Below are 52,410 nucleotides of genomic sequence, written 5' to 3'. Positions count from 1 at the left end.
GACAGCTGGCCCCATTCGCACCACATCCCAGAGGGAGCCATTGATTAGTGCTCCTTTTCCAAGTGTGATGGTGGTGGTGGTTGTCCCCCCCCCCCTTTTTTTTTTTTTTTTTTTTGCAGGAAAGAGAGTTCTTCATTAAAGAGAACTGTCATTGAGAGGAGCATTGTACACATTCCTAGGAGCAGATCCACTGATTAGGACAGGTTCCAGCCTATGGCTTGAAAAGGCAGACTGGGGAGTCTTTCTCAGTCAGTGGATTTGCTCCCAGTAAAGAGCTCCAGCAACAGGATGCAACCCTTCCTTAGAGGAGATCAACTAGCTGGAAGAGGCTTCAGCTTGCTGTTTTGCAGCAGCAAGCTTGAACTCTCCCTACCAGCAGAATAAGAAAGGTATCACAACAGTTATTCCATCAGCAGACTAGGGTGGTCACTAGCAATGATTGCGTGGCTCTTTGCCAATGGAAATAACATGCCAAGAAAGGGCAACATAAGGACAGAATTCTGGAAGGGGAAACAACAAGGAGTCATAATTGTTCTTCCTCCTCCCAAAAAGGAACTGGGTGACCCACATACACCCTGAGGTTAAACATTTCCCTGTTGCCTAACTTGATGCATCCCAGAGCTTGTCAAGCTCGTGACTGCAAACTCTATGACAGAGACTATTTGTAAAGGTAAGTTAAGGAGCAGTTTTATGATTGTGCCAAGAAGTGCCTGTCATTTTAAAATGGAAGTTGTATTCTTCGGGGATTTGGAATAGATACAAACACAACGGATGCCAGAGTCAGAAAATGGTGCTGAGAGGGAAAGTATCCACCAGCCTACTTTTAACAGCAGCAATTCTCCTGAGACATGCTGAGATCTTGAAACTCTCTCTCTCTCTCTCTCTCTCTCTCTCTCTCTCACTCACACACACACACACACACACACACACACACACACACATCCTCTGTGGTGTAGCCTAACTAGGTTTGGATAATGAAACCAACAGAATGAGCAAGTGTATTTTCCCCCCTTTTGTACTTTTTAAAAATAAGAAAAGGCTTAAAGTCCAATCCTGAGCTGCCGGGGCGCGCGGCTGCGGTGGCACCAAAAATGGCTACCATCACATCCTGCATGCCCAAGGCAACTGTGGGCGGCACCTTGGGAGGAGGCTTTTGTCCCCTTCCCCTGGATAAATGGAGTAGCCCCACAATGATAACAGTTTTCGTGTTGGGCGGCGAACCCAAAGCGAAGGCTCAGGATCCAGTGGAGTGTTGCTCCACCGGTTCCGCCTCCCTCCCTCCCCATTCCCCCCCGGCACGCCTCCCCTGCCCTCAACCCACCTCCCCATCATGCCTCCTCCCCACCCTCTCCCTGCCCTCTGCCTGCCTCCCCCCTCCCCGGAGCACTTTCTTCCAGCCTACCCCCATGCCCCTGCTTTCCTCGCCACTGCTCGGCGGTCTGTGCAACTGCCGAGTGGCGGAAGCCAGGTACCTGCCCGGCACTGAGCTTGCGACAGTGTGCACCAGCGGTAAGCTGGCGTGCAGAGCTTAGGATTGGGCTCTTACTGCCCAATTCTATCCTCACCATTGGTGTTGATGCAGCTGTACTGGCAGAAAGTGCACTTTATCCAAAGGTGGGGGGAGCACGATCAGACAGTCAGAGGTAAGTAAAAATGTTTACTTACCCTGGATAAGTAATATTTTTACTCACCCCTAATAGTTTGCCTGATTGCCTATGGTCTCCTCAGACATATCTCAGCTATTTTGCTGGAATATGCCTAAAGAGAGAAAAGGAATGGGGCAGCTTGAGAAAGATTAAGGTTAATATCTGGTGCATGCAGGTGCCACCAAGATCCACCTCCTCCTTCCTACCTTCTGCCCTCCTTCAATCCTACCTGAAATGCCCCCTGCACTTCCCCACCCATGGCACCCCACCCTCTGCCACCAACTTACTGGTGCTAATTGAGGCTTCAGGAGCCACGGCTTCATTGTGCCATACAACTGCCCATCTGCAGCACAAGCCAGAAACACTGGTCTGAGTTTCGTGCTGCTGGAAAGTGCCCCTGTGCTATCAGAATGTGAGTTCTAACAGCGTAGGGTGGCCATAGGGTTGAACCCACAGGTTGCAATCCTACACACACTTACTTGGGTGTAAGCCCCATTGAACACAATGGACTTACTTCTGAATAAATATCCATAGGATTGTGCTTTTAATTTACTTTTGGTTTCTTTTGGTTTCTTTACTTTTGGTTTCTTTTTGTCAGGTTCTTTAACATGGCAGAAAACAACCACCACTGGGCTTGCACCTCAGACTCTCAACCACAGTTCAGCTGTAGTAGGGGAAAACATTTACATCTTTGGTGGCACATTGAATGGGAAAGCTGTAGATGAACTGCATGTGTTCAATACCGGTAAGCAGAATTAAATCCTCATACGAACATTTACTACATCATCACTCAATCCACATTTATTCGACAGTGTGACCTGGATCCACACAACAACGCTCAGTTTGTTGTTTTTTAAAGTTCCAAATAGATAAAAGTACATAGCAATTAATTATTTGTATACACAGATTATAGTCACAGCATATAATTATTAATAGAACACACTTATTTTTAACAATTCCAGCCCACCGTTTCTCCTCTCATTAGGAAGGTGCTCAAGGCAGCTAACATCATAATTTAAAATCAAAGAGAAAATTTAAGAAACACAAAAGGTCACCTTTTCACACTGTTGTATCACATTTTCTTGTTTCAGAGAGATAAATGTTATATTGAATATATCACACATAATAGTGCTAGTCAGAGGTGATTTGTGCTGATTCATGAGCCAATGGCTGCCAACTCCAGGTGAATTTCCAGGGGAAAAAATAAACAACAATAATAATAATATAGCACAGATATGGTACCAGTCTCTGGCACATTTGAAAAAAAAAATGCCAGTCTACCACATAGATAGTTTGAGAAGCACTGTCTAAATTACATATTCTGCTAACCCCTGCTAACTAGGTAAGAGGCACTTTTTCAAGTGGGTGTCCTCTTTTTAGCAAAGGGAGAGTAACTGGCCCTCCTCACCCCAGCAGTGTCTTTTCTAGGGGCTGCCTGCTGGTGTTCTTTTGCATCTTTTTAGATTGTGAGCCCTGTTGGGACAGGGAGCCATTAGGTATTTGATTTTTCTCTATAAAAAGTGGTATATAAATACTGTTGTTGTTGTTGTTGTTGTTGTTGATAGTAATAATAATAATAATAATAATAATAAATAAATAAATAAATAAATAAATAAATAAATAAATAAATATTCTAGTGTGCCGTTTTATATTATCTTTCAGTGTCCTGCAGTTGGATCCCAGTCAAAACCTCTGGTTCAGCCCCTGGTGCCAGGTTAGTTATTAATTAAATTTTTGGGCTGCCCACTGGTTAACAGAATTGAACTATAACAATAAAGCAGGAGTGAAAGATGGTTTAGTAGTAATAGAGCAGGATCAAAAGTCAGTTTAACGTAGTTCTCTTCTCTCATTGTCAATGGGCCCTCCTCCCCCCTGAATTGTGATTGTATGCTCTCCTTCCTGATATGAGTGCAATGCTACCTGCAGGACTCTGGGGAGCGGTTTAGTGTCCTGTTACCTAAGACCCCTAACTTGACCTCTATAGCAGGGGTGCCCAAACCCCAGCCCTGGGGCAACTTGCAACCCTCAAGGACTCCCAATCCGGCCCATCGGGAGCTCCCAGTATCAAATGAGCTCTGGCCGTCCAGAGACTTGCTGGAGCCTGTGCTGGCCCAACGCAACTGCTCTCAGCATGATGGCCAACTGTTCAACCTCTCGTGTGAGTTATGGGACGAGGGCTTGCTTCACTGCTTTGCTGTTTCACGGCTGTTGATGCAGCAGTGACAGCAAAGGAAAGGCCGACCTTGCTTTGTGCAAGACCTTTTATAGGCCATGAGCTATTGCAAGACCTTCTTTCATTCATATAAGTTCCATCTCTAATGTATTCATTTATGTAAATGTATTCTAATTTGAAATGTAAATTAACTCTTTTTTCCCAGCCTCCGACACAGTGTCAGAGAGATGATGTGGCCCTCCTGCCAAAAAGTTTGGTCACCCCTACGCTATAGTAACTGTAGGAGGTGTGTCCCTTTGCAACTTCCTTTCTCCCACATGTTTGCCCCTCTCTCTGTTCCTGACCATTGAAGGTGAAGCATGCAGGCTGCTTTGCTCTGACCTTGCAGCCACTGCTGATGAGCCTCCCCTTACTTCTGCACAAAGAGGACAGCTATAGCTTCCCTGTTCCTTAAGTGATAGAAGCCTTTGATACTGCAGAAGATGTGTGCCTTTGAGAAACTCTAAGTAACGTATTTCCTTTTGGAACCTCAACTGCTTCTGCTCCTGTATGCTTATCAATAGCAGCAAGCTAGCTGGGTGGTGGAATTTACCATAAGAAGAGGATCTTCTGCTGATTGTTCTGCTTGCTAGAACTCCAGAACCCCCTTTTCCAACACCCAGGCCAACAATTGTTCCTATTTTCTTAATCACATGGTGGGGTTGTCCCAACTGCCTCCAAGATGTGATTTTAATACTATTTAGAGTAGTATTCAGATTGTGTGTCAGGAGGCAATTCAGATGAACTACCTATCCATGCAATTAGGAGAATGGAAATGGCATGCAAGGAACAGAAACGGGATGATGTGCTCATGCAAACACAGTTCTGATGTAGCAGTAACAACTAGCCCTGGCTCTCCCTGTCTCTCAAGCTGGTTCAGTATGACCCTGTATTAGACAAAAGGCAGTGTTGGGGCCAGCTGTATGATTTCTCTTGTAACTCTAAAACGTTAGTAGTTCTTTAAGGCTACAGTCCTACATGTACTTGGTAATAAGCTCCATTGAACTCAGAAGGGCTTACTTCTGAGTAAATGTAAGTGGAACTTTAGTATCTGTAGGGGTTGCATTCCAGAAACCCCCCCCCCCCCCATGGATACCAAATCCACTGATAAAGAGAGCTACAGGGGGTTCCTTAGAGAACCTCCAGACTTGACTGGAAGGCACTTCGGTCATGTCCGGGAGGTATTCTGAGGTGTGGGGAGGCCGTGCGCAACCTCATTGTGCCTCAGAACACTTCCCCGACATGACCAGAAAGCACTTCCAGTCACATCTGGGAGGTCTGGTGAGGCCCTCCAGCTACAAGTTCAGAACTTGCAGTAAGTCAAATCTGCAGGTTCCGAACCCATGGATGATCTGGGCCCACTGTATGCATCGGCTTCCATTATTAGAAGAGCAAAATACTATGTATGATGCTGCCATGGCACTGGATAGTATGCCACTTAGGTGCTCATCCAGGAAACATTTTCACGCATCTTGGGTATGTACTAAATGATCTAAGGCAGTGGTTCTCACAATTTTAGCACCAGGACCCACTTTTTAGAATGAGAATCTGTCAGGACCCACCAGAGGTGATGTCATGACTGGAAGTGACATCATCAAGCAGGAAAATTTTTAACAATCCTAGGCTGCAATCCTACCCACATGTACCTAGGTCTAGGAGTAAGCCCCATTGGCTATCATTGTTAAAAGCATATACAAAGTGGCCAGTTAAAAATATAGATCTGTAACATTCCCCAAATGCAGTCGCATACCATGATAGCATCAAGTCTAATATATTAAAAATAAAATATTGAAATGAATTGGGATCCACCTGAAATTGGCTCACAACCCACTTAGTGGGTCTTGACCCACAGTTTGAGAAACGCAGATCTAAGGGGATTCTTAAACCAAACAGAAGTGCAAATTGCATGACTTCCACTTGATCCATTACACCACCAATGCCAGCGTAACCGAGTGCTAACACCAATTTATAATACCTCTGAAATTATCTGTTGCTTTCTGCATGGAAAGAAGCACTTTCATTAATACACTAGAGGATTCCCAGGAACCTGAACATGACAAATTGCAGCCAGCGTAAAATCTTCAGGGAACGGAATGCACCAGCACAAAATGCAAACAAGACAAATTAGTCGCTGTTTTTCCTCATCCTCAAAAGAATTCTGATATATAAGCCAGAAAGGCAAAAGGGACTTGCAGCGGTGCAGCACTGTGAAGAGTTGCCAGCACTGTAAAGTGCAAGAAGGGTGATAATCTTCATTACTCCAGCAATCCCCTAAACGGTTATTTTTGTAAAGAAGCCTTTTAAAATACCATAAATATAAGCAATTAGGGACAATCAGGAGTGATGTCACTGATTGGCCAGATCAGGTACTGGCCAATGGCCCAAGCCTGTCAGAGAGTCCATCTAGCCAGGCTGACCACTGAACCGTCAGTACCTACCTGGGAGAGCGCCATCTGGGGGACAATGAAGGGCACCAGGACTTTGCCCTAGGGCCCCCAGCAACCTGGCACCAGCAGATGGGGAAGATAAAGCTTCCTAAAGATTCATTGTGGCTGTACTGTCTCACAATCAACAATACAGCTTTTAAAAAATCATCCTCTACAGCTTGGCACAGACTGAAAATGGATGGTTTTTGTTGAATCGGGCAGATGCCAACATTTCTCTAAAATTAAAAAGAAAAAGATGGCATTGGCCTTCCGTTTTAGCTTAAAGACAACCCCCACAGCCGTTCAAAATAACCAAAGCAGCCAAGTATTTCCTCAGTCAGTGGCAAGGAGCCACGTAATAAAGCAGAATTCCTGCAGATTCATATAAATGTAGACTATCAATACAAATGAATCATGCCAGATATTGATATATTTGCTCCTCGAATGCTTAATAGCAGAAATCTTCAGATTGTGTTTGTATACTGCAATTAAGTGGTTTTGGATGAAATGTTGCCTAGGCTTAAGCGCACAAAGGCATTATTATGCCCTGCTTTTGCCAAGATTGATTTTGCTTCTTTCTGTGACTAAAGTACTGTAATAAAAATAATAAGTATCTACTAAAGAATTAACAAACATAGCTCCCAGAATAAAAATAATATCTATTGTTCCAGTTGTATAATCACTCTTCTCATTAGGGAGGCAATAAATGAAAAAGTTATTGTGATGGGGGGAACTATATTCAATATGCTTGTATTTACTACAAGGGAAAAATCATTTGATTGTAGAAAAATAAAATACTGCCTTTTGCTTATAGAACAGGCCCTGAAAGTACTTCCTTAGATTTAATCCCTGAAAATTTAATTACAATGAAAAGGAAGCAGTAAAATATTCAAATCTTTAATATTTGAATACATGAGATTAAATAGGCTTTCTGTAGAACAGAAACTTTTCCATAGGCAAATGCTATGTACAGAAATGGAACCATCGAACTGAATACTGTTGTATCTAAAGTTGGTGTTCAGATTGGTGCATCCTTATGATCTCAAGCTCTCTGTCTCTATGGTGTACCTGAGGTGGGGCAAGGGGGACAAATGCCCCAGGTGCCAGGCTTGGGAGGGTGGTGCTGCACTGCCGTCCAGCCCCTGCGGACCCCCCCCCCAGTAGTGCTCAGTTGGTCAGCATGCTGATATGAGGGCTACCCCCTGAGGGCCTTTTCCTCAAAAGTGTTCAGAGGCCCAGTGAGGCCAAGTGCAGCCTCCCTGGCCTTCCAAAGGCCTTGTAAATCCGTCGGAGGGCTAAAAAACCACTTCCGGTTTCACGAAGGAAACCAGAAGCGATGTTTTCATGCCTTGGAAGGTCTTCTGAGGTCCAGGGAAGCTTTAGTAGCCCAATTCTGGTTTAGTACTATGATGCTAAATCAATCCTGAAGGGGGATGCCAACAACATGTAATGTAAGTGCTAAACCATAACATTTTCCACTATTCTTTTCTCCCTTGGAAGAGGTGGATAAGATCTCCTGGGATGAGTAAGTCTTCCATCTGTTACTGGAGGCAGCATTTACAGATGCTCTAAACTGTTGCTGTGCAGAGTTCTCCCAGTGTTCTTGTCCCTCTTCTGAGCTAATTTGCTGTTCCTCGAAGCAGTAACACTTCAGATCTCTAGGGCAGAATTATTCTCTTCCCCTTCTTAATTGTCATAGGTTGCAATCTTACATGCTTACATAGGTAAGACCCCAATCCTAAACAGGCCCAGTGCCAGCGCTGAGTAATAAGTATCACATTTACAGCACCCTCAGCTAATCCTACTCTGCCATCTGACTCAGTCAAAGATTGCAGAAAGGTGCTTGCCTACTGGTACTACAAGCAGTTCAGGCTGCGGACTCTTTGATGCAGAAAGAGACTTGCCGAGCAGAACAAGAGCAGGAAGGAAGCAACTGATATGATGGCCACACCATGAAGGGCAACATCTGGAAATGGGCTATGAGTTTCTCATCGAACAATAATTGTAAAAATTCCATTTGTAAAAAAAATGGGTTTGGTGATAGCCTGCATATGTGAACCGCCTTGAGTCAGTAAGACTCTTTCTTACTCATTGTGAGAGTCAGTGAAAAAGGCAGTAGGCTAATTAATTAATATTACAGAGTCCATTGGCACCAAAACATTCATGACTAGAGTTGCCGTCTTGGATGCACACTCAAATCATAGTCTGCTGCACTTGTGCTGCTATCCTACAACAGGTTTTATAACTGATACAGATCAGGAAGCTTGTTCCTGGAATAATGAGAGGTTCTGCTCCTTGATGTTTCCATTCCAGGATATTCTCCTCCTCCAAAGGGGGAAGAAACAGTGGATTCACTGTGGAGGTTCTTTATTCTCAGATGTGAATGACATCCTAGCCCCTCTCAGTGTAACCTGACATGGTTCCAAAGGGAGAGAATTGGATTCCCATTGGAGGGGAGAATTGAAGGGGATTTCACAGTATAATTAAATCCTGAGAGATGATCACACTGGCCTGTTTTCCTTTCCATTCTCTCTTTTTCAGGAGACATAATACAAGATAAGGCTCAAGGCATGGTCTGAAGGCATACGGTACAGTCAACTGCTGCTAAGTAGATCTGGGTCTGGTCAGTTCCTTGGATGGAAGACCATCTGGGACCATATCCTCTCTGCTGAGTTGTATGTTGAAAAAAATTGGTAGATATAAATATTCTAAACAACCAAAAATTAGCCTATGTGTTTCATAGCGTTCATAGGTTTTCCAAGTTCTGAAAGTTTCACAAGTTGTTTCACTTATGGATCCTTCCAAAACTGGGAGAATTCCTCCCTGAGGAACAACTGAGGGCCCAATTATATCCAACATTCCAGCACCGAGGCAGCTACAGTGCAGCCCCAAGGCAAGGGAACAAATGTTCTCTTACCTTGAGGAGGTCTCCATGACTGCAGGTCTCCATGACTGCTCTCCCCACTGCAGGATGCAGTGCATGCCCCCTTGGCATGGGTACCTCAATACTGGAAGGTTGGACAGGATTGAGCCCCAAGAATCCTTGGAAAGGAGTAGAAAGAATTACCTGTCCCACCCTTCTTGTGAATGCTTCATTCCCAACATTTAGCATGCTGATGTTTGTTTTCTATTTCAGTGACACTTCTGTTTCTGCTGAACTGTGAGATACATTGTTCAATTCAAATGGCATTTTATATTTTCAGGTCAGGCCATGCCTTTGCAACAGTTGGAGAGAAAATCTATATGTTTGGCGGTTGTTCTGATGAAGATGAATATTGCACTGATGTCTTCGCACTGGACACAGGTGTCTTTCATTATTATGGATCGCTTTCCTTAGCCTACATGACTTGTAGATGCGCAGTCTTCCACACAGCTTAACTCCACTGCACGTTATGTTTCACTGCTGTGAAAGTCCTGGTTTAACCATGCCAGGGCTTCATGCTCTCTTGGCATTAACTCTGGATCAAAAGGCATTACCTAGTGACCAATATATAAGTAAAGGAGTTCTGTATGAACAGGTAGCAACAAATAACTGTGCAAACTACATGTTTGTTTCTTCCTCTTGCCTTCTCAAGTGTCACTAACATGGCAGAAATGTGAAGTCAAGGGAGAAAAGCCGGTTGGAAGGTCATATCATACATTTACAGCCCATCATGATAAGGTAAAAATGATTTTTTTAAGGTTTTTTCCTCTTGTTGAGTGGTATTTTTCCCTTTCTTCAGTTCCAGTGTGTTTGAAAGCAAAATGGGAACTCTTGCTTGAATGTAATAGAAAGGTTGAAGTATATAGTACTGTAGCAGCCCAACCCTATCAAGAATTAGGCTGCTGGGTGGTTGTGCTTTTGCAGAAGCGGAGCTAGGTGGTGGCACGGTAAGTACGGTACACTCCGCAATGCACAGTGTAAGCAGCCCCTATCCCTTGGTGTTGGAGCCATTTGGGGCAGCGACGGCAATGCACCATCACTGCTCTGAATGGCTCCGACACCGAGGGGGAGAGGCCGCTTACCTGGCGTGTTCTAGAGCATGCCATATTCACCGTGCCCCAGCTCCGTTTCTGTGTTTTGCAGTGCTTCCTCTTGCAAAATGCACTGCATGTAGTAAATCAGAACAATGGAGAAAAGGTTTCATGTAAACCAATACCTGATTTATGACATGTGGGATTCTTTACTTCTTGCATGGAGAGGATTGAAAAATATGACTTTCTACTTGCACTCTGAAGTGGAATGGTCCATAATTCTGTGGACAGGCCAATCCTATCCCTAACAGAGTTGCCAGGTGCAGTGGCACCAAAATGGCAACTGCTGTATCCTGTGGCCCCAAGTAAGGGTATGGGCCCCACAGTGGGGCTACTCAAGTTTTTACTGGCTGTTTTGCCAGCACAGACTGGAGACCCTCTGTTTCAGGCTTTGCAACCTGACATGGAGAATAGCATCCAGCAGAGCAGGGCTCTGCTGGTCCCACCCCCCTCCCAGGCTGGTCACTTCTCCCTCCCTGTCCTTCCCCACCCTGGATCGCCTCCCACTGGCCCAAAAACCCACACCGCCACTTACCATCTGGTACTCCCACACGTCTACACTCAGAGCTGAGGCCCAGCATCAGCAGCCCCTCCTCCACGGGTGCTGTGGACGTGCCTTATGGCACATTTGTGACACCCAGCATCAGTGCTGGAGCTCAGCACTAGTGCTCAGGGAGGCTAGGATTGGGCCCCAAGTCAGTTTACCAGTCTACAAAGTAAGTAATGTGTAGATTGTGTCTCAGCTTCTCAGAAACCCTTGCTTTGAAACACAGGCCATCAGAAATGATAGGACAAGGAACGAAGGTCTTCATTTTCTCTTTCCTGAATGATGCTCAGATTGGATGTGTTTCCAATTTACAGCCCTTTCCATTTCCCATTCTTTGCTGATGTTTGTGACTTAGGGCGCAGTCCTAACCCACTTTCCAGCACGAACATAAGGGCAATGTAGCTCTGAGGAAAGGGAGCAAACTTTCTCTTACTTTGAGGAGGCCTCTGTGAGTGCCACCCAACTGCAGGATGCAGCACACATTCCATTGGCACAGATATGCCAGTGCTGGAAAGTTAGTTAGGATTTAGGCCTTAGAAGAATTTCACTGGGAGTTTGGTTATGCAGATGCTATTTTACCATGTCAGTGGGGCCCAAGTATATTGAGAGCCTCCCTATTGGTTTGCAAGCCATGCCTGTCATTTGGTTCCTTAAAAAAATTAAGGTGAAGAGAGAAGCAGAGAAGTTTTTGGCTGCACTCCAATCCAGAGTGTTTTAGCAGATTGTTAATTAGCAGGCTTTGGTCATTTCCAAGGTAACCAGCAGTAATGGTCCACATGTGTCCCCTGCAGTTTTGGTGAGGTGTGTAGGGCAGATTACAGCAGACTTCCAGATGTCAACAACTGAAAGCAATCAAGGTATCCCCTGAGTATATGTATTTTTACAATGAAGGTTGTTTGGAACAAAGTGGTTTTTATATTGGTAAAAACACTCTGATTAGCAAATAACTACTTTTTCCTGAAGCAAAATGGACAAATAAAGTCCCCCAAATGTTCATTGTAGGTATTCATGCCAAATATATAAATACTGTTAATAATATATATATACTGGTATATAAATACTGTTAGTAATAATAAATATTTCGAAGAAGTTGAAAGAACTCTTGAATGTTTACATTCAGAATGTTTGCATTCAAGAAAAATTTCATACAAAAGAAGTACAGATATTAATCATTTGTCAGGAGGTTTCTTTAAGTGATATAAAAAAATCATAATTCTTTTTTCTATGGAAAAACAAAATGCAAAATGTTGAGTGCCAAGTTCATTATGATTTCCACAGCTGCCTTTGTCCTTTCTTTCAGGACATCTATCTTTTTGGAGGAATTTGTGAGTCCAAAGATGGTACTAAAACAACAAAGAATGATATTATGAAGTTAAGTATCGGTGAGTACAGATAAGGAGGAACATGAAAGAGACATCAACACATATTTGAATACAATTACATTTGAGACACCTTTATGCTATTCTGTCTGGAAATTCCCTTTGTTCTCTCAGCTTAAACATACACTCTGTTCTTCTAGTTTCTTTTCACCTTGATGCCTGACATGTTTTCCTATGAATTGCTGTTAGACACATTGTGTATACATGGTGTTGAGTCCACTCCAGGCGAGCATGACCCAGACCAGTCTCATGGTGTTTTGGTCAAGCTGATGGAAAGGTAACAACAGGTATCACAGGCCTTAGGGAGAAGGCAGAGAACTCTTTCCCCCATCTAGCTGGCTGTCTTAGGAGAAGTCTTCCCTTTCATTTGAGAAATTCCATGACTGGCTTACACCTTGCTTGGTCAGCAGATTTGAACCTGTAAACAAGTCACGTCCTGGAAGCTTCTTGACTTTGAAGTAAATTAGTAGAGATAAAGGCACCTTCAACCATGGTTTCCCTCACCAACTTCACTGTAAACTCAGAGCCCAATCCTGTGCTCGGCGGCATGGCTTTGTGCCATCGAGCACTGTTGCAAAAGTGCCGTAAGTCACGTTTGCGAGCCTCTCCACCGGGCTCCCGCCCGTGCTAGCCCAGCACCAGCTAGGCTACCAGCTGGGTTAGCATGGGGCAGTCACCCATCCTCTGCGGCTCGGTGGTCTCATGGACCACCAAGCCACGGCATGGTAAGCGGGGGCAGGGACGGGGCAGGGAGGAGGCATTCCGGGGAGGGAGGAGGCCGGTGAGGGCAGAGAGAGGGAGGGGGAGGCATGATGCAGAAGCATGACGTGGGGAGGGGGGCAGACTGGAGACATGCCAGGGGAGGGAGGGAGGTGTGTCCACGGAGCTCCGCTCTGCAGGATCCAAGGCGCTCGTGGAGGGCTCGGCGCCCTACAAGAGCGTCTTTACTTTACCGCCGACCTTTTGGTTGGCAGTAAAGTGACTAGCCCAATTGCAGGGCTGCTTACATTACCCGAGGGAAGGGGACAAAAGTCCCCTTCTCCGGAGGCGCCTTCTGTGGTAGCCTGGAGCATGCAGGATCCGGTGGCAGCCGTTCTTGGTGTCGCCGGGCCTGGGCACTCCGGGCAGCTCAGGATTGGGCTGCCCATCACGAATGATATAACAATTAAGTCACAGGCCTCCTGAATAGTCAGAGATCATTTTGCAGTGTACAGAACAATAGAGGCGCCCATCTCAAAGTGCTGGGTCATCAAGGGATGGGCCATCAGGAGCCATCAAGACACAAAATAAAAATCCTTGTAAGTTCACCCCACAGCATAAAGGAACTTCCTATACTCCCATAACAGAAAAAGCCTCCCCACCCAGGAGAGGAAGAAGAGATATCACCGTTTGACAGGTGCCCTTTCAAGTAGAACCCTGTTAATGATTTTGTAGTGCATGGGTCTCCAAACCCCGGCCCAGGGGCCAGATTCAGCCCACAGCCAGCCTCAATCCAGCCCGCAGCCAGCCTCTTACCCCTGAAAGCCTCTGGCCCACTTAGCCGAACATGACTGGAACTGTGCTCTGGTTGCATCTGGAGGGTGTTCTAAGGGCCAGAGAGTTTGAATGGATGAGCCCATGCATTTATTTATTCACTCATCTAAGTTCCATCTCTAGTTTATCTATATCAATTTTATATTTAAATTTTTTTCCAGCCCTCAACACTATGCCAGATATTTGATGTGGCCCTCTGGTCAAAATGTTTGGAGATCCCTGTTGTATAGGGAAAATATTTAATCCTTACTACTGTGGTTCCTAAACTGGTGGGTCATGCCCCACCAACCAGGGAAGCATTTATCCCTGGCCCTTTAAGGGGTGGGGAGAGGGAAGACACAACACAATCCCCAGGATTGAGCTGCTGTCAGTAACAGGAGGGGGGGTTTTACTTACCTGCAGCCAGCCCTCCTCAGGGCTCCCAGTGCCTACAAAAATCTAAAAAAAGAAAAAAACAAGCACTTCCAGTTTTCACGACAAAACCTTTGTGATGTTTTTTTCTTTTCTTTTAGATTTTTGCAGGCATAGGGAGCCCTGCTGAGGGCTCCCCAGCCCCCCCCCAACCCCCATAGAACTGCAGCACTGGTTGCAGGTAAGTTTTGTGTTTTTTTTAAAACCCTCCTGCCCCTGGTAGTAGCATGATCCTGAGGATTGTGTCACTGCCTTTTCTCCTCCCCCACAACAACTTATAATGATCCCAACTCCCTTGTAGGAGTTTCAGAAGTATTGCTTTAGGGCCCAATCCTGTGGTCCGCAGCGCGCCTCTGCGGCATGGACCACAGTCGCAAACATGCCATAAAGCACGTTTGTGGGGCTTACCACTGGGCTCCCACCGGAGGTGGTTCAGCTCTGGCCGGCGCTGAGCCACCGCCCTGTGGGCAGGTGCCTGCGTTCCGCAGCTCGGCGGGGCCTGCAACCGCTGGGCTGCGGAATAGGGAATGGGGGCGTGGTCGGGGGCATTCCAGGGAGTGGGGAGTCATGGTGGGGGGCGTTCTGGGAGCAGGAGAGAGGTGGATCCTTGGAGCCGAGCTCCACACGATCCTAGGCGCTCGTGGAGCCTTCTCCCGAGGAGCCTCCCGCAGCAGTGCAGGAGGCTCTGGATCCGGCGGGAGCTCTGGGCAGCTCAGGATTGGGCTGTTAGTCATTAAAGTAATTTTTCCATTGCTCCTGAGTCTTGTGTGAAAGAGTGGCATCCATGCCAGAGACTGATAGAGAACCAAATGCCTGTTATCCACCCTCGTATGATGTTAACATAAGCCAGTATTTAAATCATTCTATTCAATAAAGCATCATTTCAGGAGACAAGCATTAAAGACAACTATGAGAAAAGTCTTCTGAACCATAATTTATGACAAACTCGTATCAAGGACTTCCGTGCATGTGCGCTGTGAAGTTCTTTTGCCATTATACTAGCATGGGTATCGCTTTTGGCATTCATATTCCAGATATGTTTAGATGATTCTTCGCTGCTTGTGTCAAAGCACAAAAAACTTGAAAAGCTCTAAGTACTCAAAAATTCACTTTTTGATTCTATAAATATTTGGGAGGAAGCATGTGCTTTAAACCAGTCACACACCTGAATTTTTAACAGTGAAACAAACTCGGATCTGATCGCGCTCCGTTGTTGTTTTTGAGAAGTTTTCCTTTCATCCAAGATGTAAGGTGCAGAATATTGATTGGAAACACCTGTATTTTACCAGACCGTTACCTTATAACTCCAATCTAAGTTTCAGCTTGGAAGACTTTGCTGCTATATTGCAAATACAAAATACTTTTTAGTAAAAAGGTCTACATAAGCAATTTATCTTCTGTTCCCTGTTTTCTAATTCATTTTCATCCAATGCAATAGGGTCTCAGTAGATAGCAAAAATATTGCACCTTGGTTGACTTCCTTTCAAATACTGGCATTGTTTGGAAGAGTATCTTATTTAAATTAGTTTTCATCCATTGAAAAGATTGCGTACCCTACCAAACTTTAATCTGTTGCCAACGTTTGTTTGCAAGGGAGATATGCTCACATCCCATATGATCTGCCCCATTTTTGTTTTTGTGGCACAGGAGAAACCAAAGATCCTGTGCGTTACTTTCAAAATGCCTCATCCATATATTCTGAGTAGAAATAAATTTCTTCTTCACTTGCTATCAAATGAACAACATTGGTCAGATCTTCAGAAAGTCAGCTTTTTGTTAGCTAGCAGATATCCTAATGTATTAAGTCACCAGCTTATTTTTTTTATCATTGTTAAAAATCTCCTTCTGCTGTGATTGACTTATTTTGTGATTGCCATTCTAATTAATGTAATGAAAACTAATTAGTTGATCTACCTCTTGCCCACTGAAATAATCTGAAATATATGTTTTCTGTTATTTTATGTACTATCTTTTTAATGTCTATCATGACTTGTGGCTGACATGGCAGTAAAACTGAACAAGCTTTCTTATTTCTATGTTTGTTTGACAAGCTTTCATTTGTATGTGCCCAGTTTTCAATCTAATACAGTGGTTCACAAACTGGGGCATAGCAATGCCCCAGCTTCAGGGCCCTGGACTCTACCCCCTTAAGGGATCCTGGGGATCCTGGGGATTGTGTCACTAAGGGGAGGTGCAGGAGCTGGCATGTACTTACCAGTTCCTGCATCACCCTCCTGGGGGTGCAGGGAGCCCTGCGCAACCCACCGCAGGGCTCACCAAGCTTTAGAAATTGAAAGTGGAGCGATCATGCCCCACTTCCAATTTGTGATCAGAAACCGGATGTGGGGTGCGATCGCTCCACTTTTGTTTTCTGAAGGTTGTTTTCTGTACTTTAAGTGTGAGACAGGATGCAGTCCTAGCTGTGTCCTGGGCCGGCACAAGTCCCTTGTGCCAGCCCAGGAGGGTTGCAAATGTATTGTAAAGCACATTTGTGCCTCTGTGGAAGTAAGCCATGCCAGCCCATGGAGGCCAAATCCAGCCTCCACAGTGGCAGGAGATGGTAGGTCTGTGCTGGCAGAGCTTGGCCAGTGCAGGGATCTGGGGGTGCAAACGGAGGGCAAGAAGGAGGCGGGGAGACGGTGTTTCGGGGTGGAGGAGGGCAGGCAGTGGATGGGCCCATGGGCAGGCAGGGAGTGGGAGGCAAGACCAGGACTCAGCAGTTAGCTCCCATTCCAGGCTGTGCGGAGCAGCTCCTGTCTGCTCTGTTCTGCTCGGATCTGCGCCACCTCAAGTAGATCCATTGGGGCCACTGTGGCTGTTCCCAGGTAAGGGGAAAAGTTTCCCCTTGCCCCTGGCTGAGCCACAGTTGACCCCAAACTTGCACTGGATACAGCACAAGCCCACTGGTCTGCCTGTTCCACCGCAAGTTAGGATTGCACTGCCCGTCTTTCAGTAATGCTTTTCACAGAACAATTTGTGACCCTTCAGTGAAGTCATTGCCACTTAGACCAGGGGTGTCAAACATAAGGCCCAGGGACCAGATGCAACCCACAGAAGCTTTTTATCTGGCCCTTGGGCTCTGAGCTGCTGAACAGTGCTGAGGTGTCGCTGCTGAAAGGGCGGCCTGCATGATAATCGGGCTCTCCCATATTTTGAAGTGTGATCAAGATTTGTGTATTTTCTCTTCTGTCATTTGCAGCTAATGAATTCCTACAGAAGAACTGAGTGCTTATTTCTGGTTTTGACCTGTTTAATACCATCACTTCCTGTCTAATGACCTCACTTCCAGCCCTCAGCAGGCATCATGAATGCTATTCGGCCCTTTGTATGAAATGAGTTTGACACACTGTCTTAGGCAGTCCATGGTAGGGCCGGCCCAAGACTTCCTGACACCTGAGGTGGCATGCCAAATGCTGTCCCCCCCCCAATCCAATGACATGCCAACCCGCCCATGTTCCTCTCCAGTATTTTTGCTCAGCACTTCCCCTCCATATTTCTTGTTTCTCTCTGTCCCCCTCTTCATTTTCCAATCCAGGAAGTGGAAGGAGAAGGAGGAGCAATGGAGGCAAGCAGTGGACAGAGATAGGAGCCCCCCCACCAAGCAATCTGCTGCCTGAGACAACAGCTTCAGTTGGCTGCACGGATGGGCCAGCTCTGGTTTATGGTCAGAAATACCTTCCCATACCTGGTCTAAATGACCACTCTCTTAGAGATCAAGGAGTTAGAATTGTATGCTTCTCAGTACTTAACTCACGTTCATAGGATTTATAAAGCATTTTGAAGATAATTGTTCATTGAAAGTCTGTTGTTTTGGTGCCACTTTTATTGCACTAATGCAGGTATCTTTTGCAACATGAAAATTTTCTTTTCTTTTTTAGTTCTGGTGCTTTCTTCGTCCCATATATCTATTTTACTGCAATATTGGCAGTTTGGTCTGAAGTTCTAGTTTGTCTTTAGTTATTTTGAATTCAGTAGCAAGCCTCTATTTAAAAAAAGAGACAAAATAAGTCAATCAAAATAGAATGAGATTTTTTTCTTTTTGTTAGAATTGCCTTTTAGCTTTCATTGCTATTGTTCTTCCTCCTGCAATGTCCTGCAATGATACAAACGTCTCAGACTTCCAAAGGTTTCCAATGGTATTTATAGCACTGAGAACACCTACGATGTAATCTCCTACAAAGACTCATCTTTTACGTTCTTGTTAGTGAGCTTGTTTTATTTTTCCAATTTATTTTGTGTTGTTCAGCACGAATGAAATGGAAGATGCCACTTTATGTAGGGATGCCCCCTGCTTGCAGACGGAACCATGTAGCATTTATTCTACACAGCCAAGTAAGTAAAAAAAAATTGTTCTGAAGCCAAAAGTCTGCTGTTCTTTGGATTTGACTGTGTTTCAGCCTCTTGGACTGGAGGGATTCTCGCAGCTCTCCATTTGGAAAGAATGCTGGGCACAAGCCAAGAGATCACCTATGCCAGGGCCTTGCCATTCATTAGATCAGTGAATGGGTCAAATGACTGGGTCAAAACAGTGACCTCAGGCAGTGGACTGGCAGGGGTGCCTGCTTCTCTCCACCCTCCCATCACCACTGCTTGTCCTCTCACTTTTTGGATTTTTTTTAAATAGTGAGTTACATTAGAAACACTCAGGGAGCAGGAGGAAGACCATTGAAGATGGCTGGTGTGCCACCATGTAAGTGTAACATTTGGCACACTACCTAAGAAACTGTGCAGTCTTGGGCCACCCCTGACCTAATTATGTGCTAAACCTTCAAATTTATACAGGCAATGGTGACTGTCAAAGAGTTCGTTTATTTTGTAGGATCATGATTTTAGCTGCACAGTACTTTTGTAGACTGCCAGAAGATGTGCTAACGACTACTGGCTCCAGCTCTGTTCCGAGATACAGATAGCAGCTGACACGGGCAACATCAAGGGGATGTATGATGGTATCAAGCAGGCCCTAGGTCCAACACAGAAGAAAATTGCCCCTCTGAAGTCTGCCACAGGCGAGGTCATCCAGGATCGGGCGCAGCAGATGGAACGCTGGGTGCAGCACTACTCTGAGCTATATTCCAGAGAAAATGTAGTCACCGAAGAAGCACTGAACAACACTGAGTGCCTGCCTGTGCTGGAAGAGCTTGACAGTGAACCAACCCTAGAAGAACTTCACATGGCCCTGGACTCCCTTGCCTTTGGCAAGGCACCTGGAAAAGACAGCATCCCTGCTGAAGTCCTAAAATGCTGCAAAGAGATCATCGTCACTGAGCTGCATGAAATCCTCTGTCTCTGCTGGAGAGAAGGTGGAGTACCTCAAGACATGAGGGATGCAAACATCATCACGCTGTACAAGAACAAAGGTGACAGGGGTGACTGCAACAACTACTGCGGCATCTCTCTCCTTAGCGTTGTAGGAAAGCTGTTTGCCCGAGTTGTACTAAAGAGGCTCCAGGTACTTGCAGAGAGCGTCTATCCAGAATCGCAGTGTGGATTCCGAGCCAACAGGTCCACCACTGATATGGTATTCTCCCTTAGACAACTGCAGGAGAAATGCAGGGAACAACGACAGCCACTCTTTATAGCCTTCATAGATCTCACAAAGGCTTTCGACCTGGTCAGCAGAGACGGCCTCTTCAAGATTCTCCCCAAGATTGGATGTCCACCCAGGCTCCTCAGCATCATCAGATCTTTCCACAAGGACATGAAGGGCACTGTTGTCTTTGATGGCTCCACATCAGACCCTTTTGACATCCGAAGCGGAGTGAAGCAGGGCTGTGTTCTTGCACCAACCTTGTTTGGGATTTTCTTCGCTGTCCTGCTGAAGCAGGCCTTTGAAACTGCAACAGAAGGCATCTATCTCCGGACCAGATCAGACGGAAAGCTCTTCAACCTCTCCAGACTGAGAGCAAAATCCAAAGTCCAGCTGAAATGTCTGCGTGACTTCCTCTTTGCCGACGATGCAGCTGTCACTACCCACTCTGCCAAAGATCTCCAGCAGCTCATGGATCGTTTTAGCAAGGCCTGCCAAGATTTTGGACTGACAATCAGCCTGAAGAAAATACAGGTCATGGTTCAGGATGTGGACTCACCTCCCTGCATTACAATTTCTGAACATGAACTGGAGGTTGTCCATGACTTTGTGTACCTTGGCTCAACGATCTCCGACACTCATTCTCTCGATACCGAGCTAAACAAGCGCATCGGTAAAGCAGCTACCACGTTTTCCAGACTCACAAAGAGAGTCTGGTCCAACAAGAAGCTGACAGAACAAACCAAGATCCAGGTCTACAGAGCTTGCGTCCTGAGTACACTTCTGTACTGCAGCGATTCATGGACTCTTCACTCACAACAGGAGAGGAAACTGAGCGCTTTCCACATGCGCTGCCTCCAACGCATCCTCGGCATCACCTGGCAGGACAAAGTTCCAAACAACACAGTCCTGGAACGTGCTGGAATCCCTAGCATGTATTCACTGCTGAAACAGAGACGCCTGCGTTGGCTTGGTCATGTCGTGAGAATGGATGATGGCCGGATCCCAAAGGATCTCCTCTATGGAGAACTCGTGCAAGGAAAGCGCCCTACAGGTAGACCACAGCTGCGATACAAGGACATCTGCAAGAGGGATCTGAAGGCCTTAGGGATGGACCTCAACAAGTGGGAAACCCTGGCCTCTGAGCGGCCCGCTTGGAGGCAGGCTGTGCAGCATGGCCTTTCCCAGTTTGAAGAGACACTTTGCCAACAGTCTGAGGCTAAGAGGCAAAGAAGGAAGGCCCATAGCCAGGGAGACAGACCAGGGACAGACTGCACTTGCTCCCGGTGTGGAAGGGATTGTCACTCCCGGATTGGCCTTTTCAGCCACACTAGACGCTGTGCCAGAACCACCTTTCAGAGCGCGATACCATAGTCTTTCGAGACTGAAGGTTGCCAATACTTTTGTATTATTTTGATAGTTTGGGTGTGTTTAGCTGCGACTTCTAGTTGGGATGACAGGGAACAGCAAGGAAAAGCAAGGATGGAAAAGCACTTAACCTTTCCCTCCCAACCATTTCTCCATTCCAGTTGTCTCCTCTTCCCCCAAGAGGCTTCTCCCCTGACAGATATCATGCATGTTTGCAAACTGGAAGAGATTTTAAAGGAGCCACTGGGTTATTGCTACATGCCTTTGCATGTAATGTTTGGGCCTGAAGGATCAAATCCCTAGTCCTACTGACCATACACTAACATGTTTCTGTTGTCTCAATTCCTTGCAACTCCTTTCTTTAGACAGCAGCATAAAGTAAGCCCTATTGGAAGGAATAAGCTGCCACACTCCTTCTATGTTCAGAGTATGCGGACGCTTGAAAACCTCTGGGCCCAAGTTAAGGCACCTATGGAAGTATGAGGAAGAGTACTGAATTCCAGAGTTCTCCAGTGCTTGTTAAAAATAGCTGATGTGTTAAAAATAGCTGAAGAAGTTTGGACAGGAGTCTGCTAAATAGTGATGATAGGCCTCTCAGTGGTGTAGCTTCCCCCTCTGGCCCCCAGGGCCATGGCTCTCCACATCACACACATCCCCAGAAGTGCCTGACCCAGAAGTAACTGTGGTGACATGATGATGTCACCACCAATTCTGGGTTATGGCACTCAAAGCAGTTACAAGCCACTCTGAGCAGCCAACTGCTTCCCCCCCCCCAAAAAAAAAGCAGTCAGCCGCACTGAGCAGTTCCCAACCACTCAGTGTTCATGATGGGGATGCAGGAGAAGATACTGTGGTGACGAAGAGGCACCCTCACCCCTGCAGTAACTTCTACACACACACACACACCAACGGCAGAGAGACATGGTGGGTGGGTCCAGTTCTGCCTTGGGATCCATTGTTGGGGATGCAGTTTGGCACCCCCTCAGGGTGTGATACCGAGGGCAATGTACCCCTCTGCCCACCTTAGTTATGCCACTGACGCCTCTTCCTCTGTCGGAAGTAAGCACAGTTAGTGGGTAAATGTAAATAAATGGGCAAATCCACTGTCATTTTACAATGTGGGAGTACATGCAGCCTGGGATCTCAGAGCAATGGAGGTTCCCAGCAGCTTGGTCTGGGGAGATAAAATTTCTCCAGAACAGTACGCCAGGAAATGGGATATCTAATATCCCATCTGAATATTTAAATCATTTAAATAAATAAATAAATAAATATTGAGTGAGTGTCTTTCTGAGCATTTCTTTTTTTGTCTGTGTTCACAGCTCTATATCTTTGGCGGAATAGGTGAAGAAGAATTCAGTGATCTAATGGGCATGAAACTGATCAATCCCTCAGACAGACAACCTAGTAAGCTTGTTCAAGGTTTTTGACGGCATACTGTAAAACAAAAAGTCTAAATATTTAATTCTTAGTATTCCATAGTTGGTATTCTAGGACCTACTTAACTGTGGCACTGTCTCTTATGAAGAACTGAGCATGCTCAGTTGAACACTTTTCAGGGATGGGTTATGCTCTGTATGAATAGGAATATAGAACTGGATGATTAGGGTCTAAAGATGGGGCTGTAATTCAGTGAGAGAGCACATTTTTTTGCATGCAAAAGATTAGTGGCATCCCCAGATAGGATTGGAAAAATCCCCTAATTAAAGCTCTGGCTCTACAGACAGCCACCAGTCTGTATAAACTGACCATTGTTTGAGCTGGTTTCTTTAGCCCTGTTAGGTCATTCATATCCATGGGGAACCAAACGTGTGAGGATGTTCTAAGAGCATGTCTGCTTAGTCCTGCGTTCTCCATTGAGAAACACACATTAGTCCTGCCCCCCCATCAGTATTTGCCTGCAGCAACAAACAATAACAACAACAACTAGGTATTTATATACCACCTTTCTGGTCATCGGATTACTCCTCTGACTTTATTCGGTTTACATAGGCAAGCGTTTCTAAATCCCTCAGGGGGATTTTTACAATCATAGAGGTTCTCTCTTTCAAGAACCAACATTTCAGAATGTATCTTCCTGGTTTGGTCTCACTTTTGGCCTCCAGTTCTCCCACGCAGGCTGACAAGCAGCTCCATCTCTCACGTGGAGAGCAGCCAAGATGCTTCTTGCTCACACCAAGAGCAGGTGGAATCACTCAGCTCAGCTTGTCAGCTGCTTCAAGGTCTCGCCATTCTCAGCCGTTCAGGGAGCTGCCGGTGTCCTCTAACTGGCGACCTTCTGATGTTAAATTCGGGCTAACGGAGGCTCTTCCCTCTAGACCAGACCTCCTGCCCTGCCCAACAAACATTGATCATGGAGATGGTGGGATAGGTAACACTCATGCACGATTGGAGAGGGTAGGGCTAATCAGGCATGCTCCAAGGAGATCATCGTACATTCAGCCGAACTCAAAGGAAGAGCAGTCCACGACTCCTCCATTCTCTTGCTGAATATGTGCTGGTTTATTCATGAATCAATACAACAGAAAGTCTTCAGCCACATACACTGATTTCACTACAGTTAACTTCCTACATAATATAACTCTAAGTTAACTACACTTGAAGGAATAATATCCATGTGACTGGTTTGCAGCAGCAGTGGAGCCAGCTAAATTATTGTCAGTAATTTAGGTTGCATTATAAACTGAACTGACTTTTCGATGAGGAATTGGACTTCCTACACATTTGTACTCATTCCCTGGTAAAAGATTTAAACCTTATGCTAAGACTATAATGGAACACATGTTTCAAAAGCAGTGTGGGTATTCAAGAAAAGAACAGGTCCCACAAGGAAAGGGCAACCAAGTATTCTAGAATGCTGCTTGGTTTCTCTGCTTTTGTGAGTTCTGTTCTATTCCACAGGTCTAAAATATTAACAGCGTAAGGCAATTCCTGTAAGCATACCCTGCTGCCTGGAGGATACATCTTCCACATCCAGTGTCAGGGTCAAGAAAGGGACCTCCAGGGACAGCACACTAATCCAGGGCAGTAGCAACTAGTGGTTAGCACACTCACCCCCTTCATATTCGCCTCTCCTGTTTTGGATGCACAGCTTACTGGGGAAAAGTCATGGTAGACTGAATCCACTGCCCCCAGCCCAGGAGCTAAGGCTAGCCAGAGGGATTCCCTGGGCAGAACACACACCCCCAAACAATATTGAACCTTGGAGGTCTCTATCAAAATCACTCTCACAGTAGCCTCTGCAGAGCAAGGAGGCAAGACAATCCATTGATTTTTCCCTTACTAGGAAACAGCAGACTCAGTGTGAAATGTAAAAATTTTATTTAAATGCTAATAAAAGGAAAACAGGATAATAGAACTAAATGGACAAAGGGGGGGGGGAAGCAAGAAGCATCAAATGTGGCTGAAAAGGGGTTTTAATTTCCTGCAAACCCACAAAAAAGTGAATATTAATAGACATGGCCAGCAGATGGCACTGAGATGCTGTGGAATCTCATGCATGTATTGTAACTCAAGGCTAACTTGCCAGGAGTTTTGAATGAGCTTGTAATGTAATCGCACGGCATAAAAAAGACATAAAAAGCCCCCTAAAAACAATAAAAAGCTGATGATTCTGATTAATAACTGTTCTTTATCTGATTGATCAGATCTTACCCGGGACTACCAAATCGGTCCTTTGCCTTCTCCACGAGTGTGGCTTGTGGGCTCCCCTACCTTGCTGGAGGAAGAAAGGACAAATGCTTCTGGCCAGAAGTGTTTTCTTTCTTGGCTAAAATGATACCATTTCTACCTCCTCACTTCTCAGGAAGGGGACTGACAGAAACATTAGCCAATCAGCTGGCTCATCCTTTAACTCAACATTACTGGTTTTTCAACAGGAAGAGCCATGCAAATGGAAGGAATTGGGTGGGGAGGAGGGCAGATTAAGGCTAGGAAGGGTGTGGTATCAGTGTATCCTATCCCCATCCCTGGCCTTGATCCACTTTCCCGGGCCCACTCAGACCTGTGCCAGCAGGCAGCCCAATCCTCAGCTGCCTGGGGCGCCCAGCCTTGGTGGCACCGAGAATGGCTGCCGCAGGATCCTGGGCACCCCAGGCTACCGCAGGCAGCACCTCAGGAGAAGGGGACTTTTGTCCCCTCCTCCTGGGTAAGGTAAGCAGCAAGCAATGGGGCTACCACTTTACCACCAACCAAAAGGTTGGCAGTAAAGGCGCTCACATAGGGCACTGAACCCTCCACAAGCACCTTGGATCCAGAGGAGCGGAGCTCCATGGACCCACCTTCCTCCCTCCCCCGGCACACCTCCCGCCCAGCCCCGTCCCCACCCCCTGCCTCCCCATCACGTCTCCCCCCATAGGGCCCAGCACCAGAGCTAGCCCAGTGCATGCCCAGTGCAAGCAATGATGTGGTGACGGCATCTGGCCTAGATGCCTTTAAAAGAGGATTAGACAAGTTTCTAGAGGAAAAATCCATTACGGGTTATGAGCCATGATGTGTATGTGCAACCTCCTGATTTTAGAAATGGGTTGTCAGATGCAAGGGAGGGCACCAGGATGCAGGTTTCTTGTTATCTGGTGTGCTCCCTGGAGCATTTGGTGGGCTGCAGTGAGATACAGGAAGCTGGACTAGATGGGCCTATGGCCTGATCCAGTGGGGCTGTTCTTATGTTCTTAAGCCCACGCTGGGCCAGCTCCAGCATTGGGCCCACGGTTCACTACCCAGCAGCTCACCCGGACTGCTGAGCAGCAGAGGGGTGAGTGGGGGCAGGGGGAAGGTGGGGTGTTCCAGGGTGGGCAGATGGTGTGGGGAAGGCATGGCAGGGGAGAGAGAGGGATGGGGGGGTGGGACAGATCCATTGTCCCATGCCAGGCTACGTGGCCCGACACGAGTCTCCTTGATTCTGGGCTGGCTAATGAGCCGCCACAGAATCGAGTAGTCCTATTGCAGGGCTACTTCCTTTACCTGGGAAAGTCCCCTTCCCCCAAGGAGCCACCGGTGGCTGCTCGGTTGCGCTTAGGATGTTGCAGCAGTCATTTTTGGTGCCACAACAGCCCCACGTGCCAGGCAGTTCAGGATTGGGCTGTGAGGCTACAATCCTATCCTCACTTTCCTGGGAGTAAGCCCCATTGACTATATTGGGGCTTACCTCTGAGTAAACATGCATAGGATTGGGCTCTGCATCAGCTAGAATTCCTACAAGCTTAGGATTCTCAACAGTTGAGGATTTCAATATGTTGGCAGTCTTATTTTGCTACCACCACTAGAAATAGATATTCTGAAAAATCTTCTAGGTCTCTCATAGTAAGTTGTGGAAAACTGAACATGGGGCATACGGTATAGTTAGCATAGCAAATGTAAACATGCAAACATTGTAAATTGATTTGATTTCTCTGGGATGCGTTAGAGCCCAATCCTGTGCTCGGCGGCATGGCTCCGTGCTGCCAAGGTGCCATAAGGCACATTTGCCAGCCTCAACGCTGGGCTCCTGCCGGTGCTAGCCCAGCGCCAGCCAGTGCTGGGTTAGCACGGGGTGGTTGACCAGCTTCCATGTCTCGGTGGTATCCCAGACCACCGAGCTGCGGAACAGTAGGCGGGGCAGGGGCTTGGGCGGGGAGGAGGCGTTCTGGGGAGGGGGGAGGCCAGTGGGGGCGGGGAGAGGGCGGGGAGGAGGCATGACAGGGAGGTGTGACGTGGGGAGGGGGCAGGCTGGAGGCGTGCCTGGGGGTGGGATGGGAGGCGGGTCCGCGGAGCTCTGCTCCACAGGATCCAGGGCACTTGTTTAGGGCTGCGCACCCTACACGAGTGCCTTTACCTTGTAAAGTGAGTAGCCCCATTGCAGGGCTGCTTACCTTACTCAGGGGAAGGGGACAAAAGTCCCCTTCTCCCAATTCGCCCCCGCGGTAGCTCGGGAGGCACAGGATCCGGTGGCAGCCCTTCTTGGTGCTACCGAGCCTGGGCACCCCAGGCAGCTCAGGGTTGGGCTGCCCACTGTCATAATTTACAGTATTACTGAAAGCCGTTAACACTTCTTAGTGCGTATATCCCTAAAGTATAAATGTCACTGTTTCCGCAGTATGGAACAGAGCAATGCTAGCCCCCAGAATGTTCATTTTCATTTACTGAAGGCACAGTGGTTGCCACCAAAACTGGCAGCAGCACATCTTATTTCCCTTTCATTACATTTGGAAGTATTTTCCTCATGTCCTGACATTACAACATGTAGAAGGCTGGACTAGGGCTACAATCCTGAACACACTTACTAAGAAGTCAATTAATAGAGTGAGTGGATTTTTTTTTGTTTTTAAGTTATTTATTTATTTTAATTTTGGGTGCCAAGTTTTATTGTGCTTTATTGTTTTTTTTTTAATGTTTTATTTTTATACATATTTATATATTTTATGTTTTTTATTAATTTTTTTGTAAGCTGCCTTGAGTGCCCTTCACTGGGACAGAAAGGTGGGATATAAATTCTATAAATAAATAAATAAGAAATAAGCCCCACTGAACACTCTAGGACAATTAATGCATAGAATTGTGCTGTAAATAACCTTTTGGTCATTGTTTGCAAATGAGGCTGTATACAGTTGTTAGATGACTTTTGTCATAGACTTTGAATCTATTGCTGCTCCTTATAGACCAGGGGTGTCAAACATAAGGCCTGGGGGCCGGATGCGGCCTGCGGAAACTTTTTATCCGGCCCTCAGGCTCTCAGCTGCTGAGCAGTGCTGAGGTGTTACTGCTGAAAGGGCAGCCCCCATGAAAATTGGGCTCTCCCATATCTTGAAATATGATCAAGGTTCATATATTTTCTCTTTTGTTATTTGTAGCTAATGAGTTCCTAAGTGAGAAAAAAGTGTTTATTTTTGGTTATGACCTGTTTAATGAGATTACTTCTTGCCTAATGACATCACTTCTGGCCCTCAGCAGGCATCATGAATGCTATATGGCCCTCCATATGAAATGAGTTTGAAATGAGATTGACATCCCTGTTATAGACTTATCATGTGTTCTACATTTTTACATACTTTCTTGCAGCCCTGTAACTTGTATAGCAGATGCTTATGTGTTCATGCCAGAGCCTCTTGCATCTACTTTCCATTTCTCATCTTCTGGCAAACACTGCTCCATCACTCCTGTGCACTCCCTGAAAAAATAAGACTCCTGCAGCACAAGCTTATGCAGTAAATATCTTTGAATGCAATAGAGCTGTCTGCCGATAAATAATGCGGGATAGGGTCGCACAGTGATCAGTAGCTGAGCTGCCCGTCTATATTCAGCTTGCTCCGGACCTAAAATACTATTGATGTTAATCTAATGGTGAAGGCTGCATTCCTAACCAACTTTCCAGCACTGACATAAGGGCAATGCAACTCTGAGATATGTGAACATTGCCTTGCCTTAAGGAGGCCTCCATGACTGCACCCCGACTGCAGGATGCAGCACATGCCCCACTGAAATAGCTATGCCAGTGCTGGAAAGTTGGTTAGGATTGCACCCTAAGTCTATTTAGTAAATACGCCACATAAAGCTTGCCGCAGACTGATAGAAAACTTATCAGCCTCAAATTGGAGGGGCAGCTACTATCCCCTTTCTTAAAGCCTATGCATGCCTACTCAGAAGTAAATCCCACTGTGTTCAATAGAGCTTACTCCCAGCAAAATGTGTATAGGGTTGCTGCTTTTTGCCATTATCATCTGCTCCAGAAGTTCAAGAGAACTCTGAGAAGGGGGATTCACCAGTAAGTCCAAATCCCTCCACAACAGTACATCTTGTAGTCTTGGGGTCATTTCTGTGAGTTCATCCTGTAACTATGTACTTAGATGTTTGTCTTTACTTCCTTGGAGGAGCTGTGTAAGACTACCATTCAGTTCAGGACCACATTGTAGTAAATGTCACTTTAGGGTTAGCCACTTCAAGTGTGTGATTTGTGGTGGGAAAATGGAATGCAGCTCAACGGTAAATATCTCCTACCTCCTTGCCACAGTCTCAGGCTAAACTGCAATCCTATGCAGGTGCTGCACAGAAATAAAAGTGAACCTTTAACTACACAGTTACATGTTTAATTAACATATGATTCAGCTCATGGATGACCAACCAGCCTGGCTACACTGAAGAAATGTCATCCATTTCCAGAAACTTTTCCACATATATGAGACCCCAAAGCATTAGAACTTAAAAGCTATATTTTTCAATAAATAGAAGTGCCACGTAGATACAAGTGTTAGATACAACCTAGTGCACAGTTACAAACCTTTCAGCCTCGCCTGACATCTGTAAGACTTTAGACTGCATATGTAAACGTGCACTAGATTGCACACTTAGGGCTCAATCCTATCCAACTTTTCAGCATCAAGATAAGGAAACAAACATTCCCTTCCCTTGAGGAGGCCTGCATGACTTCCCCATCGCTACAGGATGTAACGCATGCCCCATTGGCAGAGTTGCATCAGCACTGGAATGTCAGATAGGATTGGGCCCTCAATCTCTTGGAGCAATGAAACAATAATGCATGCCTCATTTATCACCTGCAGGCACTGCCAAGTAATTCTTGTGTATTTTTTTTTTTCCTGTGACTGCTAATTTATAGACACAAATAATGTTAGATATGTACATAACTATAATTGCATCACTATGGAAAAATATATTCTACTACTGTATTTGTCTTAAGGATTCCATGATCATGAAATAATTTATTTTTAAACCAGACATACTCCTGTGCTAATTGATATTTCTGTTTGTTTTCATTTTAGTTATGAAGGAGATTCTTTCAGAATTGGGAATCCAGGGAATAAGCAGCAGGTATTGTTTGTGTCATCCTTTTTTCCTATCCTTTCCTATCTCAAAGGAAAAAAGCAGGAAAGAGCAATTTTTTCTGATGTCACTCCTAGCAATTCCTTTGATGATGATGATTGTATGTCTGTAATAATAAGATCATTCCTATATAAATCACCATAATGAGTTTGCACAATTAACAGGCTTCCTTTTCACCCATCTTTTAGTATTTTTCCTACCATATTTCCTTCAAATGTGTTTCTGATTGTATGAAATAATATATATTTTTTTAAAGTGCTATTCAGACTATTGCAGTTGCCAGATTGTTGACCTGAAGCCAAGCTGCACACTGGACCACCCCACCAAGATATCACCTGCCACCTCATGCCTCGTTGCATATTACCATCGCTCCCCAGTACTGAGGATCCAGGGGTTGCCCAGCTACATAGGCCCTCTGACACCAACTTGACTTAGGGCCCAATCCTAACCAACTTTCCAGCACTTGTGCTGCCATAATGCAGCCCTAAGGTGAGGGAACAAATGTTTCCATACCTTGAGGAGGCCTCTGTGACTGCCTCCCCATGGCAGGGTGCTGTGCTTATTCCATAGGCACAGCAGCACTGGCACTGGAATATTGGATAGGATTGGGCCCTCAGAAATTACCACACAGTCATGCCAAGACAATCACAAGCAATGTGTAAGTTATACCTTGCCCACCTCTGCCATAAAACAGTTGATGCTTATTCTCAACAGTTGTATCCCAAGAAAGTTGGGCTTTTCAGGGGCCCAAACCTCTGACAGCACTAGTGACCCAAATCGCTAAAAAAACTCCTCCCTCTTGCAGGATGCAGCAAATACTCCTTTGCCACGGTTGCATTGCAGAGTTTTTGTTGTTGTTGTTAGAACTGGGCTGTTAAATGAGTGAAACATGAAGCCAAGAAATGTGCTTGGAACCGGCATGTTAAATTTGATGCTCAGATCTTGCTTTCATGTGGCAATACATCAAAACAATTCATATAAGGAAAACAAACAAAATGCTTTGGTTTTTTTAAGGTCTCTCTTCTAAAATTGGTTGCATGATTGCAAAACAGTGCAAAATGTCTGATTCTCATGTCCAGACTTCTCCATGTGGCTATAAATACTTGGCAGACGTCCCCTTTAGGTATGAAGTTCTGGATGGAAGAATTTGTTTGAGGGTGTCAAAAGTAGGAAAGACCTCTGCCTTCTTAAGAGAACCAGTTGCGGAACTCTGCAGGCCCGCGCCCAGAGCAAAGCTGCATGATGGCGCCCCCTACGGGCTATTGCCGCTCCACTCAGGCAGAAATCCCCCCCTCCCACTTACCAGAGGCTCACAGAGCCTCGCGTGACTTCCTCCCATGCTGGGGAAACCTCTGTGAGGTTCCCTGGCACTATAAGCTGTGCTTCTGGCATACCGCAAAGCACAGTTTCTGCCTGTCGGGAGCCTCAGGGAGGCTTCCGCGGGGCCCTAGAGGCTGGCGCTCGGGGTATTTGCCCAGGTCAGCCTATGGTAGGCACGCAACTGTAAGAGACTGTCTGTAGTAGGTTGAGAGGAGGAAGAGAGAGATTGGAGATTGACTCTCATGGTTGAATGACATCCCTGACAAAATAGTCAGGTCAACCTCATAGTACATGGAAAATGAATTATGTATACTGATTCTGTAAAAAGAGAAAAAGATGAAACAGCTGAACAGCAATGAGGGCTGTCCCTTTATTTCAGGGCACATGTGGTGTTCAAGATCCTCAATTTAATCTCTAGTTTTGTTTTTAAAAGATCAATTGGCAAGTGATGTGGAGGTCCGTTACCTGAGGCCCTGGGAAACTTCTGGTGGTCAGAAAAGGCAATACTAGACTATATAGACTCAGTGTAAGGCATTTGTTCATTCCTGGTTTTTATAAATAAGGCATATGCTGGAGTAACTATGATCCCTTCAGTCATCTGCTTCAATCATCTGCTAAGGCAGCTCTCCAGTCATTTATACACTAGCAAAACAGGAAAATGAAATTCACTACTGCTCACCATTGTAGCTCATTGTGAAATCAAACTGCGGATTAGCTTAGTAGGACAGCACATATTTTGTATACAGAAGGTGCCCTGTTCAGTTTCTAGGTGGAGCTGGGAGAGAGAGCCACCACCAGCAAGAGTAGGCCATATGAACTAATGGGCTGATTCACAATAAGGCAGCTCCATACATTGGATCTTACATTGATTTTTAATAGGTTGTGTTTGCACATGCAGGTTTAGTCCCACCAAAGTCCCTAAGGTGAGATATGAATTAACAGAATCTCCTTTGCTAGATGGAAGGATTTCTCCACGGCCTGCTCCAGTAAGTCCATTATTTCTATTTTTGCTAGATCAAGGACTTCACACTTTTTTCTGTATAATGTTAGAGCTTTGCAGTTATCAGGCACAGAAACATTGGAAAAGCTTCTTCTCCTCAGTCAAAATAAGCTCTTGGGAGATGACAGAGTATGTTTCATGCTCCAACATCACATCTCAGGTGCATCGTGATAAACAAGGCAAAAGTCAATGCGCCAAATCCCTTGAGCATGGTTGCTTCTCTCCCTTTTATGCCTTATGGTAATTAAAAACGAAGGACTTCCTGCCAGATGAATTTGTCAGATGCAGCTACATTTTCTGCTTAGCTGGTTTTCTAAGTGTTTTCCACTTGAAACTTAAAGAAAGCAAGCAAGCAAGCAAGCAAGCAAGAAAGAAAGAAAGAAAGAAAGGCTTGATTGCACCTAGGAAAGGTCTGCTTGCACTGGGACAGAAAATGCTTTCCAGACACATGGCTGCAGCATCACTCCTCCGCACCTCCACTCTCCAAACCAGCTAGATCATTCAATATGAAGAGGCACCCTGCCTCAAATAGCAGATCTGGGGGTATCATTAAAGTGGATTATGTTTTTACGACCAGGGAGGGGGGATGCTGCTTTGATTTTTTTGTGTGAGAAAAGGGGGAGGAGCGCCTATTCAAAATGGAGCGGAGGGAAGGGGTCAATGCCTCAGGTAGTTACAGTGCCAAAGTTACTAAATAACTTTGTTAAAAGTGTAAACTTCCCTCTGATTCACATATTTGTGGAGTCCTTGTCAGTATCCAGAACCATATTTAGTGCCCCTGAGACAAGATGGCAGAAACATGTTGGGCATGTGTGTTTACTCAAAAATAAACACCTTTCCTTCTGTTTGAGGCATCTCCTCTTTTTCCCCCCTGTTCATTTGGGATTTTGTTCATCCCAGGCACCAAAATGTCATGATTGATTTACTGATAGCCTGGCTCTTGCCTGGCACAAGGAAATAAGGAGCAACAAGGACAGGCAGTGTCCTCTGCCTCCGCTTCTTGACCCCAGTCACACAGCAGATTATTGTGAAGGCTACATTGATTGAGTAAATATGAAAGGTACAACTCCTTTGTGGCATCTGGTGAAGCTCCTTCTAGACCTGTTGTCAAGCTCTGCTCCCCACAGAAACTTCCAGAGATTCCCTGAAAACTCCATGCTCCCATGTTCGCTATAAGGATCTGTCTCTGAATTATAACAATCACTCACGACAAGTACTGTATCGATTAATCAACAATATGTTAAGTGACATGGGGGACAATGCAAGTAAGGTAAGAAGGCTAAACAATGGCCTCCCACAAGGCTCTGTATTGGCACCCACACTATTTAACCTGTACATCTCAGACTTGCCAGTAACAAGGGGACGTAAATTTGGATATGCCGACTTGGCTCTAGCAGTGCAGGGAAAAAACATGGAGGTGCTGAATGGCCTCCTCTCAGAAGACCTCAAGATCCTGGGAAAATATTTTGCTGGCTGGAGGTTAATACCCCGTATCAGCAAAACGGTGCCTACATGCTCCCACCTTAACAATAAATTAGCTAATGCATCCCCGAAGGTCTATCTAAATATCAACCTACTCCCTTACAATCCCCATCCAAAATATCTTGGAGTAACTTTGGACTGGACCCTCTCTTATAAGTCACACCTCGAGAACACGTCTGCAAAAATCAATACCAGGAACAACATACTCCAGAACTTAATAGGAACAAAACGGGGAGCTTCAGCCACTACTCTCAGAACATCAGCATTAGGATTGATCTACTCCGCAGCAGAATACTGTGCTCCAGTGTGGCTTAACAGCTGTCATACTAGCAACATTGATGCCAGATTAAATGAAACCCTGAGGATCATAAGCGACTGTATAAGACCCACTCCTATCTGTTGGCTCCCCATCTTGAGCCACATAGCACCACCAGCCCTACGGAGACAAGATGCTTTAGTGAAAGAATATAGCAAAATCACCAACAACCCACTTTCACCAGTACATGTTGAACTTCCTCATCTATCAATCGGTAGGCTTAAATCCAGGAAGCCTTCTCTGGCACTTGCACAACATCTGCACAACAATTTTAACATCAGTGCCCAATGGAAAGCTCAATGGGCAGTCGAACGCCCAGAAACAGGTAGATATATAGACGATCCTACACTTAAGGTGCCAGGTTTCAACTTACCTCACCAACACTGGAAAACTTTGAACAGGATCCGTACCTTACATGGTGTTAGTCAGGACTCAGTGTTTAAATGGGGGCTAGTATCTACCCCACAGTGTGTATGGAATCATGGAAGTTCTGGCAAGGAGGTAGGGTGTGGTGTCAGCAGTGGCCCCTATAAGGGTAAGGCCTGGGCATCCAGCAGAGTGTGCTACACAGCTGCAGCCACTTGAAGGCAATAGGGCCCTCAGGCATAAAAGCACCTGATGAAGGGAGAGTTGGGTATAGGCAGCAGAAGGAAGAAAGCTTAAGGAAGGGGAGACTGGATTGAGGAATTGATGGGTGAATTGACTTTGGAGACTGCTGGAATAGACTGCTGGAGACACTGGAGTTTGGTGTGTGGCAGCTGTGCCCAAGACCTGCTGAGGACCAAGGGGCTGCTGTAGTGGTGGGAGTCTGCTGGCAGGAGAGAGGACCTCTGCAGGTTGAAAAGGTGAGCTACCCTGGAGGTGGGGTCCAGCAGGACTGCAGGGCAGAACCAGGCTCATTTTTTTGAGGAAAGAAGGGGATTTTAGCTAAAAGTGGGCATAATTCTCCAGGCAGAGCTTGGACTGGGAATCTGGCAGAACACAGTGTGATTGCGGGTTCTCCCACCAAACCATATAATACATTGTGTCAAGCTGCAAACTGAGAGCGTATACTGGCCCATGGTCTGACTTTTTCAATGAAGGCAACGCTGTCCTTGAATGGCTGGTCGAACTGGACATTGACATTTGACCTAGTCTAATTGATATATAAGCCCATGTATTATATGGGCTTATATAAAATAAGCTAAATAAAAAAATAAACTACAAGTACGACTGGTGGGATTTCACACTAGGGCATGTGGTGTTTGGCTCCACTGCCCTGGCAACTGCATGACACCGCTCTATCGGACCCAACACCATCAGATGTGGCAAGAGCTGGACAGCAGCGTACTAGCAGCGAAGCATGACCGTGTGACCACTAGCCCATCCAAAGACGTGCAGATTAAGGAAAGAGGGTGCGGAGTGGAGGAGAAATCATCTCACTGCAGGAACAACTATGGGTTAAACTGGCCACTTCTGCATACAGCAGCTATCCCTGGTGGCAGTGATACTTGTGAAAACAAATGATTGAAGAACTCTGCTTTAGCATTAAACTGGAAGTATAGAGATTTGTCTCTGAACATATTATATACTTTTCTCCTGCAAGAACCTCATGTTGACGCTGTGATGAGTGACGCTCATGTAATCATGTTGACAACAAAAACCCACATGCCTCGGGATTGCTCTAGTATAGTCTTTGGGCTGCTGTGCAAGGAGCTGTTCAGGTGGACTCTGCTGGCTGTGGAGATAAGAACAGCCCCACTGGATCAGGCCATAGGCCCATCTATTTCCGCTTCCTGTATCTCACAGCAGCCCACCAAATGCCCCAGGGAGCACACCAGATAACAAGAGACCTGCATCCTGGTGCCCTCCCTTGCATCTGACATAGTCCATTTCTAAAATCAGGAGGTTGCACATACGCATCATGTCTTGTAAACCATAATGGATTTTTCCTCCAGAAATTTGTCCAATCACCTTTTAAAGGTATCTAGGCCAGATGCCATCACCACATCCTGTGGCAAGGAGTTCCACAGACCAACAACACGCTGAGTAAAGAAATATTTTCTTTTGTCTGTCCTAACTCTCCCAACACTCAATTTTAGTGGATGTCCCTTGGTTCTGGTGTTGTGTGAGAGGGAAAAGCACATCTCTCTATCCACTCTATTCTTCCCATGCATAATTTTGTATGTCTCAATTATGTCCCCCCTTAGGTGTCTCTTTTCTAGGCTGAAGAGGCCCAAATGCTGTAGCCTTTCCATATAAGGAAGGTGCCCCAGTCCAGATATCAGCACAGAGACTGGGACTCACGCATTGGTTCAAGATGACCACTTGTGTCCTTGTGCCTCTCCTAGAACAGAGAAAGGGAGGATAAAGATGTCCAGAAATTAATAAAACACAATTATTTTGAGCAGTTGTACTGCTTCCTCTGCTTGTAATGCAGCAGAACCACTGGAAACTCTCAGGTCTGTTTTCTGTACTTCTTCCAGTTTGCAAGAAAAAGTCTGGGCTTATCTAGCATGCGACCTACATATATATTGTCTCCTGCAGATGCCACTTGAAAACACAGCTCAAATGCAATTTCAAAATAAGCTTTTTGCTGGAGGGACCAATTTAAATGTTGCATGTTCTTTAAATCATTTGCTTATTAAAATTGCCCCATTTACCCCAGTATCACCATTAGTTAGCAAATTAATTACTCTGTACTTAATTTACTTAGCAATTAAATTACTAATTAAATATTTGTCTACATAGTATTCTCTTTGGCAAATGCAGTAATTAGTACTGAATACTGAGAAATTACTACTAAGCAGCAAGCATTATGCTATAAAATAAGAGATTAGTTACGTGCTGATACTGCTATTAATAATAATTTTATTAACCAACAATGCCAAGGATTGCTTGCATGCTCAAAAAAAAATACAAGAGGCTTGGATTATGCATACACCACAGCTATATTGATCATCCAAAACATAATGTATCAAATTGAAACTACCCCAACCCCCCCTTTTAGTACTCCCTTTGACACGGTTCAGCTCTGTTATCATTCAGCCTAAGTGGTGTTAACTCATGATTCTCTCCATAGAGAGCTCAGCTCCAAGATTTTCATTCTGTGCGTGACCAAGCAATGGATATGATTACAAAGGCCTTTGCTTTGCTGGACTCCGAGTTTCAAAAACTCAAAACGTAGGTATTCTTTAGTGTCACTGGAAGACCTGTTTATGTTTCAGTGGGTGACTGTTTATCTAATGTATCAGTGGGAGGCTAGGGAAGGGAATCTTAAATGGGTGAAATAAGGAAATGTTTGCAACAAAGAATTGGTAAAAAATCTGCATGACCACTCTCATCACTTTAAAATGTAAGGGGTCTTCATGCCAATGAACAGTGTCCCTCTTTCGTATAGGCAACAGGTTTCTGATTGCTGTTAGTACTTCAGAAACAAATATGAGATACAAAATACAAAATACTCCTCTCTTATTGGTCCAACACCTAATGATGAAAATGCAGGCAGAATTTAATTATTCAGAGCTCTTCATCAGATAGAATGTAAAAGAAGGTCATTCCCATAGGTATAATCAGACTATCTTATTAAAATATGAATATTTGTTCTTGGGACACACCTGCACAATTAACTACCTGATTTGGCAACGTCTGCGCCCAAGAAACCAAGTGACCTGTAGCCCGGTGAGGTTTCTGGAATTTTCTGACTGAGATTCCTAGCTGCCTCATAGAAATGCAATTCTCAGGTCCCTTGAGCAGAAACCATGACAGTTAGATCCATTAGAACAGGCTTTATTATATTTTTTTCTTGTGCAATTGTAGTTTCAGTTGAGGGATTACTTAAAAGCCAGACGGCTGAGGAGGCAGAAAGAAAAAAAAAATTATTCAGGGTCTGTCTCAAATTATAATGTGCAGATGCAAGAGTTGGAGTAATCTCTTTTATAGTGAATTGTAGCATTTCGGTACTTTCATCAACAAAACGAACTATGGCCCTCTGTACTATAGAGCAGCGGTTCTCAAACTCCAAGGGAGTTTGAGCCCTGCAGTAAGTCCTTGTGGGAGAGGGGGTGAGGCAGCAACGCGATCGCCAGGAATGCGTCGCTGTGAAGGGGTGCAGGGGCTTGGCTGGACTTACCAGTCTCCTGCAGCCTCCCGGGGGTGCGGGAAGCCCTGTGCGACAGTCCACAGGGCTCCCCAAAGCTTAAAAGTGAAAGCAAAGCTTTCGAAACTGGAAGTGGAGCGTGATTGCTCCGCTTTCACTTTTTGAAGGCTGGAGAGCCCTGTGGAGGGTTGCGCAGAGCTCCCTGCACCCCCGGGAGGCTGCTGCAGAGATTGGTAAGCAAATGCCAGTCCCTGCAGCCCCCTTAGGGGTTGCCTCCCCCCTGCCCCCTCCCCTTACGGGGGCAGAGGCCAGGGCCCTCAGACTGGGACATCACAACACCCTATAGAGGGTCATAATGAAAGTTAATGCTTTGATGTATATAAAGTGGTCCTTTCTGGGAATGTGCAGCGTTCTTCTATGGAGAAGAAATTTCTAAGGACATTTGTCCCCTTGCTCCTGGATAAGCCCTAGCAGTCACTATGGGGCAATTTGGACCTGCGCCAGTGATATCTCTTGTGCAAATTCATGTTGCTTCATACAAGTGAATAAGGCCCAAGAAGGGGCTAGGGATTGGACAAGTGTTGCCACCAACACCACTCTCTTCTGGGTGTGAGCCATTCTCCTTCCCACCCCCAACTGCCCAACTTCAGCCCACCCTTCCCCCATTTTGCCCATCCTCACTCCATTCAACCCTCTCACCGCCCCTCCAATCCGCTGTGTGGGCTTATCTGCTGCAGCTGGTGTCCATGGGCCTGCTGACACCACCTGTAAAACAGTCTCTGCTTGCGCAATGCTAGTTACACTGGCGGGGGAGGTAGATAGGATTGGGCCATTTGTCATGCAAAATCCCATCAAAATTAATGAGACTTAAATTAGTCACTTGTCTCATTGATTTCAACAACAACAACAACAACAACAACAACAACAATAATAATACTGGTATTTATATACCACCTTTGTGGCCATCGGATTACTCCACTGACTTTATTCAAGGTGGTTTATATAGGCAGGCCATCTCTAAACCCCCGAGGGGATTTTTACAATAACAGAAAGGTTCTGTCTTTCAAGAACCGCACAACATTTCAGATGGATCTTTCACGGTTTTATATCATTTCTGGCCCCCATTTGCCACCCACACTGGCTTACAAGCAGCTCCTTCATCTCTCACTTGAAGGGCAACCAAGATGCTTCTTCGCTCACACCAAAGAGCAGGTGGAATAACTCAGCTCAGCTTGTCAGCTGCTTCAAGGTCTCGACATTCATGGAGCTGCCAGTGGCCTCGAACTGGCGACCTTCAGATGTTATCTTTGGGCTAACAGAGACTCTACCCTCTAGACCAGACCTCCTTATTCAGGATGACTGGGTGCAACCCAAGTGTATCCAGCCACTTGAAGCAGTGCCAAATTCCCATTGCTGTACTATCTACCACCACTGCATGCACACAATCCCCCCATTGCCACCTTAGCCCCATCCACAGGCATCGCTTCTTGTAAACTGGTCCGGCAGGAAGAATCCTGAGTGGAACCTCTCTGCTCCCACCAACCTCCTCATCCAATCAGTTTAATGAGAAGTGGCAGGGGAGGGAGGGAAGTGGTGGAAGCAACAGTAATTCAGTGGTGACACTGGTAGCTACCTCCTCAAGCTCCACTACAGTGATCCTTAGCAGTTCCACCAGAGGAGGAGGAAGTCACCGCACCTCCATATTCCTCTTGCTTGCTCTCTAAGGAAAGTGCATGAGGACAGGAAATTGCATGAGGAGAGGGCAGAGAGGTTTCAGGCTGAGGGAGTGACTGGTATGCATGGGCTTTGTGACACCTGCTACCAGTTTGCCACTGCCCTTGGCCCACTGCTTGAAGCATCTACATTAGCAACATCATAGATGTGTGTGTCCCCTCAATGATAACTTTCTTAGGATACAACCCACAGTCCTGTGGGATGGGAAGTTTTTTAAATACCATGGGACCATTCATTTTCAAAAAAGTTAAAATGGTCTTTTGTTTGGTATTCCATGTTTTTACTTGAATTTTTTTTTTAAAATCATTCCACTTGTTTCTTTGTGATCTTAGTACAAAAGCCGAATTGGTCCAAGCAACAGAGGCATTTCAACATGAAAAGGAGCAGTACAGCAAGCACTACACAAATCAGCAGAAGGTACACTTTTGTTCTTCCCCTAATATTGGACCAGCATCACTTCCCATTATATCTTCCTAGGTAGCTTTTCCATGTGCTAGTTGGTTATGATAGATTGAAAGGGATCAGGAACAGACTAGATCAGACCTCCGGAGCAATTCTGGATGTCTCAGTATCAGAGCATACATTTAAGTGTGAGATTGAAAAACACTTAATGCTCACAAACATGGATTTTCTTTAAATCAGGAGCTACAAGAGATGCTAGAAAAACACAAAGCCCAAAATGAAGCATGGCTGAAAGCCAGAGCAGAAGAGAATGACAAAGAAAGGAAAGAACTCTACAAACTAAGGGTAAATATTTGTTTGTTTTAAAAGATTTATACCCACCTTTCCCCTCTAAAAAGAGATGACCAACAGCACACACACACACACACACACACACACACACACACTCCTGTATTTACAAATTAGGACAATAGTCAGAGGTTGGGCAACATCCCAACATTTGGTTTGTCCTGACCAAACAGTTTGCCTCTGAGCTCTCTTACAGCCCAATCCACTGCTGCCTCAGCACTAGCACTACGGCCAAAGCACTGGCACTGGATGTTGCAAATGTGCTATAAGGCACATTTGTGCCACCCAGGAAGTAAGCGGTGCTGTGAGTGAGGCCTGTGCTGCCTGGTCAATGCTGCCATGGGAGCCCCAGCCACCATGGGAAAGCAGGTAAGCTCTGAGCAGCCCAGGGAGTGCATGGTGTCAGGAGAGTGTGGGAGAGGCGTTCCTGGATGGGGAGGGTGGAGAGAGGGTGGAACAGGGGGAGGGGCAGACCTGGGAGGGAGGTGGGACCAGCTGAGGCCTCCTCAGACAAATCCTACCTTATATGTCAGGCTTGGAAGCCGGACAAGGGGCTTCTTAAGCAAAATAGCTGGTGTAGACTTGAGAAGCCCCATTGAGCAGGCTGGGGCTTTGCTTGGTGTAAGGGGACAAGCGTCCCCTTCCCCGGAGACCTCCAGCCTGCTCAATTCTAGCACAGGGTGCAGCAGTAGCCATTTGGAGCCACTGCTCCTATGCTGGAGAGGATTGGGCTGTTAGTATGTCTCCACTTCCTACTGTTCAAGTATTTTAGTGTGCAGCCAATCGCACATCAGGCCATTTTAAATGTACAATAAAGGATTACTGAATTTTAAAATTTAAAAGACTGCAAGCTACAAATTGAAATGAGAATGAAAGAATCCGTTCTTGGAAACACAATGGTTACAGTTTAAGAGACTGTTAAGAGAATAACAGTTTAAGGTTATTTTTAACCACCTCATATGAATTCCTCTAGTCTAGATCTTCAGATTGCAATCACTAACCTAGATGTCTTGATCTTTATCATGTTAAGCAGAAATCTCCATCCCTGCATTTTCACTCCATTTGCATCTTAAAGCCTATCCTACATGGCAACTGGCAGGAGTGATTTTCTCACTGGCAGGTGGGATGGGTGATCATGGAGTAGGTATGCTGTGGACCTTAGAACTTTTGCTTTGCTGAAAAGCACTTACAGGAGCTAGCAAGCATCCGGTGGCCGCAGAGCTGGCACAGGTCTGAATAGACCTATCGGTCCTGCATGAGCTTACCCTGAGAGAACTGAGCAAATGTTTCCTTACTCTCAGGAGGCCTCCAGGTGCTTCAACTCCCCCCTGGGATAGAGCAGAGAGCATGTTGGTGCTGCTGCATTGCTGTGCTGGGAGTTGCATTGAACTGGGCTTCCATTGCACCTGGACCTTGTGTTCTTCTTCACCTCCTGGGGCTAAACTGAGGCACTGGGCAGGAAAAGCATGATCTACCCACATCACCTTACATCTCCTCCTAGCGGGAGCAAAGTTGCCCTTCCCCCATGTTTTACCTTCAGGGAAGGGCTTCCAATTTAGTGCATGGTCTGTGTTTTTCTTTTTCTTCGAACTATGAGGTGATTCAAAGAGAAGTGCAGGGATGATTCATCTACAACTAGTTCTGACTCACAGCTTAAATTGTTCTCAAAGAGTGTAATTTAGTGTAGCCTGCAGCATCTCGGCTTCTGTGCATTTTTTTTTTAATTTTTATTGTCATATTTCAGATCAACAATTGAGGGTCTTTTTTCTTCTGGTTTTTGGTGTGTTGTTTTTTTTAAATGGGAACAATAAACATAATTTGTTTCTCTATAGATACACTTTTATCACTGATTTTAGTTCAAGAATTCCCATGGTGAGAATTCAATTTAAAATAAATAAATAAATAAATAAAATGCAAACAAAAATCTCTTGCCCCATCTACTGTTTCATTTAAATCACTTGAAGTGTGTGTGTGTGCAGGCAACATATTGTTGTTGCGCAACCAGTTTTCTCAGTAAGTTAGTACAAATCTTTCTAAACATTGTACTACATCAAAATGTTTCCGGTCCCAGTCTTACATGCACTTACTTGGGAGTAAATCGTCTTGAACGGAGCAGTTTGGTGTTTGAAGTGAGTGTGCCCAGGACCGAGCTGCCTGTCTGCAGACCCAAGACAGACACACAGGAACAGATAGGGGTGCCTTAATCTGGGTCTCTCTAGCCACAAATTGTCTACTCTGGCAGCAGCTCTCCATGACCTCTGGCAGAGGCTTTTCCTGTCACCTGCTATTTGATCTTGCACTCAGCTTGGGAACTCCTGGCTCCAACACGGCATACCAAATACTGTTCCTACCCATACCTGGACAGGAGCTAGTCTCTGCTCCTCCCATTCCCTGGAATGAAAAAAGAAGACAGGGATGCAGGAAGAAGAAAGGTGGAAAAGGGTGGTCTAGAGCAGTGCTTCTCAAGCTATCTGGTGTGTCAGACTAGCAACTGTTGTTTTCCAAAGTTCCAGGGACAGGAACCATATCAGTGTCATAGCATATTATTACTCCTTTCTTCCTTTGGCTCATGGACCAGCACCAGTCTGCAGACCGCCGCTTTGAGTATTAGAGCAGCGGTCCCCAACCTTTTTGGCACCAGGGACCAGTTTCATGGAAGAATTTTTCCATGGTGGTTTCAGGATGATTCAAGTGATGGGGTCATAAAGGGGCCCCAGTTCCCTTTCCCTGGTGGCTAGTGATGCCTCTCTCCTCCCTTGCAACCTGCCTCCCCCCTCCAGGCCACTCCCTCCTTGCCTGCCTTGCTGGGGTGTGCCTTCAGCCATCTGCGGCGCCAGGGAGAATTCCTGCCTTGTGTTGCTCATGGATGGCAGGACCCCAAGTCAATCACCCCTGGTGGGAGTAGCTGAGGACCATGCATCTGCACCCAGTGCCAGCTCACCAGGTCGCCTGCCTCTGGAGTCATCAGCCAGAGATGACCCAGAAGGCCCCGGCGTTCCCCAGCTGTTCCCCACTGGAACAGGGCGGGCGCCTTGGGTAGGCATGCCTCAGCTAGCCATTCCCGGCCTGCTGGCTGTGGTTATTCTTCTTGGCTGGTGCCCTTTGAGCACTTGTGTCGCTCGGCCTCCTGCCCCAGCAGGGACCCATGCCCCCCCATTCCCGGCACGGGCATCTGCCAGTACCAGTGGGGCTGGGCAAGGCGCAGGGAGGCCAGTTGCTTGCTCCCCAACAGCAGCCCCTTGTGCTCTCTCGCCCTTGTCCCACTGCATCTCCCCTGCTGAGGTTGGTCTCAGGGGTAAGTTGGGGTCCAGGGCATCACCTGGACCCCAACAGCTTCACTCGCTCACCCGCCACTCAACTCCTATTATGCGTTCCCGTTCCTAATAGGCCATGGACTGGTACCAGTCTGTGGCCCAGGGTCCCCTGGTTTAGAGTATCAGTGGAGGCAAGTGGACAGACAGAGGCAGATACCTCCATCAATCTGAGGCCTCAGTCAGCCTCCTGAATGTGCCGGCCCTGCTTCCCCTAGTTGAGACTGTCCACTCCCATGCAAAGCAGGTACTTTTATGAGTGAGTTATCATCTCTCACCAAAGGTACAGCCCTCACAGAATCATAGAAATACAGAGTTGGAAGGGGTCTTTGGGGCCATCTAGTCCAACCCCCTGCTTAAAGCAGGAAAATCCTCTCTAGAGCAACTCCAGAAGGTGCCTGTTGAGCCTCAGCTTGAAGATGTCCAGTGAAAGAGATTCCACCACTTCCCTTTATAGTGGTTTCTACTCTTACTGTTCAGAATGTCTTCCTGATATCCCACCAGAATCTCCTCTCTTGCAGCTTATGCCATCTCTCTTCCCATGTCAGGGATAGAACTATTGGTCTTCTGCTCCTCAAATTAACAGTTCTAGCAACCATACTACCCAGTCACCAGGGAAGTGACCAAAGGCAGAGTCCCCTTTTCTCCACTCCCCCCCCCCCCACTGCCTCCAGACTTGGACCAGTTGCTGCATGAAGCACAAGGCACTTTCCCATCAGGCTCCACCTGGAAACGCCTTCCTTTTTTCCCTTTACGGAGTATACTCCAGCCAACTCTGCAGAAGGAAACAACCCCTGAATGCTGTCATAATCCTCTTTGCAACACTGTAGCATCATTTGGTCTCATTAGGCCTAATTATAGTACACAGTGAATTCGGGCAGTTCCTGGCACGTTAAGCAGTAATTTCCCTAACAGCATGGGCCTCACCATGTCAGATAGCCTAACCTTAGGTTGCACACGTCCTAAGCTCACATACTTAGGCCACGAACCTCGGTTGGGGGTTCTTTCTGAATGACATGTGTAGATTGGGCTGCTCAGCTCCTTTCAAAGGAAGAGATGTCTCTTTTTGAAGAGACATGAGAAATCAGGAAGCAGGATGAGTTCATTCTCTATTGCTGCTTTGCAGAGGATAAATTATTTCTGATTGTCTATCCTTTTCAGAGCCACAGTGTTTCCATGCTGAATCCACAAATGGAGGTTGATCTCGGGGTTGGAAAAAATCCAAAAAGCATAAAGTCAAACCCCTCTGTCTCCTGTGAAGGATCTGCTCCTAGTTGGAGCCTTCCAATTAGATAATCCTCCATAGGGAAACCTTATAAGGTCCTGATTCCCCCTTGGCAGTCAGTTTTTCAAACTGTAACTTATTTGTGGTACAGCCTGTACTGTAGACTGCATCATGCATTCTTCAATGCTAGGAGTTCAGGGACCTTAAGGAATAGGTCTGGAGAAGATGTGTGTGTAGGGTCTCAAAAGAGGGCTCATAATACACACACTTGGTTGCCACTCTAACAACCCAATCTTAACTAAATCTCTCCCTGCCCATGCAGCTGTGCCACCAGAGGGTGCACTGCATCCTATTTGGGGGGGGGGGTGGAGACCAGGAGATCTCTGGGTAGGGGAGCATTTGTTCCCTTGCTCAGGGGTAAATCTCTGCTGCCCAAATGAGTCTACTCAGATCTGTACCAGCTATTCCAAGAGGGCCCAAGAAGGAAGATTCAGACCAGGAAGGGGAATAGGATATTGGCAGTGCTGGCGCTGCCGTGATACTATCCCCTTCCTGACCTTGATCTGCCTGGTCCTGCCATTATCTGCCCCGTTCCTCTTCTTCTGTGCCCTGTTCTACCCACCCCCACCTCCCACCAACCCTTGCATTTACTGGGCTTATTAGCATGCCACTGGTGCATGGCCGTGGCTGCCCTGCCATGCTGAATAGTGTGCCACCTTTTACAACAGCCACGAAGCACACTGTGCTGCCAGAACACAAGTTCAGGCAGTGCAGCGGCCCATAGGATTGGGCCCTGTGTCCGGTCAACATCTGGATGGATGACTGTGACCACCCCCTGGGAACTGAATGCACACCACCCATATTGAATAAAAGGTGGGGTACAAATGTAATAACAGCATTTGTGGTGTATTCTTGTGGTTCCCAAAAATCTTTCTTTCTGGTTTTTTCATAGGAAGAGATTCTCCTTGAGCAGGAAAGATTGAAAGGAGAACAGCAAAGCGTTCAGCAGCGCAATCAGCAACTGCTTTCTATAATGCAACAGTTCAGAGGCATGTGAACAGTTTTCTGAATAAAGCCTGATCACATGCTACAGATCACAGCAACAACACAGCTCCGCTGGGAACAACCAAGCTCTCATGTCTAGCAGAACAAAGATCCAGTTACCAGACATACTGAAGTTTGATCTCACTAAGTTTCTGTTCAGTTCTAGGATGAAGGATCAATTAAAATGCCCACCCACTTTTTAACACATTGTAATGTTTTGATTCAGTATTCTTTAAAAAAAAAAATCAAACATTTGTCTGTACCCCCATCAAAAAATGTCTTATGCCAGACCTATTTGAGAAAGGAGTGTAATGAATAGAATACTATCCATATACAGTACTTGGTAAAGACCAGACACAGGGACTTGATAAGAAAGAGTATTTTGGAGGCTTCAGAAATTTAGCAAGGTTATGATTAGGAAGCTGCTTTGTCTCTATCAGACATTCTGAACTGCCTGATTAGGATACACCAAAGAATTGTGGAAGCCTCTTTCACAGCCCTAAACTGCTAGAAATGAGTGTTTGAAACTCTGTAGCACTGAAGACTTAGGAAACAAATATTCCTTGAGGAGAGGAATAGAGAAAATGGGGGATTCTAACTGATTTTTTTAAAGTCTTTTTGTAAAAAGACTTGCAGGGCATGCCTCCTGAGAAGTAAGTTCCATTTTGTTCAATGGATAGAGGTGTTTAAAAACTGTTATTTATTTTACTCAGAAGTAAGCCCATTGTGTTCAATAAGACTTGAACTGTAAATGGTATCTCTCTCACCAGAAACAAACACCTCTATCAATGGGACTTACTTTCACATGAGTGTAGAGGATTTCAGTCTTAAATATGTCTAATTTCTGTGTTTTAAACTCTCACATTTTCTGGAGTGCAGTGTTAGGTAAATTGTCTTTAATGAGAAAAAAATACCAGTATCATCAGTGAGATGTTAACAGCATTTCTTTTTTTATTTGTTTTGACTTCAGAAGATTAAATATGTTCAGTGTTTAACAGTTTCCTGGAATGAAGCAGAGACTCATGTCTTTTGTACAGCACCAGCCAATTTCTTGTAAATGGATCCACAAGAGATGAAATTGCTGGTTACTTTGCTTATTATACTCAGATTTTTCTGATCTTACACTTTATCAGACTCCTTACGAAGATTCTCCTTTAGAAAACCTGTGAAAGAAAAATATCATTATCTGAAATGCGCAGATTGTTTGAGGATCAGAATGACAGAATGATAGAAATAAAATGATAGCTTTTATTTGGATCAGGTCAGCTGTGGTCCTTAATACTAGTTGCGTTTTTCATAAGCAAATTGCTTTACAGTCTATATCACATTCATCATCACAACAATCTACAGACATTAATGGATCGCTGTTCCTGTTCTAAAGGCAGACAACTGAAAAGGAAAGCAGTTTTTCTTTTTCTTTTCCAGAACCTACCAAAAAAAGTCACACTGAAGTCTGTGCTTGAACACATATCTCCTTGTTTCTTTGATGTCCAGCACTGGACCACATTGGCTTTTTGTCATTGCATAAAATGGTTGCAACCTTTGGAACCTAATCATTTTAGTGAGAGATGGATACTCATAGTGAAAGTACAATAAGACATTGTTTTGTACTACCAGCCCTCTCATGAAGGGGAAGAAATACAGATTCAGTTTCCCTTGGAAGACAAAGCACTGGAGATCTGTGGTTTTCCTCTCCCCCACATTTACCAGATCCAGGCTGGGCAAATTTGTTTCACTCTTTGCCATGCGGCAGATGGTTATGACTCACATTACATCCTGGAAGCTACCGGTCCAAACCGAGGTGATCATGCTTCATATTCAAACTTAAGGAAGTTTCCCACAGTAGGTAGAAATGATGTTCAAACTTTAGGAGGTTTCCCATTCAACATTTTCTTGCTGACTTCACTAGAACTACTCAGGATGACTTGGAGAACTGCAGAAAATTTTCAAGATAAAACTGATTCATGAGCGGGGGAGATAAGTTTAATTTCCAAATAGAGATTATCTTTGCCCTTGGAAGCATTAACATATGAAATTCTTTCCAGGGTGGCTCACATGTCCAAGTAAATTATTCTGTAGGAATACAAGATTATTTTTTTCAGGCATCAACAGAAAGACACCCCCAGATGCCATCAGTATGCCATCCCATCTCAAGTTTGCCATATCAAGTATGCCATCTCATCAGTATTCTGTGGCGAGCCCCTAAAGCTATATAGCTTAAAACACTTTTCTTTAGATATGTATGAATAACAAATTCCAGCAAGCATGAAAAATGGTTGCTATAGTACTTAGCCCCCCAAATCAAACAGGCCTCTATTCAGCCTTAGTTAGCATCATGCTGTTCCAATCCTGGGAAATCACAAAATGGTCTTCTAACTGAACAGATATTTATTAAGATCCGTTTTGATTGTCTTGCAGGTGCAACTAAGCTCTATAAAAAGCCTGAGGCCCATGTTTCTGTCAAAGCCAATCGCAGTTCAAAGTCTAAGGCCACATCTTCTGTAATTACTAGAGCCTCTGTCGAGCACCAGAAAAGCTAGATCAGGGGTGTCAAACATAAGGCCCGGGGGCCAGGTGTGGCCCACGGAAGATTTTTATACGGCCCTCAGGCTTTCAGCTGCTGAGTAGTGCTGAGGGGTTACTGCTGAAAGGGCAGCCCACATGAAAATTGGGCTCTCCCATACCTTGAAATATGATCAAGATTCGTATAGTTTCTCTTTTGTTATTTGCAGCTAATGAGTTCCTAAGTGACAAAAAAGTGTTTATTTTTGGTTATGACCTGTTTAATGACATCACTTCTTGCCTAATTCCATCACTTCCGGCCCTCAGCAGGCATCATGAATGAAATGAGCTTGACACCCCTGAGCTAGATGATGAAACTGGAGTTAGTGTGTGCTCTAGCTAAAGGGGTTGCTAGTCTTCCTGCTCTTTTTCTAGTGCTTACCAAAGCAATGGAATCATTCTGAGCTGCTCCACTCAGCTTTATCAGTAGCTTGGCTGGGCTGCTTTACCACATCTTTTGGAAGTGATGGGCACAGTCATATTTCTGAGATTTCCGCTGCTTTTCAATAGGTCTCAGAAGTCTATCTTTGCACCACAACTTATAGTGACAATAATTGATCTTTACAATGTATAATCTTATGGAACAATGCTCCCACTGAACTTCACAACAGTTCAGACTGTTGAATATAGAGGGAAAGTGGCCATAAAGAAAATAATCAGTGCTCATCACACATCTTTTGTTATTGAGAATCTCACATTTCTAGAGACATCTGGTTGGCTGCTGGCAGCTGTGGGGGCTCCAGCTCTTGGGAGGTCCTAGAGCAAAACCTCTGCAGAGCCCCCTGCCCAGTGTGTCCCCCCCATCCTTTGGAAAGCTTATGCAGCAGCTGAGACCTAGATAGTTGGGCACAACTGCTCCTCCTGCATGTTGTCAACAGCAGCAGAGGTAAAAGAGGACTCTCACCTGTCCACTGCTCGGTTCCTGGCTCAACACCCAATGGGGGAGCCAGTGAGGAGCAGGCTGCAGCAGTGGGATAGCTTCTTTCTTCCCCCTGCTGTGTCAGGGGGTAGGACATCTGATAACTGTAAAATGACACTGGGGAAAAGAAGATGACAGTCTGCTCCTGCTGCTAAACCCCCCCCTCCAGTGGTCAGTAAAGATCCCATGAGCTCTGGCTTACTGGGCAGTGGTGGGGAGCAACAGGTTGGACAAGCACATGTGTGGGCCCTTGCATGAGCATAGTCTCCTAGCACATAACCCACAAGGTCCCAGCTGTGTAGCCACCTCTGACTGGGTTACATGAACCATTGACCTGGTGTGTCAGATACATTCACCTGGTGAGGAATGCATCCCTGCCTCTACTTCCCTTCTTTTCCTCTGTTGCTTCCTTTGTGTCTATGTAGATTGAAAGCCCCTAAGGGCAGGGTCCTGTCCCTTCATTCTGGTTAAAGTGCCATGTACATTGATGGCACTTATTATCATCACCAACAACAGCAGCAACAACAACCATCACCAATGTACTTCTACTACTCTGTTTGTAAAGGTCCCCTATGTTAAGAGAACTGTAGTCAAAATGTGACTCACTCACCTGGTGCTTTTGCGCAAATGCTAACCTCCAGAGCTTTGCACCAGTCTGAATCATTCAAAAGCCAAATTCCCAAAGAGGGCAAAAAAGCCTCTCAAAATATAGTGCTTCTTGGGACGTCTAAGGGAGTCTGGATTCCTAGAGATGCTCCATAGAGTATTTACTCATGTTCTGCCCAGAAACTAGCTGAGAAAGGTGCAAGACATTTGTTTACAACACATGCAACAGATGGCTGTTCAAAGTGTACTAGAAAGCTGACTACTTCAAAGGGGAGAGGGAGAGAAGGTTGAAAACAGAGAGAGTAAAAAGCAAAAGAGCAAAAAAGCCTGGAAATACAAGATGTGACTGCTGCAGCCTGTCGTCCAGGGCATGTTTACTGTAGAGAAGGCCCCATGGAGTCAGTGAACTTACTCTCAGGAAAATAAGCTGGAAAGACTGGGGTGGGGGAGAGCAAGAGAGAAGGTTCCCATCAAGAACCTGCAGCCTAACAGTTTGGAATGGTAAGCACTATCCTCATGACAATTTGTGTAATCCTGTGACGTTTGCACTAGTTCAGAAATGTTGTATCATTGCTGTTCCACCTCAGGAATCAGCTTCAGCTCATCTGTGATTCAACTGTGTGATTTACCATTGTGTGACATTCAAAGCATTTAGCTAGAGCAAGGCTAACCTTCAGGAAGATGTGGAGAAGAGTCTGAGAGCACAATCCTATGCATGTCTACTCAGACATAAATTTTATTGTGTTCATTAGGCTTATTTCCAGGCAAATGTACATAGGATTGCTGCTTGAGAAGATGAGCCGGGAGAGTGAGAGTATACAATCCTGACCCAGGGCCCAATCCTATCCAATTTTCCAGCACCGCCTGGTTCAATCTCAATGCAACCCCAAGGTAAGGGAACAAATGTTCCTATAACTTAAGGAGGCCTCTGTAACTATCCCCCCTCACAGAATGCAGTGCATGCCCCACTGCCATGGCTGCACAGGCACTGGAAAATTGGATAGGATTGGGCCCTCAGTCCCTGCGCTGTGATCCAGGGGCATGCTTAACTCCCCAAAGTCCAGTGGAACTGATTCCGAGAAAAATGTTACACTTCCTACCCCACAAATACTCCGCTACAGACTGACAACCCAATCATATCCAGGGCCTGTGCCAGTGGAACATGTTTTTCACCAGTGTGCACAATCACAAAAGCACCATAAAAGCACTTTGCAACAGTGCCCACCAGACCAGGTAACTCCAGCACAGGGGCAGGAGAGGGTGATGGAGCCAAGGAAGGGTGAAACAGGGTGGAAGAGGTTAGCAATGGGGGGGGAGTGGGTGGATCAGGCACAGAACCTCTTCTTATTGACTGTCCCTAAACCTGCCTGAGGCCTGGTGTGGGAGAGCTCAACACATAGGTGTGCAGGTCATGGGTAGCGCCTGCTACTGCAATCCCACTCCCCCCCACCACTACACACACTTTGATTCTAGACCCAAATATCATCTGAAAGGAGCTAACACCATATTCAGTTTGGAAATCACTATCAATATTTTTGTAATGAACACTAGAAACGATCTGTTGGAGTTTTCGCATGAGAATTATGTAACCCTTATTTTCCTGTTGCAAATATGGGGAAACAGATCTTTCTACTGCTAGTGGAAACAAATGTGCTGCCGAAAGAAGCCCACAGCATTTTTCGCTTCATTTTCAAGTCTAAGTGTATTCAGCATTTTCATATATCCACAGCACTCCTCTTATAGGCAGGTTTCCATAATTCACTCCTTCAAATAATCAAAATTGATATACTGAATAAAAGAAACAGCATACAACTGTAAGCTATTAATGACTAGAAGCAATTGGTTCTTACAAGGACATGCATGGTTAGAAAAAGTTGTAGAAGAGAAAAACTGCTAATAAATTATAATTATAAATGACTGAACCACGATGATAATTAAATATGCAGATGAAACTTTTCCAGGACAAGTAGGAGGCCCCTGGCAGAGGCAACAACAGAGGGGGAGGGGTGAAAGAGAGAAAGAAAAAGCTAAGTGGAACAAAGAAGGGGATGTGACCCATTCTTGAAGCTAGAGAGTCATTTGGCTCCAAAAGAGAGAGAAATTGGTTGAAATAGTTCAGAGGGAGTGGGTCTGGGTGATTAGAAGACAATAAAATACAAGTTCAGTTTATTGAGATATGCCCTAATCTA

General features: G+C 45.5%; 1 protein-coding gene across 2 annotated transcripts; it reads left to right on the top strand.

Moving 5' to 3' along the window:
• The first annotated feature begins 586 nt into the window (after nt 1–586).
• On the top strand, nt 587–47,250 carry LOC136641654 (uncharacterized). Of its 2 annotated transcripts, XM_066617633.1 has the most exons (14): nt 587–670; nt 2,245–2,391; nt 3,309–3,360; nt 9,488–9,588; nt 9,860–9,945; nt 12,146–12,227; nt 18,415–18,500; nt 22,386–22,470; nt 29,814–29,862; nt 32,093–32,180; nt 37,054–37,154; nt 40,137–40,221; nt 40,447–40,551; nt 46,043–47,250. In XM_066617633.1, exons 1-14 carry the CDS (start codon nt 649–651, stop codon nt 46,145–46,147), a joined length of 1,194 nt encoding a protein of 397 aa, XP_066473730.1. In that variant the 5' UTR covers nt 587–648; the 3' UTR covers nt 46,148–47,250. The 2 variants fall into 2 exon arrangements, with proteins under 2 accessions (XP_066473730.1, XP_066473731.1); XM_066617634.1 differs by lacking the exon at nt 40,447–40,551.
• Nucleotides 47,251–52,410: the final 5,160 nt, after the last annotated feature.

The sequence above is a fragment of the Tiliqua scincoides genome, chromosome 2, assembly GCF_035046505.1.
Source record: "Tiliqua scincoides isolate rTilSci1 chromosome 2, rTilSci1.hap2, whole genome shotgun sequence".
In the NCBI taxonomy this organism is placed as follows: Eukaryota; Metazoa; Chordata; class Lepidosauria; order Squamata; family Scincidae; genus Tiliqua; species Tiliqua scincoides.
Note: the sequence above shows the minus strand (reverse complement) of the source record. Positions and strands in the feature narration are given on the sequence as shown.

Bases quoted from the DNA above. Each gene is read 5' to 3' on its own strand.
- LOC136641654 (XM_066617633.1), top strand. From the start codon at position 649: ATGACAGAGACTATTTGTAAAG. The intron at 671-2,244 runs GTAAGTTAAGGA...TCTTTTTGTCAG, and splicing joins GACAGAGACTATTTGTAAAG to GTTCTTTAACATGGCAGAAA. The intron at 12,228-18,414 runs GTGAGTACAGAT...TGTGTTGTTCAG, and splicing joins TATTATGAAGTTAAGTATCG to CACGAATGAAATGGAAGATG.